The sequence below is a fragment of the Notolepis coatsorum genome (assembly GCF_963971535.1).
Source record: "Notolepis coatsorum genome assembly, chromosome: 8".
Taxonomy (NCBI): domain Eukaryota; kingdom Metazoa; phylum Chordata; class Actinopteri; order Aulopiformes; family Paralepididae; genus Notolepis; species Notolepis coatsorum.
In genome coordinates, this window is record NC_140172.1 from 39,135,604 (window position 1) to 39,206,528 (window position 70,925).

Below are 70,925 nucleotides of genomic sequence, written 5' to 3' on the forward strand. Positions count from 1 at the left end.
GGGAACGGGGGCAAGGGCACTACGCTGAGTGAGTGACATCACAATCAAAACTCACCCAGGCGTATGCGTAAAGGTAAGGGACAGCAGCGGGGCGAGGGCATCGCCACCGGGTGGCTGGCTGTCCGAGCCGAGGAACAGAGTGCTGGAACAGTGGCGGTGACGAGGGAGTCGTCCACCGGGTAGCCGACTGTCGGAGCCGAGGAACAGAGTGCTGGAACAGTGGCGGTGACGAGGGTGTCGTCCACCGGGTAGCCGCTGTCGGAGCCGAGGAACAGAGTGCGCGCCACACCTTGGTGTGCGCGTCGGAACAGTGGCGGTGGCGAGGGCGTCGTCCACCGGGTAGCCGCTGTCGGAGCCGAGGAACAGAGTGCGCGCCACACCTTGGTGTGCGCGTCGGAACAGTGGCGGTGGCGAGGGCGTCGTCCACCGGGTAGCCGCTGTCGGAGCCGAGGAACAGAGTGCGCGCCACACCTTGGTGTGCGCGTCGGAACAGTGGCGGTGGCGAGGGCGTCGTCCACCGGGTAGCCGCTGTCGGAGCCGAGGAACAGAGTGGCGCGCCACACCTTGGTGTGCGCGTCGGAACAGAGAGACGCCTCGGGGTGCGTCTGCGAGGAGGAGTGTGCCAAGCACGAAGGTCTGGAAGATGCGCGTCTGTGCGCTGGTACGGAGGAGCGTGCCAAGCTCGAAGGTCTGGAAGATGCGCGTCAGTGCGCTGGTACGGAGGAGCGTGCCAAGCTCGAAGGTCTGGAAGATGCGCGTCCGTGCGCTGGTACGGAGGAGCGTGCCAAGCTCGAAGGTCTGGAAGATGCGCGTCAGTGCGCTGGTACGGAGGAGCGTGCCAAGCTCGAAGGTCTGGAAGATGCGCGTCCGTGCGCTGGTACGGAGGAGCGTGCCAAGCTCGAAGGTCTGAAGTGGAACACTGGAATACCTCCCGTAGAGGATTAGAGAGCGCAGTACAGTGTCTCCCTCCAGGCAAACGGCGGCAGGTGGCGAAGGCTTGAGCGCATCTGGCGCGCTGGTCTGGAGTGGAACACTGGAATACCTCCCGTAGAGAATTAGAGAGCGCAGTACAATGTCTCCCTCCAGGCAAACGGCGACAGGTGGCCAAAGCCCTTGAAGATGCGCGTAGGTCTAGATGTGCGTCTGGACGAACAGCTGCGCTGGGGTCTGCAGTGGAGCGCTGGGGTGCCTCCCGTGGAAGTTACAGGGAGCGCAGAACAGTCTCCTCCACAGGCTACGGCGACAGCAGACGAAGGCTGGAGCAAACATCTCAAGGCTGGAGAGATCCATCTTACAGCATTGGTAGACCAGAGGATCTCCCGAAAAGAGTCTAGATGTTAGAGAATATGACTCAGCATGAATACAACACGACCCCACGCCGAAACGAGGGGAAGAGCCCTGGTATTTAAAGCCCACAGGGGAACTAATTAGCCTGCCACCACAGGTGCGAGAGGTAATTGATAATAGTCCAGGTGTGGCCACTGAGAGTAAACGAGAGTAAAGAACGAGAGGGTGGGGGCTAGAGAGAGTGAGTGAGAAGGGAATTTCTAACAGTAGGCTTCAAAGAAACAGAGAAAAGGTGGTGAGCAGCGGGCAAAACCTCACAGTACCCCCCCCTCAACGGGAGCCACCCGGCGACCCAAAACAAATACAGACAGAGTGGCAGGGGGCAAAACAAGAGGTACTGGCCAAGCCAGCAGGGGAAGCCACCACAAGAGTGGGGCTAGCAAAAGAAACAGGGTCGCCGAGGGGTAACTAGGGTAGCAGAGGGGCAACTGGTCTAGAGGAACTGGGTCTAGAGAACTGGTCTAGAGCAACTGGCCTAGAGGAACTGAGGGGCAAGCAGGGTAGCTAAGGGGTAACCATGGAAGCACCGGGAAGGGGCTAGCAGAGGGAAGGTTAGCTGCCAGGGCACTGATAGCTACAGGGCCTATGCTAGCTGTACTGCTACATCAACATAGAGGCTGCGCAAGCTGCCGGAGCCAGGCTAGCAGAGGGAAAGTTAGCTGCCAGGGCACTGATAGCTACAGGGCCTATGCTAGCTGTACTGCTACATCAACATAGAGGCTGCGCAAGCTGCCGGAGCCAGGCTAGCAGAGGGAAAGGGTAGCTGCCAGGGCACTGATAGCTACAGGGCCTATGCTAGCTGTACTGCTACATCAACATAGAGGCTGCGCTAGCTGCCGGAGCTAGGCTGGCAGACAGGGCTGGACCAGCATGAGAGCACAAGCTAGCTGGAAGGACAGTCCTAGCTGTGTGAGAAAAACTGACCTTGCTAGCTGAAAGGGCAGTCCTAGCAGTGGGATAAACTACACAAAAAAGGTGGAGGCCATGCAGAGGGACCGGGTTAGCTGCTTGGGCCTGGCTAGCTACAGGGCCCATGCCAGCTGCAAGGCTGCATTAACATAGAGGCTGTGCTAACAGCCGGGGCCAAGCTAGCAGACCGGGGCCATGCAGAGGGAAACTGGGTTAGCTGCCAGGGCATGGCTAGCTACAGGGGGGTCAAACAGGGCAAAACGGGAAGCAAACAGGGGAGCTAACCGGGGAGACTAACAAGCTAAACAGGGGAGTAACAGGCTAACAAGGGAGCTAAACAGGACTAACAGGGAAGCTAAACTGGGCAAACAGGGAAGCTAACAGGGCTAACAGGGGAGCTAGAGGGGACAAGAAAAAAAAAAGGCAAACTCAACATACACCGTCTGTGCTGGCTGGGGTCGTCGATTTGGTGGGGTCGTACTGTTATGGTTTGTAACCGACCCCAATCGCACAACACAAGACAGGTATGGTGGTTTGCCAAGAAACAGATATTTATTGTGAACAGGGAGAAGGGCACTGTCCCTTTAAGGGAGAAAACACAAAACACTGGAATAACACAAGAGGGGAAGGTAAAGTGCCTTTAAGAGGCGGGCAGGAAAAGGGAACACTATGGGAAAGTAAGGGAACGCCTAAGGGAAGGTTAAGGGAACGCCTTGGGACAGAGGAACTAGAGACTAGGTAAACAGGGACAAGGAGAACTAGGGAGAGAGGACTAGGGACTAGGAGAGCTAGGGAAAGAGGACTAGGGACAAGGAAAACTAGGGACAGAGGGACAGGTACTGGGGAACATAGGGAACAGGTTCTGGGGAACAGAGGGCCGGGTTCTGGTGACAGAGGGAACAGAGGCCCGCGGAGGCGGGCTGGGGACAGGGAGGAACTGGGAACTGGTGGGAAAACATCTGGGCCGCTCTGCAGAACAGAGGAGAGGGTTAATATTCAAAGGGAAAAAACAGAGCAGATGCAGAACAGTCCAAACAACAAAGTAACAAAGTAAATACTATCTTCGTGTGAACAAACACACAGTGGGAGATGGAATGTCCAAAATAATATCCACGAGAGAACAAAACAGAGTGGGAGATGAAATGTCCAAACAAATAACTAAGAGAGAACCAAAGGAGGCAATACGCTGGGAGAGTGACATCACAATCTAAACTCACCCAGGCGTATGCGTAATGGTACAGGAAACGCAGCGGGAAGGGGGCAAGGGGCATTACGCTGAGTGAGTGACATCACAATCAAAACTCACCCAGGCGTATGCGTAAAGGTACAGGGGCAGCAGCGGGAACGGGGGCAAGGGCACTACGCTGAGTGAGTGACATCACAATCAAAACTCACCCAGGCGTATGCGTAAAGGAACAGGGACAGCAGCGGGAACGGGGGCAAGGGCACTACGCTGAGTGAGTGACATCACAATCAAAACTCACCCAGGCGTATGCGTAAAGGTAAGGGACAGCAGCGGGAACGGGGGCAAGGGCACTACGCTGAGTGAGTGACATCACAATCAAAACTCACCCAGGCGTATGCGTAAAGGTAAGGGACAGCAGCGGGGCGAGGGCATCGCCACCGGGTGGCTGGCTGTCCGAGCCGAGGAACAGAGTGCTGGAACAGTGGCGGTGACGAGGGAGTCGTCCACCGGGTAGCCGACTGTCGGAGCCGAGGAACAGAGTGCTGGAACAGTGGCGGTGACGAGGGTGTCGTCCACCGGGTAGCCGCTGTCGGAGCCGAGGAACAGAGTGCGCGCCACACCTTGGTGTGCGCGTCGGAACAGTGGCGGTGGCGAGGGCGTCGTCCACCGGGTAGCCGCTGTCGGAGCCGAGGAACAGAGTGCGCGCCACACCTTGGTGTGCGCGTCGGAACAGTGGCGGTGGCGAGGGCGTCGTCCACCGGGTAGCCGCTGTCGGAGCCGAGGAACAGAGTGCGCGCCACACCTTGGTGTGCGCGTCGGAACAGTGGCGGTGGCGAGGGCGTCGTCCACCGGGTAGCCGCTGTCGGAGCCGAGGAACAGAGTGGCGCGCCACACCTTGGTGTGCGCGTCGGAACAGAGAGACGCCTCGGGGTGCGTCTGCGAGGAGGAGTGTGCCAAGCACGAAGGTCTGGAAGATGCGCGTCTGTGCGCTGGTACGGAGGAGCGTGCCAAGCTCGAAGGTCTGGAAGATGCGCGTCAGTGCGCTGGTACGGAGGAGCGTGCCAAGCTCGAAGGTCTGGAAGATGCGCGTCCGTGCGCTGGTACGGAGGAGCGTGCCAAGCTCGAAGGTCTGGAAGATGCGCGTCAGTGCGCTGGTACGGACGAGCGTGCCAAGCTCGAAGGTCTGGAAGATGCGCGTCCGTGCGCTGGTACGGAGGAGCGTGCCAAGCTCGAAGGTCTGAAGTGGAACACTGGAATACCTCCCGTAGAGGATTAGAGAGCGCAGTACAGTGTCTCCCTCCAGGCAAACGGCGGCAGGTGGCGAAGGCTTGAGCGCATCTGGCGCGCTGGTCTGGAGTGGAACACTGGAATACCTCCCGTAGAGAATTAGAGAGCGCAGTACAATGTCTCCCTCCAGGCAAACGGCGACAGGTGGCCAAAGCCCTTGAAGATGCGCGTAGGTCTAGATGTGCGTCTGGACGAACAGCTGCGCTGGGGTCTGCAGTGGAGCGCTGGGGTGCCTCCCGTGGAAGTTACAGGGAGCGCAGAACAGTCTCCTCCACAGGCTACGGCGACAGCAGACGAAGGCTGGAGCAAACATCTCAAGGCTGGAGAGATCCATCTTACAGCATTGGTAGACCAGAGGATCTCCCGAAAAGAGTCTAGATGTTAGAGAATATGACTCAGCATGAATACAACACGACCCCACGCCGAAACGAGGGGAAGAGCCCTGGTATTTAAAGCCCACAGGGGAACTAATTAGCCTGCCACCACAGGTGCGAGAGGTAATTGATAATAGTCCAGGTGTGGCCACTGAGAGTAAACGAGAGTAAAGAACGAGAGGGTGGGGGCTAGAGAGAGTGAGTGAGAAGGGAATTTCTAACAGTAGGCTTCAAAGAAACAGAGAAAAGGTGGTGAGCAGCGGGCAAAACCTCACAAGACCTCTATATGGGGGAAAAACTAAATACAAATGTCATGTAGATTCATCCAAGAGAAGCCAAACACAGTCACTTTGAGTGTTTAGTAGTCCACATATCAGTTATGGTGTTACAAAGATGGGCGGATGCTTATGACTGAAGCTTCCCTTACAGTATGACATTCCTCCAGAACTCTTCCATGTCAAAATACAAGCAAAGGACAAAGATATCATTTATCGTATCATGCTCTACTGAACAAGGACTACTCTTTCCTCTACAGCTAAAACCACAATATATGCAAAAATAACAAAGGTACTCCACACAGACGTAGAGTGTAGTTTGATACGTATAGTCTGTTCAGAAGCACCCTTTCGGGGGCCCTAAGCAAGATTTGTTGAAACACTGTAGGACAGGTGTGCTGCTGTCTATTATCTAGCACGTGTCTTGCGCTGTCCTGTGAGGCCCTTCTGTCCCCGTGACACATCTGTTAGTGTGTAGAGTGAAACTCTGGCGCTTGCTGTGTCTCTGTCTGTGCCGAGACGTCACGAGAGACGGATCCCTGTGCAGCTATGGCTCTCAGTGAAGCGGGGGGTCTGCTTTTGATTCTAACCATCAGTCTAAATCAGTGCTTCTCAGCGGGGGGTCCAGGACTCCCAGGGCTCCTCCAGGGGGTTCCAGCTAGAGGGGTCCTCGAGGGGGTTCCAGCTAGAGGGGTCCCCTAGCCAAGAAAACAGGGGATCATTTCATTTCACTATTTCATTCATTAAAGGTTATCCAATGAGAGAATACACAAGAGTGACTGTTCTTATCATATAGGTATCATAGGGGGACCTCCTGCAGCACGACTGAGGTTGAGGAGCCACTGGTCTAAGACGGTGTGAGTGTGCTGGCTGACTAGTGGCGGTGGATACCTCATACTCCTATACTCTCCCGTCTCTAGGTGGAGGGGTCAGGCTGATGCACATCTGGCATTTCCTGTTTCCTCTCCTCCAGATGCCCCCGAGTAAGAGACACACACACACACATACACACACATGTGCACGCATACACACACACATGCACACACACACATTTCCCAATTACATACTTACTCAAATGTTTCCATTGGACCATGAAGACGTCCTCCTGGCCTGATGGTATGGAGCTGACAGGGGTGGGGGGTGGAGGAGAGAAAGAGAGAGAGAGAGAGGGAGGGAGAGAAAGACAAAGACAAAATTGCTTGTGTGTGCAAGACAGAGAGAGAGACAGAAATACACAGTGAGTATGAGCGAGAGAGGAGAGCAGGAGGAGAGAGGGGACACAATCTCTGCTTTGCTCTGGGCTGACAAACACTTTCCATTCCTGTGGATGCTGTACAGTGTGCAGCAGTTGAAGATTGTGTGTATGCGCGTGCATACTGTATGTATGTGTGTGTGTGTGTGCATGTGTGTGTGCACGGCACGCGCACATAGGCAAAGTGGGGGGACTGAATGGTGCCGTATGGTTTTCATAACTCTCTGAGGGTTTTTCAATTCTACGCCCCCACCACCACCCCCAAAACCTCCTCACACACACACACACATTACCAGCCCCCTCTTCCAAAAACACACAATCCTTTTTCCTCTACGTAGCCTCCCCCGCTCTCTTCCCCGACTCTATCCCCCCCCCCTCTCTCTCTCTCTCTCTCTCTCTCTCTCTCTCTCTCTCTCTCTCTCTCTCTCTCTCTCTCTCTCTCTCTCTCTCTCTCTCTCTCTCTCTCTCTCTCTCCCTCTTTCTTGACTTCTGAGGTTCAGCTCAGAGAGCCAGCGCTGCAGACTCAGGAGAGCTCATGCAGGGCTGGACAGGACCAGGACCAAGACGGGCTCCAGGATATACACTTCAGAAGGACTCAGAACCGGGACTCAGATGGACTCAGACGGATCCCACCGGACTCTACTCGGCTACTAGACTAAATGGGACTCCCCGCAATTGTGTCATTGGGACTCTGATAGTACTTCTATACTGGACTTTCACTGGACTTCTACTGGAGTGAATTGGACTTTTTTTTAAAGGGAATCAACCGTCTGTTTTTTGGTCTTCTACTGGTTCCTAATAGACTGAACTGCTTGTTTTTCCTCTCTAGTCACATCAGTGTACTGTAGGCGGGCCTCCTGGCTGGGTCAGCTCTATCACAGTGGTAGTGGAGGATAATGACTGGAGGTCAACTGAAACTGGACTGGTAGGACTGAGGGTCTGCGCGATCTAGAGGTTCATTAAGGCTCACGAGGGTCGCCTGACAGCAGTAGATGTCGTTTGTGAGGTTCAGCTGAGGTCAGAGGGTCCGTTTTTTTTAATCTATCGAACAGAAGGAAATATACCTCATAAAAGGGGTTTCGAGCGGGGGCAGCCGCTGAGGTGGTCACACTAACGAGGCTCCGGGGTGGTGATCAGGGTGAATTGCTTGGGAGTTTCCATTTGGATGCTGGTTTAGTTCAATCCTCATGTCTCTGAGGAGAATGAGAAAGATGAGCAGCAGCAGCAGCAGCAGCAGCAGCAGCAGTAGTCTGGGGGTCCTGTGTGTCCTTTGGCTACTGTCGGTCTGTCTGGCTCCGGGAAGCCTTGGCCAGAGATTAGGGGATACTGAGGGCGAGGAGCCAGCCGAGAGGGGAGGCCAGCTGGCCGAGCGGGACGTACTCTGTCACCAGGAGGGATGCTACGCCGTCTTCCTCCAGAAGAGGACCTTCAGGGAGGCCGGCCGCAGCTGCCGCGAGCGCAGCGGTACCCTAGCGACGGTGCATAGCGACGAGGTGGCGGCTGTGGTGCACGAGCTGCTGTCGTCCGTCGAGCAGCAGGGGACCCGTCTCAGGCTCCGTCTCTGGATCGGGCTGCACCGGGCGCCGCGCCAGTGTTCTGCTACCCGAGCACTCCGAGGATTCGTCTGGGTCACAGGCACGGTCTTCGTCCTTTATCTGACCCCAATGCTAGCGTTACTCTTTCAGCCAGTCGCATGGATGTGGATTAAACCTCGTCCCTAGATGAAAAAGTTGCTTTCAGTGGGGATCTCCACCGGGGGGGGGGAAATACTTAGTCTAGGACTTGGTTTAATCCATGTTTGTGAAAAGAGCCCTTTATTAAATAATTTTACACTTCACTGCGTTTTGATACATTTAAACTAGAATTGTAATAATGCTAGACTATGGAAGGACACATACCGCAAGACACTCCCTAATTTGGTAATAATGCCCCCCCCCCCCCCTTAGACCTATAAGAAAGGTTATAGTTTTTAGGGGTTAGAATGAGCAACTGTTGTTCTCTTATTGGTTTAGTAGTTTATTATTAGCCAAGGGCTTGGAAGCCTATTGTATTTCTATCCTTTTTATATTACATTATTATAATATTATATTTTGATTTGCTTAATTTCGTGTGAAATGTTGCATGACGGAGACTTGGAATTTTGCATAAATAGATGATGTTGTCCAAATACTTCCTAATAAATAATACTCCAATTGACCTGAAGACAGCAGCAGCACTATAATCAATGGTCAAGTATTACAAGTTTAACAGGCCATACCTCCCCGGAAATAAATCTGATCGCAAAAAGTCAAAAACACATCTTCAACTGACTTTTTAAATCAACCAATAGGGGGCAAAATCATATTGGAAATCTATCTAAAAGTTTAACACCCACAATCAACATTTCATTTAGTCTACCCTCAAGGTGGTGCTGTAACACAGTAATATCCTCAGAGTAATTTCTGCCCGTGTTAACTATAAGCTTGGCCCAGTCTCCGACTCCCAGATAACTGAAATATAATGCACTAAATGGTCAAACCCTCAGAGATGGTTAAAATGATGATCTGTACCATAGACATTAATGTAGGCGTATGTGTAGTTTTGCATAGAATAATGCTCAAACTTATGTCACTTCTTCATTGTTCATTCAACCCCTGCATGCTTATCACGTAAACAAGACAAAAAGGATGCCCCTATTTTACTTGAATGAATGTATGTGCATGTGTAGAAAGGTCCCATATATATCATGGTAATGTGATTTAGTACACCAACATTTTTACATGGTGTGCGTTCCCATTTAGACTGCATAATACACTGACAATGCGCAGCCTATAGGCAACTTTGCATCTGTGACACTTTGTGTCATTCCTTGTTCATTACACACATAGCTTCACACTCGTAGTTACACACATTCACACCTGGAAGATGCCCAGCACATCCAGTACAACTATACTTTATTATATGAGCAGGTCCACTGAGCCGCTGGGGTTAGATGCCTACTCAAGGGCACTTCAGTAGTAGTTGTTGAGGGAGGTGAGTGTTATGTTGATTGTGGGTGTCATATCCTTTTAAAATGTATATCTCAGAATCTAGCTGCATACCATATTTCATACAATTTGGTCATATGTGGGCACTATCATAAAAAGTCACATTTCAAAGGCCATAACTCCCATACCATCTAAATGATATTAAACGTAAACTAAGTTCAAACTAAATTTTTATTTATTTTTTTATTCACTTTTTCTCCCATTTTCTATATTTTCTCCCATCCCAATTTCGTATCATCCAATTCAACCCTCCCCTGTCACGGACGCTGTTTCTTGCCTCCCACAAGCCGGCTGCAATGTGGACTAAGTCATACATAGCACAAGTCCCCTCCGGTACTTGAGGTAACAGCAGTCGCATCTTTTCACCTGCGCAGCTCGATCTCTCAGTGGCGAGGAGTAACGCGTGGGAGGCTCACGCTGCCCCCGACACTTCCTGATTCTACTGCGCAGGCGCACCAACCGACCTGTAGGAGTCGCTGTCCACAACGCCCGATCCCCACCCATCAGTTTCCCACCCCCTAATACTGCCAATGTGTATTAGTACGGACGACCAGCTAAACTGAAAGCAAATGTGGAGCGCTGGGCTCGCAGCGTCTCCAGCATTTCGTGGCGAGTGCCTTGCCCACTACGCCACGTAGCCGCCAGTTCAAACTAAACTTTATAAACCTTTCCAGTGATCCTGCTCCAAAATGTTTGTATTTTGCACTAAAGTCTGTAATATTGGTTTTCCCGATTTCATACAGATTTACAAATCAACCAATGGCCCAAAATATGTATCTCTAAATCTGGTTGACCAAAAGCCATAAAATGATGCTATGTATTAGTTGATGTGATGGTCGGTTATGATCTGTGCATGTGGGTGTGGCCTACCACATAATGGCCTAGGGAGGCTAGGGTTATGTAATCATGCTGAAGCCTCGACACGTCAGGACCTGTATTTGGAAGCTGCAGCCTTTAGAGATTGCCGTTTTTGAAAGCTTTCCATTGAAGTCAGTAACAGACATGTGTTCCTGTGAATTCAGCCTTTGGGTTAAAATCACACTTTTGAGGGAAGATGAATAATCCGTCTTCAAAATTACTACCCATAATGTTTAAATATGAATAATCTGTCTCCAGAATTACTAACCATAATGTTTAAATATGAATAATCCGTCTTCAAAATTACTACCCATAATGTTTAAATATGAATAATCTGTCTCCAGAATTACTAACCATAATGTTTAAATATGAATAATCTGTCTTCAAAATTACTACCATAATGTTTAAATATGAATAATCCGTCTTCAAAATGACTACCCATGTTTAAATATGAATAATCCGTCTTCAGAATTATTAACCATGTTTAAATATGAATAATCTGTCTTCAACATGACTATATGTTTAAAGTTTAAACATGAATAATCCGTCTTAAAAATTACTACACATGTTTAAATATGAATAATCCGTCTTCAACATACCCATAATGTTTAAGTGGGAATGAAAATGATGAGGGTGACAGGTGGCTGGTTGTTCATTCACTGCATGTTTTAATTCTGTCATTAGTTAGAATAATGATAGAGATGCTTTAGGGAGTTTCTCCAGACTTATATTTTCTTACTCTCAAATCTCATTCAGAAATCGATCAAGGTGACTGGTAAAATCATTATCAAATTACCAAGAGTATTTATTTGACATTTCAGCAACAATATCCATAATTGTCTTCATGCAAAGGTTGGAGAATCTGTCTTGAAGCCTTCGACTTCCCTTTCACACAGTCTGTTCACATTGTTACCCACCAATATTTGGTCAGACCCGAAATTGTGTTTGACAGCATTTTCTCCAGACACACGCTCACACTTTTAAACAAGCTAAGATTGTAAACAACCACAAATAGTTCCAAGGGCTCATTTGAAAGTGGTTTGACACAAATATTTTGTTTACTGATGCGGTTATATGGTCATAACCACTTTTTTTAGGCTGCTGAATTTAAAGATCAATAAATGTCTGTTAAGTCACTATATCTATCGCGCTGAATGAGGTAACACAATGGTGAATGAACCTATGGCTCACTGATGAAAGCCGTTGCTATGCAGCATTGCCAAGTAGTAGTATAGTAGTAGTATTTTATTGGCATGTAGCAGTCACAAAGCTGATTTAGTTACCAATTTACAGATTAAGAATTCACCCAAACATCAACACACAACTTTTAGCTAAATAGCTAAAAATATTATGAACTGGGTTTAAAGAAAGAAGGAAAGAGGTCAAATGAGAATGAAAATGAAAAAAAGAGAGAAAGAGAAAGAGAAAATGCATTCATGTTATTGACCTTCGACCTTTATTTTGTGTAATCAACAGGAGACCAGGATGGCCAGTACACCAACTGGCTCCGCGACGAGGCCCCGGGGGCGTGTGCCGCCCCCCGCTGCGTGGCCATGACGGTGCACACCTCCGAGAGCGCGCGAGAAAGTAGCGACAATTTCCGCTGGCTGGACGGCACGTGCGGGCTGGCGTTGGACGGATACGTTTGCCAGTACAACTACAAGGGAATGTGTCCGCCTCTGGAGGACGAGGGCGGGGGTCCCGCTATGTACACCACCCCGATTCACCTGGTCAGCAGCCTACTGACTCACGTGCCCTACGGGTCCGTGGCTGCTCTGCCCTGCCCGGCGGACACCGAGCAGACCATACTGTGCATGGAGAGGGACGACGGGACAGTGGGCTGGTCCCGGGACGGACCACTCTGTTCATCCAGTGCCGAACACACCGACAACGACTGGTGCAGCAAGGACCACGGCTGTGAGCAGCACTGCCAGAACACGGACACGGACTACTACTGCTACTGCTCCGAGGGCTTCACGCTGGAGGACGACGGCTACGGCTGCAGGCCCGACCCCATCAGTCAGACGGAGCTTCCGGACGACGCCTCCGACGCCACGCAGCGGCCCCCGGTAAACCCGGCCTGCGTGGCGGCGGGGTGCGAGTACGACTGTGTGGAGACGCCGCGGGGCGTCCGCTGCATCTGCCCCCCGGGGTACCAGCTGGGTCGGGACGGGCGCGGGTGTTCCGACGTCGACGAGTGCTACCAGCAGCCGTGCCAGCAGCTCTGCGTGAACACCCCCGGCACCTTCCACTGCACCTGTCGACCCGGCTACCAACCCGACCAAGAGGACGAGTGCGTGGACGTGGACGAGTGCCTCGACGAGGGGAGCTGCGAGGGCGACTGCGAGAACACAGAGGGGTCCTTCGCGTGCCTGTGTAACCCCGGCTACGCGCGGGGGAGCGGAGGGGAATGTGTGGATATCGACGAGTGTGTGGGGGAGTCGCCCTGTCAGCAACACTGCCTCAATTACATGGGCGGGTTCCAGTGTTACTGTAACAGCGGATACGACCTGCAGGCGGACGGACACTCCTGTCAGCCTTCGCCAGAGGATGAGGAATACTCCACTCTGACCCCTGACCCCACTAGCACTTTCCACGACCCCAACTCCGACTCAGGTCCTGACCATGGCCCTTACTCTGATCCTAACTCTGACGAAAACATAAGCCATGACCTCCCGTGGTCTAATTCCTTCACCCCGGACCCCAACTTTGAAATTGACCCAGACTTTGACTCTGATTGGCTCACATATCCCCCCGTTCACCTGGCTCCGCTCCCTGCGTCCGATGACAATCTAAACCAATGGGATTCCCTCTCGCCTAAACGACACCACACAGTCTCACCCCCAATGCATCATGACAGCGCCGGTAACCATTTAGATAACGAGGCTGAAGCTAATCGAGAGGTTGGAGGTGGAGGTGGGGCTAAAGCTGGTACAAGACCTAGGACTGAGACCGGAACCGGTTCTGGATCAGGGACCGGAGTTAAGTTGGAGGCAGGGACAGGAACCGGGGCAGGGACAGCGGTGAGGGAGGCTGGAGCTGGGAAGGACGGGGAGATTGATACAGTAGAGACTGGTAGTACAGGAGAGGCAGGGGCTGGGTCTACCACAGGCAAACGGAAGCATGACAAGAGCTGGCTGCTGGTGGCTCTATTGGTGCCTCTATGTGTGTTCATTGTAGTGATGTTAGCTCTGGGTATAGTCTACTGCACCAGCTGTGCCGTGGACAAGAGCCAGAGTTTCACAGACTGCTATCGCTGGGTCCGCCCTGCAACGCCCCCTGACAGGGGGAACAGCAAGCCTCGGGCATGAACCATTTCTACACACAAACACATGCATGCACGTACACACACACACACACACACACACACCCACCCACACACACACACACACACACACACACACACACACAGGCACACTCACACTCACACAAAGACATTGTAGGCACATATACTTGTGTGGACAACACAGAGATCTGTTAAATTGCTTTGTTGTGGAATAGTGGTCATAAAAAAGCCATTGGATATACTGTTGGTTGGCTGATTCTGCCCCATGTTGTGGAAACTTTCATAGCTCTTCCAGATTTTGCTACTTCACAGTGTTGCACACACCCCTGTAAATAATTCACTCTCTGACTTTTTGTTTTGGATTTCAATAAAATCAATAAACTGTTGAAATACTGTGTGATTTATCAGATAACTCATAACAAATATCTAACCAATAGCATTGGGACGTAAAAGAGTGACTGTGATGTGAAAGAGGTGTGAGTGCGTGTGGATAATAATTGTAATAATTTGAAATAACATGGTCAACCGTGTTAATCAGCGTCATTTGACGTCATTTCAACATGGCCACCAGCAACGTATAAACATTAATGTCATCATAAACTGTTACATGTTACAGAGTACATTTGTAAGTATATTAGCTATATGTCGTTGTAAACTGTCTTTGTGAGTTGTAGCATCATGAACACATGTATAGGTTGGATAGAATATAATAGAATAGAAATACTTTAATCATCCGAGGGAAATTTGGCACTACAAATCGCTCACAGTAAACATTTAGGTAGACAAACAAATCACGAATAAGAATAACAAAAGATTGCCTAAGAATAAAGAATAAAATAAGCCTAATAATAAAATAATAATAATAAGATAATAATAACCTTATTATTATTAGGAGACGGTGTGTTTCCCACTTCCAACTTCTCACCTCCATCGGTCCGGTGCCCCTGATGGTCTGGACCCCCGGTACACACGGTCTGTAATCCAGGCACGACCATTAGCATCAGCCAGGAGTAGTTTCTTTCACTGGGCCAGAGAGCGTAGGAGAGCCCTGAAACCTGATGGGAATTTGTAAACAATGTTATTATTATAGATAATAAAGGTATTCAGCTGAGCGGCAGCTGCTTTCTCTACAACCTGGGATGAAAAGGGTAATTTGGAGATAGGGCCATAGGTTCATAGGCAAGAGGATCCATAGGTCCATAGGCTATGAGGAGGATCCCACGTTAGTTTTCTTCTTCAAAAGTGGTTGCATGTGGCGGCTAAGTGGCGCAGTGGGCAAAGTGCTCGCCACTAACGCAGGAGATGCTGGGTTCGAGCCCAGCTCTCGGCGTTGCTACCAGCTTGGCTGGTCGTTCATACTAACACAATTGGCAGTGTTAGGGGTGGGAAAGCCTGTGGGTGGGAATTGGACGTTGTGGACAGCGACTCCTACAGGTCAGTTGGTGCGCCTGTACAGCAGAATCAGGAAGTATCGGGGGCAGCGTGAGCCTCCCACGCGTTACTCCTCGCCACTGAGAGATTGCGCTGTTCAGGTGAAAAGATGCGACAGCTGCCTCCTCGTGTACCGGAGGGGACACGTGATGCAAGGCTTGGTCCTCACTGCAGCCGACCAGTGGGAGGCATAGTCTAGCAACGTTCGAGACAGGGGAGGGGAGAATTGAAGGGAGAATTGGCAAGGTGAAATTGGGATGGGAGAAAAATAGAAAAATAAGGAGAAAAAGTGGATAAAAAAAAAAGTGGTTGCATGTTTGAAGTAAGAGGGGTACAAGCACCTCCCTGGACACAAGAAATAAGTCAGGAGTGAGGTCTGTAGGTGCCAAACCTCAAGTTTTCAAGTTTCAAGTTCAAGTTTCTTCCTCCTGGCACTAACCCTTACCACCACTCTGCGCTGTGCAAAGACACTACATCACACTGAACCTCTGTTCAGCCAAATGTGTTGCATAAATATTCACTGGATGGAGTGACAAAAAAAAAACAATTCAACACTTTTGTCTCACAGGGACATCTCACTCTCCCAGAGAGCAGACTTGGGGGGGATGGAGCATGGGCCCTGCAGACACTCCAGAATTAGGAAAACAATTCAAAGAAACACCTCCATTAACTATATATGCTCTATATAACGACAACCAAAACAACACAAGAAGGGGTTTAGGTGAAATAAATTTACATTTTCCCTTTAGTGTATCTGTGATCCCTCGCTACATCATTGGGTGAGTGCAGCTGAGCACAGCTTTAGTTCCTTAGGTGGGGCCTTTCTTTTTTTGATCTTTTTCCCCCTCCTTTTTCCTCTGATTTTCTCCCATCCCAATGTTAGTCGTTATACCAATTCCCAATCCCCTTCCTGGTCGCTGCGCACTTACCCCCCACAGTCGGTCTGGGAGAGTGGAGGCTATCACGTGCTTCCTCCGACACACGTCTAGCCAATCAACCGCTTCTTTTCACCTGGCAGCGCGGACTCTCACTGAGAGCGTGTAACGTGTGGAAGGATCACACTACCGCCCTTAGATCCTATCCGCGCTTAGCAGGCGCCCGACCGAACTGTAGGAGTCGCTGTTTACAACGACCCGGACCCACCCCGCCAGCTTCTCCCACCCTCTAATACTGCCAATTGTATTAGTGTAAACGGCCAGCCAAGCTGGTGACAACCCCGGAGCTGTGAGCTGGATTCGAACAGGCGAATCCAGCGTCTCCGGGGTTGGTGACGAACGTTGGTCTCCGTTACGCCACCTGACCGCCACTTAGGTTAGCCACAGTTCCACACCAGGAAGCCTCGCAAACGGAGTCAGGGTTAGAGTCCCCAGCTCCGTGGCGGGACGCCTCTTCGACAGTGTCAGGTTTCAGCTCCCGCCTGCCCAGCGGGTTCAGCCCCCCGACTACGAGAGATGTTTCCTACTATTTATGCACATAATAATCATTATAATCATAATGCTGGTCGGAGCTGTTCTGTGCGCACGCCGAGGGGACATTTATGCGCATGCCGCGGGAGCACGCGTGCACGTGACGTCATTACAACACAGTGCAACCCCTTATGAAATCACCACTGCACCACTGTATATTGTATTAAAAAATATGCACACCTTTGCTACCAGCTTGGCTGGTCGTTCATACTAATACAATTGGCAGTATTAGGGGGTGGGAGGCTGGTGGGTGGGGATCGGACGTTGTGGACAGCGACTCCTACAGGTCGGTTGGTGCGCCTGCACAGTAGAATCAGGAAGCGACGAGGGCGGCGTGTCCCTCCCACGCAGACCCTCGCCGCTGAGAGATCGCGCTGTGCAGGTGAAAAGATGCGACGGCTGCCTCCTCGAGTACCGGAGGGGACACGTGATGCAAGGCTTCGTCCACATTGCAGCGGGCTTGTGGGAGGCATGGCCTAACATCGTTCGAGACAGGGGAGGGTAGAATTGGACAATACGAAATTGGGGACGGGAGAAAAATAGAAAAATGGGGAAAAAAAGTTGACAAAAAAAATAAAAATATGCACACCTGAGCCGCTAGAGGTCGCCAAAGTGCCGGTGGGCAAATCGTCATCAAGAGGGCCCACATGTGGGATGTTGCATGCTAAGAGGTTGGCCCAATCAAGAGATCCAAACTAAAACAGTCCCATCGCTAAAAATAAGAATTGGCAATGGAGACATAATTTCATTATCTGGTTGAGTGACTGACCTCTTGATACAATAACACCAGACAACACACCCTTTGAAGAGCAAGTGTTACATTTAGAGGGCAGGGTGGTGGTTAAATGAGTTATAGAACAATACACGTACACTAAAAAAAATATATATATATATTCACAGGAAATTCACTGTATTATTTTACAAATTACTTTTGTTTTTCTACTTTAAGTGTAAATGCCATAAAAATACAGCAAATTACCTTTTATAAAAATATTAACCATTAAATAAAGGTTGTAATCTGTAAATGTATTTGATTTTACTGTAATTTGACAGTAAGTATTTGGCAACCATTGCTGCCAGACATTTACCATTTTTTTTACAGTTTTCTTTTTTTAGAGTGTAGGTTCATAAAGGCTCAGTATTATGGTAGAATTTTCAGAGACGATAGAGATCTTGAGCAACGGGAAATCTGGAACATGAACATTTTGAATGTGCTGTTAAATACACTACAGCAATCAGTGCAACGTGTTTCTGGCCTGCACTGGCCATCGCAGCACGAATTGATTGATTGATTGATTGAAAATGTTATTAACAGATTGCAGAATGGGTACAATACAGTACAGCTCAATACACACAATTGTTAAGGGGATGCAGACCAGAGAAAGACTTTCGTCTTGTTTACATCAGGGTCCCGCATTTTCAATTCATCATAACATATATGACATACATGACATACAGATTGACAGTACTGCTACATCTATACATTTATGACATACCAGATTTACAAATACAATACTGTTTGTGATACAAAAAGAGTATAAAAAAGAGAAGTATATACATTTGACGAAGAAACTGTACATTGGAGGAGGTTGGGTAGGTGGGGTGGAGTGGGGGGTTGGTGGGGTGGGGGGGGGGAAACTGTACATTGGATTATCCACAAAACCTTACTTAGAGGGTCTCGTGTATTATTGGGTTAGGACATTTACTGTACATTGGAGGGGGTTAGGTTAGGACATTTACAGGGGCCAGTTTCGAATTGCAGTCTCCCGTAGGTGCTCTTTGAGAGTGGTTTTGAAAGTGGGTAGTGATTCACATTCCTTTACAGCTGTGGGTAGGGCGTTCCACATTGATGTGGCATAATTGCGAAACGTGTTTTGTCCCTTGTTTGAGCAGAATCTGGGTTTCACATGATTTGTGGAGCTCCCTCTGGTGTTGTGGTCGTGGTATTCACTGACCTTTGGGAAGTAATTTGACATGTACATGGGTACCTTAGTCGTGTAGTGTATCTTGTAGACCAGGCCCATTGCAAGTTGCTGTACTCTGTCGTCTACTCTAAGCCATCCTAGGTTGTCAAAGTGGGCAGGGGTGAGGTGGGTTCTAGGAGTAAGGTCAAGCAGTAGTCTGACCAGTTTGTTTTGTGATGTTTGTAATTTTGTTTTTAGCGCCTTTGAGGTGCTTTGGTACCATGAGGTGCAAGCATAGTCGTACTGTAGTTTGTTGGTTGCCTTTTTTTATTACATTGGATGCTATTTTGTCACAGGAAAGATTTGCCTCTAGGATGGAACCTAGGTATGTAATTTCATCTTTCCTTGTGACAATATTGTCACCCACTGTAACTGAGAAGCCGTCGGTCTTGCTGAATTTGTTATTTGAACCGAAGAGAATGGACTCTGTTTTACCCAGGTGTAATGATAGTTTGTTATCAGCGAGCCAGGTGCAGATTTTGCCTAGTTCCGAGCTAATGGTTTTTTTAAACCTGTAACTTGTTCTTTCTTGTCAGAGACCAGCAGGGCTGAGTCGTCCGCGAACAGGAACAAGTTGCAGTCACAAACTGACAACATGTCATTTGCATAAATTAGGAACAGTAGCGGACCTAGTATGCTTCCTTGTGGAACACCACAGCTCACTGGGAGGGGGGGGGGGATAGGGTACTGTTTACCTCCACCATCTGTTCTCTCCCCTCCAGGTAGGATTGCATCCAGCTCACTGATAGACTATCAAAACCAATTGCTTTTAGCTTGTCAATCAGAATGGAGTGATTGACAGTGTCGAAGGCCTTTTGTAGGTCCAGCATGACCATGCCGCAGTATTTGCCCGCGTCCACCTCTTGTTTGATGTGGTCGTTCAAATAGAGAAGGCATGTGTCAGTGGAGTGGGATGTTCTGAAGCCAGATTGGAATTCGTAGATTAGATTTTTTCCTGCAAGGTACTTTTCGACCTGTTCGTAGACTATTTTTTCCATGACTTTCGAGATGGAGGTAAGAATAGAAACAGGGAGGTAGTTGCCGCTTCAAGGTCCTTGACCTGGCATATCGCGCAGTGAAGGGAACGGCTCCCTCCTACCTCCGGTCAATGGTCTCTAACTACACACCCTCAAGACCCCTCCGCTCTACATTCTCTGGCCGCCTCAGACCCACTCCTATCCTATTAACCACTAAGGTACCCATGTACATGTCGAAATACTTCCCAAAGGTCAGTGAATACCACGACTACAACACCAGAGGGAGTTCCACAAATCATGTTCAACCCAGAATCAGCACAAACAAGGGTCTAAACACGTTTCGCAATTATGCCACATCAATGTGGAACGCCCTACCCACAGCCATAAAAAAATTTGAATCACTACCCACCTTCAAAACCGCTCTCAAAGAGCGTCTACGGGAGGCTGCAATTCGAAACTGGCCCCTATACAACCCCCCTCCCCTCCCAATGTACAGTTTCCTCCCTCTCGTATGTATATATTAGGATCTCTGTTTAACAGTACTGTATATTTGCATATCTTGTATGTCACAAATGTAACAGTACTGTATACCTGTATGTCATGTATTGTCATAAAGGTCATGATATATATCTGTATGGCCCTGTAAATGTCCAAACCCCTCCTCCCTCCCACCCCCTCCTAATGTACAGTTTCCTCCCCCTCGTATGTATATAGTTTCTGTTAGGATCTCTGTTTAACAGTACTGTATATTTGCATATCTTGTATGTCACAAATATAACAGTACTGTATACCTGTATGTCATGTATGTCAGAAATGGCATGATATATATCTGTATGTTGCGTATGTCATAAATGTCATTATGAATTGAAAATGGGGGACCCTGATGTAAACAAGACGAAAGTCTTTCTCTGGTCTGCATCCCCTTAACAATTGTGTGTATTGAGCCGTACTGTATTGTACCCATTCTGCAATCTGTTAATAAAGTTTTCAATCAATCAATTAATCAATCCGAGCTCTTGGATGGTCATCAAAGAGAAGCGGCCTATTCTCGGTCCTTGCTCCACAATGATGGAATGAAGTTCCCACCAAGGACAGCCGTCGACTAAAGACACACTTCTTCAATCAATATCTGAAATGAAAAAAAATGTATAAAAAAAAAATAACCTTCTTACTGTCCTTTACTATTATGCACTCTTTCTACTATACTAATATAATATGTCTCTACTACTACTATGCATTCAACACTTGATGACCATTGTTACTCAGCTGGAGCTTGTACCCTTCCTGCTGACTTGTCACACAGAACTTGGATAAAAGCGTCAGCTCAGCTGAATGACAAAATGTACATGTTTACATTTACATACATACATACATACATACATACATACATACATACATACAAATGTAGACAACATATCGTTGTCGGTGCTTGGCGCTGTCTCGCGAGATTTCTAGATGACAAGCCTGGTTGACTTTCGACAAGCTGCTCAGGGGCAGGGAGGACACTTTTGAAGGCTCTGGACACAACGAGGATCATCATGTTGAGATCCCTTCGGACATGGAAAAAACTACCGACGAGGATGGGATTCGAACCCACGCGTGCAGAGCACAATGGATTAGCAGTCCATCGCCTTAACCACTCGGCCACCTCGTCATCTGGCGCTCTATGGTGGAGAAACTGGTAATCAAAATATCCATGAAAGTCATTTGAGACAGTGCTGGATATTATGTCCAGCATGCATAGTTGAACTATTCATATTACACGCGGATTCACTCAGGGAATATATTAGATAATTTTCCTCGTGTAAGTTAAGCATGAGTTTCTGGTTCTAGGAAAACTTCGATACAAGTGGTTTGTGATTGGTTAATTATCCTAAACGGCTCGTGTAACGCCATGTGATTGGTTAGGAGGCGGGTCTAACACAGAGGAAGTGTGTGTAGAGCGTGAGACTGCAGTTTGACGTGCGGAGCTGTGAGCAGGTAGCAACAACGTTTTCACTTACTACTTCTAGCTAATGAGCCCAAAACTTACACAATTATTGCTGACTACAGGCAGACACAGTTGGCATGGTATTTGTTATCATAATAAGCTGAGTGCTAAATGTGGACTGTGATAAACGACTCTTGTTTGCTTGCCTGCCGGCCGGCATGGTGTGCTGCTGGGCTGGCTACGAGCTATTAGCTGACTAGCTAAACATTATGTTACAGTAGTGAAGTAACTGTTGGCTACCTAGCCTCGCTACATACAGTAGTGGTATTTTAGTAGCCAACATTATCAGTCCAACGTGACTCTTGTCTAGCAAGTAGTAAACAAATAACCATATATTATTATTGAACACATTGATAATGCTGATGTACCTAACTGTTAGCTGCCTCTCTTCTCTTCTAACCTCAGCAAGCTAGCTCCCTCTTGGGAAATCATGACAATGTCCAGAGATGGGCAGCATGTGATTTCCCTTAGTTTATTCTTGAGCTTTGATTTTGTGTGGGGCCATTAGATTAGATTCAAATGTATTGCCATTATACAGCACAAGTACAGTACAACGAAAATAAGTTTGGCATTCAACCAGAGTGCAAATGTAACAGTAAAGTGCAATAGTAATATACAAGTGATTAAAACTGGGTATCAAATATATAAATTGGTACTACTGGGTGTAGTGCTACATCAGATGTACAGAGTTGTAAATTACAACTCTGTAATACCAATATATGTACAGTGATATATGTATAAAGACAAGACAGTATGGTCGTAGACTCGTAGTCATACTGGCCAGCAGGCAGCGTAACGAGTAAGAGTAGATAAGGTGTATGTACATACATGTAGAGTATCTACAGATATGTAAAATTATTATGGCCCACGTAATACATCTGTAGTGTATGATAATTCCATAGTAAGTATTTATAGCCATTTTAGATTATCTTTTGGTAATGGGAGTGTGTTTCCTTAGGGCACAAGTACCTTGTGTTTTATTATGAAACGAATTACAGTAAGGCAAATGATAATATGAACAGTGTTGCTGCTGATTAGACTCATCATTACTTACTTTCGTTCTCCCTCTTTGTCCACCTACCCCCTCCCTCCCTCTATTTCACCACCTTCTTTCTCCCACTCCCTCCTCTCATCCTCAACTCTCCCTCTCTGCCCTTCTGTTTCTCTCCCTTCCTCCCTCCTATTTTCCTACCCCCCCCCCACCCCCACCTTGTCTCCTTGCCTCACACTAACCTCCTTCCCTTTCCCTTCTTTCCTTCCCCTCTCCTTCCCTTGCTCCCCACTATCCTCCTCCTTCCCTCCCCCATCACCCCAGTTCCTCTTCAACAGTGTTTAACACAGCAGCACTTAAGATGGTGGACTCCCAGTACTACCTCCCTAATGACATTGGCGTTTCTGTGCTGGATTGTGGAGAGGCCTTTCGTTTGCTGTCGCCACGAGAACAGAAGTACTCCCACTACCTGTCACGTGCAGCCTGGTACGGTGCTAAGTTATTAAGCATGTAGTAGTTGAAAAGTTTGAGGGCTACTTTCGTATTTTTAGTGTTCTTAGGGCCACTGATTACGATTAGTGATTACCCGACTTGATTTAGCCAAGGTTCCTGATTTCAGGGGGCCGGCACCTGCCCTTGTTGGCAAAAGATGTTATTCAGTTAACTGAGTTTCCGCAGAAGGACATCTGAAGGACGGCCGGCACTCTTGAAATTGATTTTCTATTTTCTTTTGTTTCTATTTTTTACTGTCCATATCATGTATGTTATTATACATAATGTCATATAATGTAATACCATTGATCTTTCAATACCAGGCAGGTGTCGAAATGTCCTTCCACTACACCGAAAACAGCTAGTTTGCCTTCCTCAGTACCAGTTGATATATAGCCAGCGTGAAGCTAGTTGTAACCATTGGTCTCATTTAGGGCTGCAACGATTAGTATGAAAAATCGTCGACGAGATATTGTTGCGTCGATTAGTAGAGTTGTTCCGATACCGATACGAGTATCGGAAAAGCCGCCGATACTGGCTAAAATGCTGGTATCGGTATTGGCGAGTACCCTCTAATGCTGCGCTCCGATACCATATGACGTAATTTATCAACAACACTGGTCTGTTGAGTAAGCATTATAAAACAAACGTGTGCTTAATCGATTAAAGTGTCAATGCCATTTGTCATTTTAACAGCAGATACTTTCTTAAATGTCATCGTCCCGACAGAGCGGTGTTGACGGAGAGCTCATGGGTTCGCTTGGTGGCTGGTGTTATTACTATTAGCATTGAACAGCTAACCGAAAGCTAGCTTTAACATTACCTTGGCTAAAGTTGGGGCTATTCATATAATCCAGCAATAATGGCTGCAGACCTGCAAGCAAAGTACAGCAAGTTGGCAAAGGAGTATTCCAAGTTAAATCACAATGTCACCAGTAACGTTACAGTCTTCTATGGTCTTCCCATATACCGGTAGCTCATGCTAGCTAACGGTAACGTTGTCATTGCACAATTGCACGTCGCGTACACAATTAATGACATGTTGCGGACAGCCATATCGGCGACAATGTTTAGCTTTTAGTGCCAAATGATAAGAGTCTGAGGCGGAGTCTCAAAAGAGAATGTTGAATATTTATTGTGCAAAAATCACAACAGATCCGACTGCTACTGAACGGAGCCTTGTAGACAGACTGAGTAGGGTATATCTGCAGAGCCAGTGGGTAGCGAGTGCAGCAACGTATAATGTCCGTGTGGATCATTGGAGTAGGGTATATCTGCAGTGCTGAAGCCCCATACTCATTGATTAATGATACTAATACAAATCTATACAATCACCTGTTGTTGAATAAATACCATTACTTTCTAGTTATGACTAAAAAACAGTATATATAAAACAGTATTTGTTAAAAAAAAATATATATATATTTATAAAAAATTTATATAATATCGTTTTTTTTTTTTTTTAATGTATGCACTGGTATCGGAACATCTCTATCGATTAGTCATTAAAAACAATAACACTTAATAATAAGTAACTGCAATGCGCAAATGTAGCTACATTAGTTAGCCAACAACCAGCCAGGCAGCGCCGTTATCTCACGGGACGAGTAGCTACATTAGTTAGCCAACAACCAGCCAGGCAGCGCCGTTATCTCACGGGACGAGTAGCTACATTAGTTAGCCAACAACCAGCCAGGCAGCGCCGTTATCTCACGGGACGAGTAGCTACATTAGTTAGCCAACAACCAGCCAGGCAGCGCCGTTATCTCACGGGACGAGTAGCTACATTAGTTAGCCAACAACCAGCCAGGCAGCGCCGTTATCTCACGGGACGAGTAGCTACATTAGTTAGCCAACAACCAGCGCCGTTATCTCCCGGGACGAGTAGCTTCATTAGTTAGCCAGCAACCAGTCAACAGGCCTGTACACTGCGATGATATGATCGCGAATTGCCCCTTTAATTGGCCGTTGCGATTGGTAAATATTATCTGGGGGCGGGCTTGCGAGTAGTGCTTTCAAGCCTTGCATTCGCATTTCACTCCTAAATTATCCAAGGCGTGTGATGACGCCACTCACGCGAGCTGTCAGTGCGACACAATGTCGTGGTGCTATGAAAGAATCTGTCGGCAATGAATGAACTTACTGCGATCACAGATAGCCTGAGTGAAAAAGATTTGCGTGTGGAGTGAATCTAGGTCACGCTATATACTTGGTACTTGTAGTCTATCGTGCGATTAAAGACCATGTCCCTATCTGCGTAGTCTATACATCCAACACCAAATCCCATAATTCCTAGCAAAACGAAACTGAATGTGGCCTCTCTTCCTTTCAATATGGACTATTGCATCGCCAAAGAAGCACCTCATTTCAATACATTTAAGATACAAATTTTGCTCTGCAAGAACAACGGAGTGGATATCAGTCCATCTTATGACAACCACGTCCGATGTGGAGAGATGATAAGATGATGATGATTGACGTGATGATGTGATGATTGATTGACGGGGACACGGACACTTCTAACGTTCAGGTTCAGCCATGCATTAGGTGAGTAGTAGTAGCCCACTATTAGGACGTGAAATACTGTCTACTTAAATTTATAAAATATCAACCTATCTATCTATCTAATAATGAGACAATATGCAAATAAGATAATACTAATAATTGTCACGGTGTCCCCGTATATGAAATGAAAGTGGCTTGCAACTTTACTGGCTGTCACAAACTGTTTATTTCTCGTTTAGCATAGTATTACATTCCACTTCTATAAACAATCAAAGTCCTACCGTAAGAGCCTCATACGGGTCAATTAAACCTTTTTGATTAGTCTTTCCTTCGAGCTAAGTTGGACTGAACATTTCACTGTCAAAAGCGCAAATGTAAATAAGGTTGCGTCGCAACACGGTTTTCAAAATAAAGGTCGCATATACAAATACCTCTCAATTCTTACTAAAAAAAGTCCCGGATATACATAAACATTAATTGGCATAGATCTCTATAAACGGCCCAACACATTGATCACTTTAGGCACACCCTGAAACCAGTAACATCACAAATATGAAGCAGGTAATTACCCATACAAATAATAAACCTTTCATGGGGTTATTTACAATAATAATTCATTTGATTTCTAAAGCACTTTTCATTGTGAAACAAATGTATGCAGAGTTTCTTGTCCTCCTGATTAATGCAATGGTGTGTGTGTGTTGTGGTGATCTCATTCAAGGAGCACTACACAAGCGCGCGCACACACACACACACACACACACAGTTTGTTGTTTTTGTTCTATTAGTGATTTACACACTTTCTCGGTTGGTTCATTATAAAAGATACAAACCTGAAAACAAACGCACTTAAATGTTAAATAAAAGGACCACAGTAATGAGGCAGGAGGAACATATTTTTTTAATAATGGTAAAATTGTTATTTAAAAATTTGCCCCCAAAAAATATTTTTTGCCCCTAAATGTCTCATTTAGGGGCAAGTGTGCCCCTAGTGAAAAAGCTTAGCGTACAGCCCTGGTCAAGCTAACGTTAGCTGGCTCCAGCAGCTTGTTGATGTCGTCGGGAGCATTTAGCCTGCTGGCTACCTAGCTCCACTTCAACCAGCATCGGGAGATCCAGCAGCTTGTCGATGTGCTAATAGCCTCAGCAACCTAACGTTAGCTGGCTCCAGCAGATCGACAAGCTGCTGGAGCCAGCTAATGTTAGCTTGCTGAGGCTATTAGCACATCGACAAGCTGCTGGAGCTCCCGATGCTGGTTGAAGTGGAGCTAGGTAGCCAGCAGGCTAAATGCTCCGCGACGCTGAACTGCATGCGCCGGTCTGTCTGTCTTGTGGAACGTCTGCATTGCATTTATTACAAATAGCAAGCGATCTTTTTACTCTGAAACTCCGAGTACCGACGCGGCCATCTTTGTTGTTAACGTTAACTTGCGTGGCTACGTCACAGCCAAGAAAGGGAGCGCTGGATTTGTGTAAAACGCCCTGTTCCTAAACCACACGCTGTCAGTCGTAGCACAGTACTGACAAAACGGGAGGAGACTTTAGTCAAAACAAACGCACTTCATTCCAATTGCACTTGACTCAATGCACTGACTGACTGTATTGTTCTTGACTTCAACATTTCAAATACATTTCATTTAAAGTTGCAAGATCCAAATTCAAATGTTTCATGAGTCATTATTTTAATTTGCTATGGGATCATCATGTTATGATGTTGTTGTTTGGTCCTGACAAGAGTCTCAAAGTCTGGGGTGATGGTAGACGAGCAACTCTGAGGTCATGCTCAATGTCCAATCTGTTCCTCTGCTCTGTCTTCAGCTGGACCAGAGCTGAGAAGCCACTTTCACAAAGATAGGTAGTTTAAAAAAAAATATATATATATATCCTTTTTTTTTTTTTTTTTTTTTTTTTACATTGGTTTTCGATTAGTCGACTAATCGAAAAAATAATCGGCAGATTAGTCGACTACCAAAATAGTCATTAGTTGCAGCCCTAGTCTCATTTGACCTATCAAGCGCTGTCCTCTTTTCCTTGACCCTCCTATCAGGCTATCACAAGCCGTGCTTTCCTCAGTCAAGCTAAGAGAGGGCAGAGATTGAGACGGATGTCTCGCCTGCGCTACAGCACACATCCACCTGCTGTGAACCCACTTTTCAGCCTTGAATATTTAGAAGACCAAGTTGAATGAGGAGTAGGGTTTCTTCTAGGAAAATGTGGTGCCCGCTAAAATGTCTGGCAGGACTTCAGTTTGTCACACAAATGGGGGAGAAATTCTGGTCATGACTATTCTGGCCCAAACTATTTGGTTATTGGGATGAGGTTCTGATACTCACTTTGAAAAGGCATCATATTTTCTTTCTCTCCATTAACTAGTTTTTTGGAAACCATAGTCTACACTTGAGGGGAAACGCGTGTTCTTTCTGTCCCTCTTTGGTTTAATGGAGGATGTCCGATATTATCGGCCTACCGATATTATCGGCCGATATTGGCATTAAAATGTGATATTGGAAAATATCGGTATCTGTTTAAAAATATATATATATATATATATTATTTTTACATTTCTATAACCTTTTTTTACCCAGGCAAGCAAGTAAGAACAAATTCAGATTTTATTTATTGTCAAAAGTATGCATAATGTTATGTTAATTCCACAACAAGACATATGTAATGTTAATTACCTGAAATTATTCCGTTTTTTGGCGGGGGAAACCCTAGGGCTGACCTTCGAAGCTTTTTTTGGCAATCGAAACTTCGGGGCCGAGCTTCGATTTTAATTCGAAGCTTTAAAAAAAATATTTCTTTCTTTTCTTTTCTTTTTTTTTCTTTTTTATCTTATGTTGTGGGACTTGTACAGCACTTTCATAAACTTTGTTGTTTTTAAATGTGCTCTATAAATAAAGTGGGTTGGATTAATTAATTAAGTAGCCCCTTTCGTGACTGAGCCAACAAGGTTTCACTCGGCTGTGTGATTTAATTCAAGGTGGATCGCTGTTGTCGTTTGAACAACTTCAGATTTCATGGGAACTACCAATCCCCCAAATCAAGAATGTTTAAGATGAATGAAGTAAGATTTTGATTATTTGAAATATGGCCTGTGTAGACTAAACTATGCACAGAATTATGTCAGTCTACAAGGTCCGGATTCTACATGGTCCGGCAATGTAGACCTTGTAGACTCCACTACAGACCAATTATCAGTGAATGCATTTTTAAGAAGGGCAACTTCCACAAAAAAACAAAGAACTCACCAAAACATCTCAGTAGCACCTTATCTAAATTTTATTTCCTATTTTTCCCAGTATCTTTCTTTCTTATGTGTGGAATTCTACAAGGCATGTAGGTCTATATGTATTTGAGGAAGATATCCTTCAAACAGGCAATAGTGATGATATAATTTGGGCAGTGCTGAGCTGGGTTACTTTCCTCCAGTGTATTTGTCCCCCGGCCCCACCCAATGGCCCCATGTGCGCGCGCGCGCACAGACAGACAGACAGACAGACAGACAGACACACATTTACATTTACATTTAGTCATTTAGCTGACGCTTTTATCCAAAGCGACTTACAAGTTCTGTACGACAAGACAGCAAGAAGGGTACAACTCTATCAGCTGAGTAACAATGTTTATCAAAGTGTTGCGTGTTACAGTGTAGGTTAGTTTATTAGGAAAAGTGCATGACAGTAGGGTTAGTCACGGTTCGATTTTTTTTTTTTTTTTTTTTTTTTTTTTTTTTTTTTTTTTTAAATCATTTCAGATAATGGTTGAAGAAGTGAGTCTTTAGTCGACGGTGAAAGATTGGACGGGATTCGGCTGTCCTAACTGGGATGGGTAGTTCACACACACACACACACACACACACACACACACACACACACACACACACACACACACACACACACACACACACACACAAATCGAAGTAAAAAAAAAATTATTTTTTTCTTTTTTTTATATAAACTTCGATTTTTTTTTTTAATGTTCGAAGCTTGTGCCATCGAAGTATTTAAGACAGCCCTAGGAAACCCTGCATATATCGGTATCGGAAATTAAGAGTTGGACAATATCGGTATCGGTAAAAAAAAGCCAATATCGAGCATCCCTATTTTTTCCTCAAACGGTGTGCAACACTAAACTAATTAAGAACTGGTCGCTCTAGGTACGGTGGCCTGGCAGTGCTGCTGCAGACTAAACTAATTAAGACCTGGTCGCTCTAGGTACGGTGGCCTGGCAGTGCTGCTGCAGACTAAACTAATTAAGACCTGGTCGCTCTAGGTACGGTGGCCTGGCAGTGCTGCTGCAGACTAAACTAATTAAGAACTGGTCGCTCTAGGTACGGTGGCCTGGCAGTGCTGCTGCAGACTTCGCCAGAATCTGCAAACATCTTCGTCCTGCTTCAGAGGATCTTCAGGAGGCAGACGCCTGCTCAGCTACAGCAGGTTGCCACGGCAGCAGGGCTCGAGCCTGAGGAGTACCAGGTCCACTCACTCTCTCTCTCTCACTCAGACACAAACACATAGACGTGCAGATGTATGATGCATTGACACAAGCCAAATAAAGCTGATTATCCTCATCAATTGTGTTGTATAGGCGTTCTTGGTATACACAGCCGGTCTGTACGCCAACATGGGAAACTACAAGTCTTTTGGAGACACAAAGTTCATCCCCAACCTGCCTGAGGTAAGACTAGTTAGACTACCTCCTCACTGCTTAACTGAACCCCTTTCTTTTCACAACCCATGTATTTGCACTTGTAAAGTCTATCCAATGTGTAAATGTGATATATTACAAGAGACGGTACTCAACTGCTACTGTCTTTAACTGAATGAACACAACACTGTAATTTACAATCTCTAGTTAAAAAAAAGTTTGCAAACGTATATGGTTCTTGGTCTGAGGTATGGACCCAGGCATTAAAGCGTTCCGTCTTGAGACGGAATTCCGTCCATTTGATTTGGAGTCTGACGGATTTCCCGTCAATTGGCTACCTGGTATAATATGATTTGTAGATGCATACAGATTGAAACTAAATTGAGCCAATCGGGCGTCAAATATCATGAAAAAGGGAATTTTTTTTCTGCCACGCCAATCGGTCATGGCTAGCAATAATGGCAGGACGCACGCAGCGACTCGAGAGACAGGATTACGCTAATAGTAGAAAAAAGTTTCAGTCAAGCAACCTGCACAAAAGTATAGTTGGGTTTTAATCGTTATTTCTTTTATTAGCGATATCCATTCATTTTCATCCATCCAGCCTGATGTTATCGTTGGGAATGGGTCTGAGCTCGCAAAAGGGCAAATACCGCCCCCTACGCCTTCCGGCTGGTATTGCACTCCACTGGGAATGGTATAGTTTTTTTTTCTGGGACGATCCGTGCAGGCGTGGTTTAAATAATCAGGCGAGGTAACCTGATTTCAACGATACATCTGCGAGGCTGCCCCCCCCCCCCCCTCCCCTCATATGCAATGCTGTTGAACGTGGCACGGACCTCCGCGCCCAGTACTTCAAATGGCGATCAGATAATTGGATTATTTCTTTTGCATTACATCAGATCAAGGTAAGAACATTATATATAAATTTGATCGTTGATCTGATATGTATTTCTACCCCGATCGATGCTGTATCTGTGTGTGTATGTGTGGCTGTTTTCAGTTGGGTGCAGGAGGTGGGGGGGGGGCCCGCGGGGGGGCGCCGCCGCGCTACGAGGGCCATTTCATGTATGCACGAGGAAGGACAATAATGATGATCTAGCGTTGATTTCAGGAAGATTCGATAATCAGCCGAAAAATTACCGTGTTTTGTGTATTCCACTAAAGGGCTATTATCGCGTCTTTCTCTGGAATGACTAGAAATCACAAACTATACTCTTATTCAAAACGGTATAAAACGGAAATGTACCGATGAAAAAACAATCCGTTTTCTGTACATGTTGACTGCAAGCAACTCACTGATAATCGACGAGTGTATTAGACCCATAGCCATAATTTAAGATATATTTTAAGCACTCGCAAATCTCCCAGTCCTCCCATTGATTAAAGCGGTGGCGCCTTCTCGCGCACTTAAGCGTGGCTGTCAATGAGTTAATCAACTGTTCAGTTTTACACCTATAACTGTGTCCCCTGAGGGCCATAGGAATTTGATCCCCATGTCTTCACATTTACAAAGTTTCATTCTAGAATTTGTAGGCACACAATTATATTGCTATAGATAGTCGATCATTACCAGAATTAGCCGATATTACTGCAGGAGATTGATTGTGTGTGTGTTGACCCAATCCAGGACAAGCTGAAGGCTCTGGTGTGGGCCAGCAAGGCGTTTCTGGAGCAGCCTGTTGAGATGGAGACTATGTGGGACGGCTGCTCCCGTCTCCTGTACTCCCTGGAGGACAGACAGAAACAACTGGGACTGGGGGACAAGGTACATAAAGTGCTGAGGACAACTATAATGACATGTCACTATTATGAAGCCTCACAGAATCCTAGAATCAAATTTAAAATAAAATCGATTTATATAGCCCGAGATCACAAGGCATTGTCCCCATGGGCTGCACAGTCGAGAAGAAACATCCAACGGACCAAGAACGAAAACAAAACCACCATAAAACCAACACTCCCAGACTTTCCCCAATGAAGATATGGAACGACTAACTAAAACCTAGCATATATACATGAAATGAAAACACATACATGGTAGCAATAGTAACTAAGGTACATAATAACATTTAAAAAAAAAAATCGGTATCAGTCATATTCCCCAGGGGGCAGGATGACTGCTCGGATCCAGTTGAAGTATCACTCGATACATCCACTCAGAGAGACAGAGACGGGAGTTAGAGAATCTCAAATAAAATACGTAAACTGACATCCTAAGGGCTCGCGTCCACCTGCCTCATATTTATGACCACACGTGTCTTTTTTTCAATGTATTCCAATGGGGAGGGGCCGTATGCGGCCGCCTATAGGAAGTGCGCTGCAGTCGGCTTCTTTTTTCAGCGCCTTTCAGCTTTATTGTGCGGCCGCACCAGCGTTTAAAGTTTAAACTTGCTGAACTTTTTTTCTCACCGCATGCGCCCGCCCCAGTACTACCGGGCGCACTGCCAGCGTTTTTCAGGTGAAAATGTGAGATAGGTGGACCCGGGCCCTAACTGAACTAACCAGATTAAACTAGGGGTCTATCCCTGACCAGGTGAGATCAGGGCAGTCTGAAAGAGAGAGGAAAGATGGGTCTTAAGCGAAGATTTAAACGTTGACGGAGCAGGCGCCCCTGACGACGGCCGGTAATTTATTCCACAGGTAGGGAGCGCTGTAGGCAAAGGCTCTGTCGCCAGTGGATTTATTTCTTACCCTAGGAATCGATAGGAGCCCTGTTTTTTGTGAACGAAGAGCACGAGCGGGCGAGTATTGTATAATGAGGTCGGATAGAGCGGTGCGAGCCAATTTAGAATTTTGTAAGTCAGGAGCAGCACTTTAATAGTCGTATCTGGCCTGGATGGGAAGCCAGTGTAGGGAGGACAGAATGGGTGTGATTATGATCGATTTTTCTAGTTTTAGTTAGTAGTGGTTTCGTAGATTTGTTGTATTTCCACCATCATTATCTATGTGTCACTATAGCCAATGGAAATGCTAGAAATGGTCACGTGGGCTGGGAGAACCAATGGAAAATGCCTATCCTGAGGCCTCGTTTAAAGGCAGGAAGTCATTAGGTTTAAGCCATGTCTCAGAGAGGCCCAGTAAATCGAGACTATGGTCCATTATCAGCTCATTTACCAAAGAGCTTTGGTTTGCAGAGAACGAATGTTAATAAGACCAACCTTCAGGCACTCTTGTCTATTTAACAGAGCAGTTTTCAGCCACGTAGGTAGGCTTAATTGCAATCAAGTTGGTACGATTTATCTCACACAGACGAGCTGGGTAAAGAGGAGCATGACGAGATATTCTAGTTTTGATTGGATACACCAGGTTAAGGATAGAGATGGAAAGAGGAGTGGGGAGGGACCCAACATGACTAGGAAAGGTATAAAGATTGGCAGCTCAAGCCCAGACTGCGGGGAGATTTGGACAGAATCTAAAGTCTGGTTAAATAGGGGACTTGAACTTAAGTGATGTCAATAAGTAATAATAAATCGTATTTGTAGTGCACTTTTCGTTCACTAGGATCCCAAAGTGCTACAGGGTTAAAACAGTTTTAAAATATATAAATAATTAAAAATGATAATAAACTAAAATACAGAATAAAAATAAAACATAGTATAAACAAGAGAAAAAAAATTTAAATGAGAAGGTTTTCAGGCCTGCTTTAACCCTTTCACTGCCACACTACAGAAGGTTAACCCTTTACTATCACACTACCGACGGTCAGTGTGATAGTAAAGGGTTAACCTTCTGTAGTGTGGCAGTGAAAGGGTTAACTGTTTGGTAGTGTGGCAGTGAAATGCAAAGCATTCAACAGATCCTCTTTTTGCTTTCAGCTAGTGTTTGTTCTAATGCCAGTAACATTTTGGTTGCTGACTTAGCAGCTGTAATGTTTCTAATGCTTGCTAACAGTCAAAGAGGATGCTAGACGCTTTGCATCGTGGGCTAGATGGACCATTTTAGATGATGTCAAACATGGGGGCAGCCAAGCCCCCATTAGAGTTAATCATTCTTCAATGGGTTTGTGGTTTTTCTAAACGGCATGTTGAGGATATTCACCTTCCTAGCCCTCCTGCACACTCCCGTGAACATTTCCTCTCTTCCTGTAATTGCCTCTGGGCTAAATAGAATATGAAAATAAATATTGAAATCCCATCTCTGTTTTCCAGGGTATCACCACCTACTTCTCAGGGAACTGCTGTCTGGAGGACGCTGAGCTGGCCCAGAAGTTCCTGGACTCACAGGTCAGTGTCGTACTGCATCTCTCTCTCGCTCTCTCTAGTCCTTCATTCTGTGGCCTCTGGTGACTGATGCTCTTGATTGTGTCCTGCTTGTAGAAACTGTCTGCCTACAACACACGTCTGTTCAAGAGGGAGAATGGAGGGAAGGCCTGCTATGAGGTCAGGCTGGCGTCTGCCGTGCAGAAAGGTCAGGCCTGGAGGCTTTTCTTTGTTATTAAAAGGGCCGTGCCAGTCATGTCACTTTTATGATGCTTGTTGGAAGATCTACAGTATCTTAATGACTTGGGTTATTCTGCAGACTGTGCGACGGACGGGGAGGGAGAGTCGCACTGTGGCACCTTCAAGTTTGAAGGCGTAGAGTTCTCCGTGAAGAGGGGAGACTACGCTCCTTTGATGGAAAAAGTCAGCCACTACCTCCAACAGGCACAGGTGAGGAGGGGTTGAGTTGATGCAGGGAGGGTGAGAGGTACATGTCAAGTTAAATCTTTATAGGGAAATGTGTTAAATAATGTATATGTATCTGTGTGTGTGTATATATGTAATATAAACACAATATTATAACACGAGAAGAGGGTTTTTCTGAATGCCGTTTGATTTGCAGGCCTATGCAGCCAATGAGAACCAGAAGCGGATGTTAGAGGAATACGCACGTAGTTTCACCTTCGGCTCTGTTGATGCGCACAAAGAGGGCTCGCGCTATTGGATCAAAGATAAGGGACCAATCGTAGAGAGGTGAGGCCCAACTGTCAACATATCTGTATTTGTGGAATCTTAGGGGCCTTTCTCACTCACCCATTCCGTTCCATTCCATTCCGTTCTAGTCCGTTCAGAGATCTGATGCGAACTCCCCCCCCCCCCCCCCCCCTCGAAAATGTAAACCGGAAGAGACTGAGAGACACGGTGGAGACTGGATGCTGATATAAAATGAACACATAACCAATAAATGTGAAGTTATATTTGAACCTCTGTTGTCAAGCCTTGTCAATATAACCCACCCCATTTTATCACGAATGGATGGTGTTGTAGAGTTCGCTTTTGAGCGTTTCCCAGGGCTAACGCTAAGCTAATGGCTAACGCTAGTTAGCTTAGCCTAGTACTAGTCTAGTATAGCCACTGGCACTGTAGAACTTATTTTTCAGCAAAGAATGTGCAATAAACAAAACGGATACATTCACTGTGTTCTGCCTCTCATTTGTTGATGAAACAAAACTAACATCAACACAATTGAACACCAAAAGCGGTGTTTAGTCTAATCGGCGCCGTTTTGTTAGCTTACATGCTAACGTGAATGGAATATGCCAGTATAACAGTATAGTATTGTGGCTAGCAGCTAAACGCTAAGCTAATGGCTAACGCTAGTTAGCTTAGCCTGTTAAGCAGCTAACATCCCATCGCTCGTGGCAATTACAGTGCATGTCATTGATCTACTGGTTGACCACGGCCGACTGGTTGGGCACCACTTTTCTAATAGAAATAAATGCATTCGAACAAGAAACCAATGTATAGACATAGCATGGCAAACAAAATTGCCAGGCCTAATGCGAGCCAGGGAATTGCTGTGCGTTTGTAATGTGGCTTCATGTTTTCATCCACTGAGCTGTGAGGCTCCACAATGCTTGTTTTTGGTTGAGGTCTGAACTCTCAAATTGCCCATAAATATCGTTTTTGTGGTTATTGTCCAGTTGTTGCTGTGTGGTTTTATCTGCCCAAAATTCAAGCAAGCATGAAACCATATTACAGTAACGATGTTGTGTGTGTCACGCCCCCCGTTCCCACTGGCCCGCACCCGAAACCACCTATTTCAACCGTCCCAGGTTCAGCGGGGGGTATTCCGAATCAGCGCTGCATCGCATCCAAAAGGGGTGTGTCCGTCTGAGTGAGAACACTCCCCGGTCCCCGGGGGCGCTGATTCGACCCCGATTGGTGGGTGAGAGAAAGGCCCCTTAGTAGTTCCACAAAGAAAAATAACTGTCGGAAATGTTTTGTCAATGGAATCTTTAGATCAGATGGTTCCACTAAGAATTAAGATGACAAAATGTGTCTGATCTCCTTCAGTCTCAGTTATATAGGTTTCATAGAGCTGTCTTCTTCTCTTCCTCAGTTATATAGGTTTCATAGAGAGCTACAGAGATCCGTTTGGCTCCAGAGGAGAGTTTGAAGGTAATGTATTTTTTCAGTCACCATGGTGAAAAGGTTTAGTAATGTGGTAAAGTGTGTTTACTGTAATATTGTGGGGGAGCTACCTCAGGCGATGCAATGTCATTGCATTGCACTTTACTTATTTTGAATTAAAAACACGCTAAAACAACGAAAAAATTACATTTTCTTTAGTAATTTTTCTAATGTTGTGATGTCAGGCTTTGTAGCGGTGGTGAACAAGGCGATGAGCGAGCGTTTTGCCGAGCTGGTGAGCTCGGCAGAGATCCTGCTGCCAGAGCTGCCCTGGCCCAGAGACTACGAGAAAGACATCTTCCTCAAACCAGACTTCACTTCCCTGGATGTCCTCACTTTCGCAGGGAGCGGAATACCAGCTGGCATCAACATCCCCAACTGTATGTATACATGCACCATTAAGCCTGATTTATGTTCAACCCTGAAGGCGCTGTACAGAGAGGGACCTATAGTGGTTTGCAGAGACGTGCTTCTGTTCTGTTGAGGGGAGGGATTGTCGTTGGTTGCACTCTGTGTAATGTCCCAACAACCAGTCATGTCAATGCAGACCAGTACGGAGCAGCTGTACAGTTGGAACATTTGTCAGGATCATTGGGCTTCAGTATGGGACTGTGCAGAGCAGCATTGGGCTTCAGTATGGGACTGTGCAGAGCAGCATTGGGCTTCAGTATGGGACTGTGCAGAGCAGCATTGGGCTTCAGTATGGGACTGTGCAGAGCAGCATTGGGCTTCAGTATGGGACTGTGCAGAGTAGGGATGTGCATGACTGACCAAACCATTTTTGAATAGTCTACTGTTCTTAAGACCGAATATATAAAAAATTGGACTACAGAGGAGCATTGGGCTTCAGTAAGCGACTCTGCAACCTATCGCTCTACAGTCCCTGCTCTACAGAACAGTGTCTGCCGAATTTAGCATAAATCACGCTTTAGACGCATGCATGCCCTCACAATAAGAGACTCCTCTTCATTCTGGTATATTATATCGAAGCTGTTAATTGTGTGTGTTCTTATAGATGACGACATCAGACAGTCGGAGGGCTTTAAGAATGTGTCTCTAGGCAACGTGCTGGCTGTAGCTTATGCTACACACAAGGACAAACTCACATTTCTGGAGGAGGAGGACAAGGTAACACACACACACACTACATAATATTCCATATTTGGCCTACAAACTCATGTTTACACATCCTTACTGTGTGTGTGTTTGTGTGATGCAGGATATGTATATAAAATGGAAGGGCCCATCGTTTGAGGTGCAGGTTGGACTTCATGAGCTGTTGGGCCACGGCAGCGGCAAGCTGTTTGTCCAGGTCAGTAACATACATGATCATCACAGCACCAGTCAGTAACATACATGATCATCACAGCAGCAGGTCAGTAACATACATGATCATCACAGCAGCAGGTTAGTAACATACATGATCATCACAGCACCATGTCAGTAACATACATGATCATCACAGCAGCAGGTCAGTAACATACATGATCATCACAGCACCAGGTCAGTAACATACATGATCATCACCAGTACAAGCCGTTGTCCAGGTCAGTAACATACATGGTCATTAAAACGTACTGGTCTTATCCACTGGGGCCCGGGCCTACCAGGGATGGGACTGTGACCCATGCTGGGCCCCCGGGCCCATAGTTGGACAAACGCTGCTCTAAGAGCTGTGTGTATCCTCTTATCTCAACTGCAGGATGACAAGGGAGAGTTCAACTTTGACCAGAGCAAGGTGACCAACCCAGAGACCGGAGAACTGGTGAGATGTTGTGTGTTTTTGTGCCAGGGTAGGAAAGTTACATTAAAAAAATGCCCCTGAAATAAATTGGGGAAGATTTTAATTATGTGCTCAGTCTCCACATGGTGTCCTAGTTCTCACATTCATTTGAGAGATTGTCTTCTGATTATAATAATGTTAGAAACAAGGGTTCGGTTTTAAAAGCCCAACAAACTCTCCTAAATGCCCCACAAAATAAATTTTAAGTGGGCAAAACATCCCCCTACAGGAGAAGTACATTTCCGACCTATCCTGATTGGTTCATGTGTGCACTGAATTCTATTTTGGAGACTAGCGGTAGTTAGACCATGTCCAGTTGGCAAATGGAGATGGAAGACATGTTTTGTGTGTGTGTGTGTGATGTAGGTGTCTAGCTGGTATCGGGGCAGTGAGACGTGGGACAGTAAGTTTTCCACCATCGCCTCGTCCTATGAAGAATGCCGTGCCGAGTGTGTCGGCCTCTACCTCTGTCTCAACAAACAAGTGCTCAGGTCAGCTCACGGGCAATCACTCACTCACAAAGACTGTGCATTCCTGTACACTTAGTATAGTATTGGCATGTGCTTTTATTTGTACTTCATCATATTTCATGATCTACGTTTGTGTGTCATTTAGGTGTATTGTTGGGTCTGTTTGGTGAGAACGGTGAATAATGTGTTTTTATTATATTCCAGTATCTTCGGTCACGAGGGCCTGGATGCGGAGGAGGTGGTGTATGTCAACTGGTTGAACATGGTCAGAGCTGGGCTGATGGGACTGGAGTTCTACACATCGGAGAGCAAGAGCTGGAGACAGGTACACATACACACATTAATTCTCTCCTTCTCTCATAATATAAATCATCTCTTCTTGTCAACATAGAATATAAACTTTCTTACTGTATGTTCAAACAGCATGCAATAAAAATATAGTAACTGCCCAAATTCAACCAGAGTGAAAGGCACACTGCTTCGCCTGCTCCATCAACAGCCTATGGAATATTGAACAGTTTAATTTTCTCTTTGGTCCAGTGTCTACAGCACTGCTGGTTAGATCACACCACTTTCACACACTTGTTTTTTCGTCAAACTGTTTGCAAAGTAAAGCAAGGCTATTTTCACAGTGACTTTGCATTAAGATTTTGCCTCGCTGGTATTTCTTTTGAAGGTTGTAATATGCATTTCAATTGTGTGTTTTTTATTCCATGCGCGCGTGTCTTAGGCCCACATGCAGGCCCGCTTTGTGATCCTGCGTGTGTTGCTGGAGGCGGGGGAGGGCTTTGTGGAGCTGGAGGAGCTGATAGGACAGGACGGCAGATCTGACGCTCGCGTCTCACTGGACCGCAGCAAGATCCACAGCGTGGGCAAGGACGCCATCCACAAGTTCCTCCTCAAACTCCAGGTACATTTAATTTATACAACTGCTGTTTGTGAGGAGGATGCAACATATAGGCTAAATCAGCGGTTCTCAAACCTACGGCTCACGACCCACGCATTGGCAAAAAAAAAAAAAAAAAAACCAATCGAGTTTCCCACCCGGCAGCTGTGTATTTGCCATGTCTCGCCCCTTCATCAATGGAGGCCGACACACGTATTCCAATACACATCTCACTACACCCTGCGCATTTATAATCGCGGGAGCGGGGTCTGGGCTTTTGTGTGTAACCTGGACTCGCAATGGATAGGTTTGTTGTCAGAAGCGGTGCTGGTTGGCCGCGATGAAATGGCCGCTCTGTGCATAACCAGCTGCTATACCACTCTGAAGTGAGGTGGCAGAGTATTCGCCTTTGTTAACTCGGAGAAGAAGCAATATTATTGTAGTAAAACTGTCAACATGTTTTATCTAATAAAATAAAGTTCAGTCTGTTCATCTCACTTCAATAATTTTTATTGCAGAACATGGTATTTTCTCAAGCAGACAGATGTAAACACTGTAATCTGTGTTGCATGTACCTGACACATGTGTGTGTGGACTACTGTACTATTACAGGTATTAAAATGAACAATGTAACTTTCTTATAAAAAAATACAAATTATGAATAATTAAATATCGATACTCGGTGTCCCTGTATCGATACAGTATCGCTACGCAAAATATTGCGATACTACTACATATCGATTTTTTTCCCCCACCCCTACTGATCATCGGGCCCAGAAATCGAACTGCAACAACTACTACCAGGCTAACCAGCTCTGTCCAGACTAACCAGCCAGACTAACCAGCTCTGTCCAGACTAACCAGCCAGACTAACCAGCCAGACTAACCAGCTCTGTCCAGACTAAACAGCTCTGTCCAGACTAACCAGCTCTGTCCAGACTAACCAGCTCTGTCCAGACTAACCAGCTCTGTCCAGGCTAACCAGCTCTGTCTAGACTAACCAGCTCTGTCCAGACTAACCAGCTCTGTCCAGACTAACCAGCTCTGTCCAGACTAACCAGCTCTGTCCAGGCTAACCAGCTCTGTCTAGACTAACCAGCTCTGTCCAGACTAACCAGCTCTGTCCAGACTAACCAGCTCTGTCGATGGTCTTCTTTTGGTTGTCTCATCCTATTTCCAGTTTGACATTGGGACACATCACTTTTTTAAGTTGCAATACTCACAATAGTTGAATCTGTCAGCATCACAGAATCTTTGGAATTGTATACCGCAGAAAAATGCAGCTCTAGTCTCCAGTTGTACAAGATTCAGATTCCTTTATACAGGAGTAGACACACTTCATGGCTGATATTGTCAATATTGTTCGATGACGCGTTGATCCTCTGCTGAAGAAGAGTATAACATGCCGTTGACCAGCTGTGTCTTGTCCTCTAGGTGTGCAAGGCCACAGCAGACGTGGAGGGAGGCAGGGCTCTCTATGAGGGCTACTCTGCCGTCACGGACACTGGACCCTACAACTTCCTCCGTCTCCGGGAGACTGTTTTGCTGAGGAAGGACGCTCGCAAGATGTTTGTCCAGGCGAACACCACAGTCAATGGTTTGTTTGTGTGTCTGTGTCTGTGTGTGTGGGTCTTCTCCCCGCAGTCGGGAGCAGCATATCGCTGTCAAAATATCTTTGTTCACACTCCCACGCGCACGCCCGTATTCTGATCCGTACAATAATATTCAGAGGTATATATTGTCATTTGAAACAAGTTACCAATGCATTGTCCCGTGGGATTATGCCCCCCGCGGATAAATTAATTAGTATCCCCCTCAATCTCTCTGTCTGCCACTCGCAGACTGTGTGGGTGACTGTCACTCAAAGCGCTTATGGGCGGAGCCCATCCAATAACAGCCTGAAATCCTGAGGTAGAATGATACTTTTGAGTACTTTATTAGAAAAACTTTTTTTTACAGATGTGTTCCATAGACTCACAGGAAGTTGCCCAAATAGTGCAAGGAATAGCAATGCATGGGACCTTTAACCCATTCTCCGCCGATGACGTGTTTACACGTCATTCTCCGCCATGCGTAATCTGCCAATGACGCCTAAAGGCGTCTTTGAGATCAATATTTCATATTTTCGTCATGGTATTCACATTTCACCCACGGAGTCTTGGCTGGTGCTGTAGAACTCCGCTCAACTCTGCAACGCTTCAATACCGCCACCTCGTGGCCGATCGACGAGTTGCCAAAACCGGAAGTGGCCGGAAGTGCTTAGTCCGTCCCCTATTCCGTCCGGCCACTCGCTATCGCTCCCGGGACTCTATCCAGACACCGTGGATATCGATCCGTTGCCATAACTCAATAAACAACATGATTGGACGTATATTAGTATTATACAAACCGGAACTGGATCACCTAGATCAACATCCCATAATTGGGATCTGTTTGCGCCAGTGTGATCGGCCAACGGTAAGAGGAAGCTGCTGTGAGTTTCAGCGTTTTTGATTATTATTATCCATACAAACTGCTCTGATCTATATATCACCCATACTACATGAATCATTTAACGTCGGCCATTGAATTATAAACGACCCCCCCCCCCCCCTTCAGTCACCAGCAGATGACCAGTCATGACATTTAGGATCATGTACAGTTGAAATTTTTAATATAACGTTGATCGGTATCAAACTGCATTTGATCATCTAATATATGCATTTATGGCTATATCTCACGTTCTATAAAATACACCAGAAAACGATAAAAACATATTTATACTCTGGACGGTATTTTAGTATGAATGTGTGAATGAAAAAGTTAAACGTTCCTACATCCTGAACGATAGATAATTGATGTTGAATGGCCCATAGTAATGTCAATCTAGCAATACAATTAAAAAAGTTATAGCCCTGCAAAGAAGGTGAACATCTCCATAGACAAATAGTGCTGGCAGAGAGGCTACAAGGATGGATATAAGCTCCGGCAGAGAATGGGTTAAACGAGTCAAGAAGAAAATTTGGTAGAGTGAGGTCTTAGATCTTTCAAACGGTAAAAATGCAGCCCCGAGCTGCTAGACTCGCAAAGTGCCGTGAGCATGTATACGTCCCGGTGCACGTTATGTGGTTAAGCCCTAGCCATATTTTCTGAAGATTTACCTAAAAGTACATACCCAAGTAAATGGAAGATTGCTCCACTTCTACAAGGCTCATTTGCATGTTCTTGGTATCTAGCGACTATGGACCTCAGGGAACCTCAGGGAATGTATTCCCAGTGTCAGAAATATTGTCTGTTACTATGCTTGAATAAATTTTAATGAACCAATGGAGAATATCAATTATTATTATTTAAAAAAAATCCATCTTTGATGGTGAATAACACCATGCTAACATTGACCAGACGTGTTAAATGGCCACTGAGCTCATTCAGCACCTTCTTGAGATCAAGTATACAAAAAATCTAAGCAAATGAATAAAGGGCAGATGATTTATAGGGGGGATTGCTGTTAAAAGTGCTTTTACATCAGTAAGAAATAAGACATAAAATCAGTGTAAAACAAGCAGCAAGAGCAAAGCATAAAGTAATGCAGATATATTAATCAAATCATATCAGAACCTCACGTTCCAATAGGCTTCTTGAATTTCTGTAATCTGTTAACAAAACATGATAAAGGTTATAGTATGCACTAGGGCTGACCCCTATTAATCGATTAGTCGACTAATCGGTCGAAAGGGGCCGTAGTCGACTGGCCAACCTCTTAGTCGAATATAATTAAAAAAAATATATATATATTTATTTATTTGTATAATTTTTTTCAAAAGAAAAGAGGCATAGAAGCGTGGCTAACGCTAATGGCACACATACCAGAGGCTAACTGCCTACGAAAACAGGCACAGAGGCACTGAAAGGGGATTTCACCCATCTAATGAACACACTATACTAGACAAATATCAAGATGTATCCATCAGTGGACCAATTGCATGCTTTTGCAGAGGATAAGAAGCCTTCAGTCGACTTCTTCAGACATTAAGCACCCCCACAGCCCAAATGGAATGATAAAAAAAATTAAAAAAAAATTAAAAATATTATTATATATATATATATTTTTTTAAGTCGACCAATAGTCGACTAACGGCAAATTTTGGCCAATCCTAGTCGACCATCCAAATCCTTAGTCGGGGACAGCCCTAGTATGCACCCAGCGGATAGTGGGGCATAAAGATAAACGTGAAAATAAGTAAAATAATAGCGAGGGTAAAATGAGCAGACATAAATATGAATATATAATGTATAATATCAGGCCTATAAATGACCAAGTCATACATCTATGGATCGGGCCAAAATAAATCTCTTCTTTCCAATGGAATTAAATCTGGATTTAGTACCACCAGGTGCCTGTTACAGGGCAGCAAAGACCGTGAATGAAATCTACTGTAAGTACAGTTACTTTTGTATAATGTCCATAGCTCTGCCCTTTTTCACCAGATTGCGATGTTATTTTGTGTGTAGATTTTTGCAGAAGGGTAAAGAAACATCGAAAGCCCTTTCTTAGGACTACAATGATTTGTTGATGCCATAATTTCCTCACGTCTAAATCATCCGGTTTCCGATGCAATGCACTGAGATATTTCTAAACTCCTATTTCGCTAATTACACTTAAAATCATTCGTAAAAAACTTAGTGCTGAAAATATACACTTTGCTGTTTTGATAGGGTTAGGGTCTTTAGTCTTGGCTACATTTGAAACAGAAACGCAACATTAATTAATATGGACTGTATTGATCTATTTATGACATGAAATAAATCTCAGCCCGGTACCGGGGGTTAATGGAGAAAGGGGATATAAAGTTGAATAATAAAAAAATATATATATAATTACGTTCGTACCACAATGAAAGGTTTTTGTATTTCAATCTGTGGAGTGAAACTGGAACAGTCTGAATGTGGAGCTAATTTCCAAACATGAACCTGTTTAAAAAGAGGTATAACATGATTTTCACCAGGTACAGGGATGAAGAGGTTTTCACAATCTCATCAGATTATTTATTTTATTTATTTATTTTTATTTATTTATTTATTTATTTATTTACTCTGGTACATATATTTAAATGTATGCAGAATAGTGCATATATGTATGTATATTTATGTGTGTGTGTGTATATATATATATATATATATATATATATATATATATATATATATATATATATAATTAGACTTAGAATGATTCACATAGTAGAGAAGGTGTAGGATTAAATGTTTACTTCTTCCTTTCCTACTCCTTTTTGGATGTGTTAATGTTCGAATATTGTTTATTTACTTTTAACTATTTTGGTTTGTTGCTTTTTATAAATCTTTTATGTTCAAAGTTTAATTCAATATCACTTTCTCTCGTTCAAAGACGCCCCTTAAACACTGTTGAACACCCTTCAAGTTTTATTTGCAGTCATTTATTTGTCATTACAACTATAAGATTAAAGAATAATCACACGTAAAAAATCTGTTCACATTCTGTTGACATAATAATATAATATCCAAGTCTGACATTAATGAGCCTTTTAAAGCCTTTTTGTGGAAAATCAATCTATTTTAGTTCAATACAAATGTAATGTGTACCAGTAACTAGTTACCCTTAATTTAATTTCTCCTAAATTGCACTATTGCATTTTTTATTTGTTTCCAATACAAAACAGACAAAACGACAATCATGAACCAAAGCCGAAAAGAAGAAATTACTAACAAAATAAATGAAAATAAATAGGGGCATTCACCATTTATTTTCTCCCTGTATTTCAGTCGCACAGATTCTGCCGTCATGGGCTTCACCAATTCCCGCCATCTCCTCCACCTTTCCTTAAACCTTTCCTTCTGTGGTCTGTTGCACTGTTGCATTTTTTTCAAACGAGGCAGAGGACAAGCGTTAAAAATTGTTTATGCCTGTTTGTCCCCAGGGGAGAGTGTGGACTTGGTGGAGTACGAGGGCAGTGCAGCTGGTTTGATTCAGTCTTTCACGGAGCGTTTCCAAGATGATGCAGAGCAGCTGGAGGCGAACCTCTTGGAGCTGAGCAAAACAGACGCCCCCTGCTGGTGCTGATGGAGACCTACCGTAGATGTTTTCCCCTTCCAATGCCATCTCTTTGTGACCTCATGTGTTGGTCCTTGTTTAGTGTTTTATCCACACAAATCCACATCAAAATCCATCTTCGGGGCATTTCTGATGTAATAAATAAAATGTCAGATTCCAATTCCCTAGTAAATTAAATTGCAGATACTGTCACAGGCCAACAACAAACCTACCATTTTTCAGGAAAAAGCGAAGTTTTACAGAAAAGGAATGAGATTCACAAAGATTCCTGCTTTTAGTAAATTTAGCCTTTGATTACCGGTAATAGGATGAAATTCAAATGATGGACATTTTGCTTTTCTTTTTTTGAACCCTTTCAGGTGTACAGTCTGACATTTTGAGAAATGGAACATTCTACTGAGTAGTAAAAATTGCTACTGAACATGGAAAGCTAAAAGTCAAGATGGAATTCTAAAAACCTTCCAAAACACGTACGCCTGAAAGGGTTTAATGTTGAAAGTGTGAGACAGTTGGCTTCTCTTCAGAGTTTTGAGTAGTTATTGTTTGACTGTCAAATGGGCTGTAAAGTGTTGGATTGTCAAATGATATTTAATAAACATTAGAATAGTTTGGCTACAGGGGTTTTTCAGAGGCAATGATTACAGTAGCTTCCCCAAAAAGATTTATCTGAATTGGACTGATTCCTTATTGGCCAAAAGTTAGAAAGTTAAAATTACATGGTTCCAAACACTCATTCTTAATTGGCCAAGAGACATTCCATGAGTGCTTATATCCACAGTCTACTGGATACGTGCATTGCCTAGCGACCAGTAACTAATTCAGAGACTGGTCTATATAATGAGATGGAGCATTTCTAGTTTTGAATGGGGAAATCTATATGGCTATACTGTATGGTGGTTTATTGGCACTGCTGTGTTTCTTCGGTTGCAGCACACTGGACTCCATCTCGTATGTTACAATTTAAAAACCCTTAACAAAAACGCCTCCAGGAGCTGTAAATGGTTGCTTAGCAAACGTGGCTACACAGCAGTATTCTGAAATGTAGCGTGTCAATCATATTCCATATTACTGTAATGATTCATGGCGGGAGTGACTAACCACCTGAACTTAAAGAATAATAGGTTACACACATTTTATAATTGATTCTTCACATAAATGCTACTTTATTGAGCCATTCCTTTACACTTTACAGCCCCTTTTTAACTAAATGCTAAATCAGTTTGCTATAATATGTAGGCTAGTGGTGATGTTATTGAGAAGTGAAATGTTGACTGAACGTTTAGAAAGGAAAATAACTTATTTAGTTTTGTGTAAACTACAGTCTTGTCTGCAGGTCTGTAAGCCTGAGAAAGGGAGATTGTCATGTGGAACATGAAAATATGGCATATGACTTGACAAAATGAGATACTATCTCTAGTAGGAACCAACCAACTCTGTAACAAACAAGATGCACGCTGAATAAAGATGGCTTCATATGTATTTATAAGCTTTGTGGTATGGTTTTCACCAAGGGCATTTCACCAGTAATTCACAATTCTCTTTTGTCCTTATCTTGTATATAATTGATTGACACACAAGGACTCTTGCTATGGTCTGGCTCTGAAATAATACCTTGTTGGACTCGGGGTTTATATTGTAGGAATGTAATGCACAATCGAGAGAGATGCATTTTGAATTAACTTTTATTCCTGTAAAAAAAGAAAAAAAACATTGTTTTGCTGGCATTAAATCTGAGGTGGTAACTATGTAGAGAGATGGGGCTGGGTAGGTTCCTCTAGTAACTAAACACAACCACAATGCTACAGTGAATAAGAGAATGATTTAGCTATACCTAAGCTACTGCTTGCAACTTCCCAGAAACATCATTTTGTTGTATTTGTGGTTGGGTCACAATCTTTTTTTAAATACAATTAAAATAAATATTTGAAATATTTCTTATTACCATTTTTCCTCATTTGCATTTTTGCTTTGATATTAACCTTTTTAGACCGGTCAAAGAAAATATCCTTTAATTAAACCGGCTGACAAAAATAGGGCAATTCCACCCTAAAGCAACATTCACATATTTGCTCACCACTTTGTATAGCGCAATGCTCGAACACAAGATGAGAACAAAAAACATCTCAAAATGAAGGACATTCCCACTACTCTATTTTAGATTGGAGGCTACAACCTACTGAAAAGTCGTGGTGGTGGTTCAAAGTTCAATTAATTAAAACTTTTGAGTAGCATGTTGCGCGCTGCATTGTTCTGGGCAAAATATTCTGAAATGTGAAGGTCACTTAAAAGATTCCCTCCACTCAAAAAAGAAATGTCATGCTTAACTCCTTGGAGGCATGACTGACGATACAGATTGTATTTGTGCAGAACATGTGATTTCTCTAAGGTCGAACCTATCATGGTCCAATAACCTCACCTTTAGCTTCAGCAGACACTGAAAGCTGATTAGGTATTGACATGACCTTCAAAGAATATAAGATGCCGATTTGGAATTACTGGTAAATATCAATGGGTGCTTGTTTTCAATTTGCATATTCATAGATCCTTGTGTTCTCAATTAGGGTAAATGTGTAGAGATGCTAAGCCGTTTTCAGTAGTTTATTGAACCATTTGGTGGGAAACCCCTATTTATACAAATTGTTATTCAATATAGATTTTTTTTAAGAGTTTAAAATCTGGAGAGGATCTTTAGAACCTAAATCAATATTTGTGGGCAACTCCCTCCCTCAGGTAGAATCCAGAGAACCAAACTTGGTGAGAATTCTGATATCTTTTTCTGGAGTTAATCTATTGGCAATGAATGGAAAGCTAACTTAATGACATCTTGTTTAAGCTTCTACAACCAAACAAGCTAATTCCAAAGTTGTGTGGACAGATAACGGACCTATGCCTAGACATTCAAACATCCCCAATAATGTCACCAATGCACTTCCAGTGGACCACCGCCATGATTTTTGGCTTGCTTGTTTCTTGCCTTTAGAGAGACTTGCAAATGCAGCATACTGTACACAGTTAAAAGGGGGTTGGGGAGTATTATTGTTAAGGGTGGATGTTTTTAACCTTAACACATTAGGAGCAGATCCTGTTCTGTAGAAACAAGTTCTATAGGTTTCTACACTGCTCATTTTCTAAGATGTAACTCCCAACGGTAGGAAATATGGGTCTAAACGAAACCATTTTCTTTCTCTTATCTGATACTGCTCTGATCAGAACAGTACCGCTGTTGGTCAGAAGGTGGTGCTACTGGAGTCCAGGGAAGACACCACCATCTTGTTCCAGGGGTGTGGGTGGCGGTGTCTCTGCTGTCTCCTCTAGACTGCTGAGGGAACTGCAGCTGCCCATCAGAGAAGAGGCATACATCTGCTGTAAAAGTAAATTCATCTCCTCTCCGTCCATTTCTTTTGCCACCTCCTCCTCTTCACTCCCAGTCTCCTCGTTATCTTCCTCGCCTTCACCTCTCTCCCCCTCGTCTTGGCCTTCTCTTCTCAGCTGACCCAGTGTCAACAGAGTAGTAGGTGTGTGATAGGCCTCCTCGGCAGTAGGAGAGGTGGAGGGAGAGGTGAAGGCAAAGGGTGAGAAAGGGGCCTTAGGGGAGAGAGAGGGAGAGTTGTGTTGAGAGAGGGTTTGGGAGACTTTGGGAAATAGGGAGGGAGGTGCCCCGGTAGAGGGGGAAGGAGAAATAGAGGGGGAAAGGGAGACGTTGACCCTAGATGAGGGCTGCCTGTAGTCTGAGTCATCCAGGAGAAGGTCCGTTTTTACTGTTGCCTGAGCTTTAGCCTCACCTGCCCCTGTTCCATGCCGGCCTTGCCTCTCTTCTGTCTGTGTCTGGTCCTGTGTTTGATCCTGCCCTTGCATCAGAGACAGGAACTGGGCAGGTGGGAGTTTGGGCTTGGGTGGTGGGTACTGGGGCTGGGCGTCTTGGGTGTTTGGCGCTTGAGGCTGAAGCTGGACGTCTTGGTGCTCGGATTCACCTTGGCTCGGAGACTGTACTGGGCACAGACCTGCCAGGGGATGGTATAGCGGTTGTCCCGGTGTCTGGGCCTTGGCTCTACGCTTTCCTTTGGTCTTGGGCATGAGGGGGGGTGGAGGAGGGGGGACAAGGGGCGGCGACAGGGCACTCGAACATTCTGTGGAAACCCGCACCTTGACGCTGCGCTTGAACATGCGTCGTCTATGCAAGGCATTCTGAGACTGCAAGAAGAGGGGATTGACAAAACAGAGCGCAACCAAACCGGGGCCACAGTTCAGCTCTCTGGGGCTGCGTGTCCTGATGGTACAGAACTCCTGGAAGAGGGTGGGATTGGACTCTAATTGGCTGACAGAAGCGTCAGTCTGGGGTGGTGTGCTGAGCTGGTTGGCTGGTTGGTTAAGATGGGCGGCAGTGCTGGGCTGAGAGGTAGGGATGGACTGGGGTGCAGTCATGGCCTTTGGCCTCTTCTCCTCATCTCTCTGTGCTTTAGGTCCACGGAAATTCAACTGAGAACTCCAAAATTCTGCAGAGAGGATACAATGTAATATTCAGCTGAATGAAGTTATAGAAAATGATAAATCTCCAAATGGTTTTGGAAATGTCACGGAAATGTGTCCATAATGTTGATTTATATCAAATGATGAATGCCACACTAGATCTATTATCTTATCTTGGGAGAGAATAATAACATAAAATAATTTAAAAAATGAATAAAATGTTCCCTCATTGGCCATTTTTCTGGTAAGCATGGCCTTTCTTAAAGGGAAAATCCACCCCAGAAAGATCATTTACAATGTGCTACTGTCTCCCTAAGCTGGAAATCAGAGGATCAAGACTTGAATCTGTGATGTCATCAAGTGACACTTCTTGGAGTTGGTCCATTGACTGTGGATTAGTGACAGATTTTGTGAGCTCGTAGAATATTTGTTTGATGCTATTACATCCAAATCCAGAATTTGAAAATCTAGCTGTATCCCAGTTAAATCACCATGGTTACTGTCATAGTGTCCTGGGAGTTGTTCCACTGTCTATGGAGCAGCTCCAGGATTTGTCTCTTGTGTCTTGTCTCTCTGGTGTTGCGCTCTAAAGAGAGACAAATCGAAACTGAGCGGTTCAATATTGTAGAAATAACATAGTGAAATCTATTTTGGAATTTCCCTTTAAGTTCTACAAGGGCCTTTTATATACCATTCATGTATGTAGGTGTACTTTGTATTTCTACCAAATGTGGTGTTGAGAGGGGAGGATACAGCCTACCCTCTGCTGGGAATCTTGCAAACAATGCACCCGTCTGTCATGGGTAAGGGGCACTTCACCGAAGAACAATGCAGATTTATTTTGCACATAATCTCACACACACATCCCTTTAAATATACTGATGGTGGTGTACAGGAAGCTGTGTTCACCTACCTACTCCCATATGTGAGATGGACTCCAGCTGTTTGTGAGACGTTGCCCTGGCAATGGCTTCAGGAAGCTCCAGGGGGAAGGGTAATATATCCCTGAAACATAGACAACAAGACAAGAATTACACTCCTTGTAAACCCGCCCTCCAGTCATGAATATTTAGGAGAACACCAAGCATGCTGAGGAGACTCATAATATTGTGTAGTCCGAGTAGAGCTCACCTCAATCTCACTAGTATCCCAACCTACTGTCCCTCTCAGTTTGACATCTTGTTGGTCACCAAGACTTGCCATTAGCATTACTGTACATATACAGTAGTTAGTACACCAATGGCTTAACCTTTGACCTTGATCTGGGCTGTCAATATATATCTTTTGCCCTTCACTTTTTCTCCCATCCCCAAATGTTGTCGTTATGCCAATTCCCTTCCTGGTCGTAGAGCTGCCCTACTGACGGTCTGGGGAGGGTGTAGACTATCACATGCCTCCTCCAATACATGTGGAGTTGCCAGCCGCTTCTTTTGACCTGACAGCTAGGAGTTTCACTGGGTGAGCCTAATGTGCTGGAGCTTAACAACATCTCCCCCAGACCCCCCCCCCCCCCCCCGCTCAGAACCCTCCGCTCAGAACTCGGCAGAATCTGAACCTGGCTCGCTGATAACAAACTATCATTACACCTGGGTAAAACAGAGTCCATTCTCTTCGGATCAAATAACAAACTCAGCAAGACCGACGGCTTCTCAGTTACAGTGGGTGACAATATTGTCACAAGGAAAGATGAAATTACATACCTAGGTTCCATCCTAGAGGCAAATCTTTCCTGTGACAAAATGGCATCCAATGTAATAAAGAAAAAGTCAACCAACGAACCAGATTCTTGTACCGGATCTCCTCTCTGGTAAACAAGAATACCCTGAAGACTCTGGCAGGAGCACTCATTCAAGGGTACTACGACTATGCTTGCACCTCATGGTACCAAAGCACCTCAAAGGCGCTAAAAACTAAATTACAAACATCACAAAACAAACTGGTCAGACTACTGCTTGACCTTACTCCTAGAACCCACCTCACCCCTGCCCACTTTGACTACCTAGGATGGCTTAGAGTAGACGACAGAGTACAGCAACTTGCAATGGGCCTGGTCTACAAGATACACTACACGACTAAGGTACCCATGTACATGTCAAAATACTTCCCAAAGGTCAGTGAATACCACGACCACAACACCAGAGGGAGTTCCACAAATCATGTTAAACCCAGATTCGGCTCAAACAAGGGACTAAACACGTTTCGCAATTATGCCACATCAATGTGGAACGCCCTACCCAAAGCTGTAAAGGAATGTGAATCACTACCCACTTTCAAAACCACTCTCAAAGAGCACCTACGGGAGACTGCAATTCGAAACTGGCCCCTGTAATTGTCCTAACCCAATAATACACGAGACCCTCTTCTTGGGACCAAGTAAGGTTTTGTCGATATTCCAATGTACAGTTTTGCTTGTACAGTTGTACAGTTTCCCCCACCCTGCCTACCCAACCCCCCCCCCCCCCCCCCTCAACCCACCTACCCAACCTCCTCCAATGTACAGTTTCTATGTCAAATGTATATACTCTCTATTTTTGTATCACAAACAGTACTGTATTTGTAAATCTGGTATGTCATAAATGTATAGATGTAGCAGTACTGTCTATCTGTATGTCGTGTATGTCATATATGTTATGATGAATTGAAAATGGGGGACCCTGATGTAAACGAGACGAAAGTCTTTCTCTGGTCTGCATCCCCTTAACAATTGTGTGTATTGAGCTGTACTGTACTGTACCCATTCTGCAATCTGTTAATAAAGTTTTCAATCAATCAATCAAAACCACTGCCGGGAATTGAACCCGGATCTCTACAGTGGTAGGCAAGTGCTTAGACCTCTACACACTGCCTGTCAACCTATCCACCAAGTTTGAGCCAAACCGGATAAGAAATGTCCATGTTATGGTGATCAGACGGATGCACACAGAGTGATTTCAATACCCCTTTGCACTTTGCATGCAAATATATAAATATAACTCATACACAAACATCAACTCCTAGAGGAGAGACCGCATCAACACAGAGAAATAACAAGGCAATTATAGATGAGGTAGGATGGTAAAGAAACAAGAACCATGAATGCAAAGAAGCAGAGAGGGAAAGAGAGAACGATTCAACACTTTAGAGAGATGGGTTTACCTGCTGACACAGTAGAAGGCAATAAGTTTGGGGACGTCTGGAAAACTGATGACGGACGTTTCCAGACTGAAGGCTGAGTGGGGGATAGAAGAAATGATAGAGAGAGGTTGGTGGTGTGATGGATGTAGGGTGAGAGAGAGGGGATGGTGGTATGATGGATGTAGGGTGGGAGCTCATGCAAAATTGGCTGGATGCCCCCTCCCCCCCCCCTCCCATTTGGCGTTAGATGTTATTTTAGCACACACCACACTACACTGTAAAAACCGAGCATCATCTGGTCACTTTTAAACTATCAGCTAATTTTATTCAACTAAAACTGTAAAATGCTATTCATAAATGGTTCAAATTCATTGAATTCAGCTCAATTTGATTTCAAACGGCATGTATAGGTTTTTTTTTTTTATTATTTATAGGTGGTTAATACAAATCATTAAATTAATTAATAAATTAACCACAATCCCAGTTTTACAGTGTACTGACATTTTGGATTAGATGTTATTTTAGATGTTTCTGTTCAAATAAAATCGTATGTCCAAACAAATGCATGCAGTTACATTGTCCAATTACCTATATGTATTACTTTTTGGGTGGGGGCGTGAGCGTGCGGATTTTTGGCTGGTGAAAATGCTGAGTGGCTAGTAACTTTGGAAAACCACTAGCCACAGTGGCTGGTGAGCCAAAAGGTTAATGTCAAGCCCGGGATGGTGATATGATGGATATAGGGTCAGAGAGAGAGGATGGTGGTATGATGGATATAGGGTCAGAGAGAGAGGATGGTGGTATGATGGATATAGGGTCAGAGAGAGGATGGTGGTATGATGGATGTAGGGTCAGAGAGAGGATGGTGGTATGGTGGATGTCAGGTCAGAGACGGGGTGTGAATATCAACAATGTTACAGGCTTCTCTGTGTATGATGTGGGAGACAATCAGTTTCATGTAATAATCACAATTCTAGCTTTAACCCATTCTGGCATCGAAGTGCAACATTCACTAATCCATAATAATTTTTTTTTTTTTTTATCCACTTTTTCTCCCATTTTCTATATTTTCTCCCATCCCAATTTCGTATCATCCAATTCAACCCTCCCCTGTCACGGACGCTGTTTCTTGCCTCCCACAAGCCGGCTGCAATGTGGACTAAGTCATACATAGCACAAGTCCCCTCCGGTACTTGAGGTAACAGCAGTCGCATCTTTTCACCTGCGTAGCTCAATCTCTCAGTGGCGAGGAGTAACGCGTGGGAGGCTCACGCTGCCCCCGACACTTCCTGATTCTACTGCGCAGGCGCACCAACCGACCTGTAGGAGTCGCTGTCCACAACGCCCGATCCCCACCCATCAGTTTCCCACCCCCTAATACGGCCAATGTGTATTAGTACGGACGACCAGCTAAACTGAAAGCAAATGTGGAGCGCTGGGCTCGAACTGACGAGCCCAGCGTCTCCAGCATTTCGTGGCGAGCGCCTTGCCCACTACGCCACGTAGCCGCCCTTAATCCATAATAATCTTATGCGTTTTGAGTGTGTTATTTTTCCTGGCATTGTGTGTTCATTTAAACCCTCTTACAGTACATTCTGCTGACTCCGTTTTTAACCATGAAGCGTAACAATAGTACTTAGTGGTATTAGCAGTGAACTGGTTTGAAAACATTTTAAAATTCACAATGTATTGAATGGGATCGAAATATAAATTGTGGTGCATTGAGAATCGTTTGATAATCGAATTGTAGCCCTAAATATCGGAATGCAATCATGAGTTCCCTGGTGATTCCCACCCCTAGCGCTCACTGTTCAGCCCTGTTCAGACCTGGCATTAAGGTCAGATCTGGTAGATCCGACCGCACGTCACCGGCTCCAAGTATCCCTGTTCACACCTAGAATGTGGTCACTCAAGTGGCCCAGCGTGCATTTGTGTTCATAGTATACTGCTAACAGAATGTGTGGCCATATACAGGCAACAGACCACCTCTCAGATCCCAGTGCATTCACACCTGGCATTAGAGCTGGTCACTTACGGTCAGATCAAACCAGGTCTGAACAGGGCCTATAAATTATTCATTCAAGGATACATTCAAGAGACACAGGGACATATCAGTGAACTGGGTAGCCTTGACAATCTTGTGCACTATGATTTGAAACGTGGCCCTACCCATCTTAGATCAACACTCCTGCTCTGATGTCGCATTTAGATTGGGGCAGTAGTCAATGACAAGCCGGATTATCTAATTTCAAAGCGAGATGATGGTGAAATCTGACTGTGTTGGGTTTACAACAGAATGAGCTGCAGCAGAAGCGGAAATGTCTCAATGTTTTGCCATCCTCCACCGTAGGTTTCCCAACTAAACACTGAACCTGTAAAAAATTAAGCATCATTTCATCATTTCCTATTTCCATAATCCTATTTTCATATCCGTTCAATAACATCCTTTCACTTATTTAAAACTGCTCTTTCCTCTCACTTTGAGATTTCCTGTTCATGTTTTGACTAATCATGTTTTGACCATTCATCATTATCACAGTTTATTGACGCAATGATACATAATTATGTGTTATGTGTACTGTTGTAGTTATTGTAGTTGTTACTATTGTGTTTTCTTTGTTTGTTTTGTTTAGTTCTTTGTTTTGTTCGTTTGTCTGATTGATGTTGTCTGAACTGTCTGTAAAATATCTTGTCGTAAATGTATGATTATTTTGTAATCTGGGACCTCCTTGAAAATGAGATGCATCATCTCAAGGGGTTATTCCTAATAAAGAATTTCAATATATTTTAGGATTTACTGGGCAGAATGTCTCGTCCCATAGAACTGAACCTGGCCAGAATTGCCTTTTATATAACGACACAACCTGAACATGAAACACTTGTCTGTTGTGGTTCGTGAACTAGCCAGTGCTGGTCGAGCTCAGTGTTCAGGTGTGTGGGTGCACTGGGTGTTTAATGAGTGCTCTTACTGGAGTGCTCCTCCCCGATGCAATACTGTTGAACAAAGGATGGCACGCTGACGTCTGCCAGGCGGACACACAGCACCTTCCTGTTGGAGGTGCGAGAGTTTCGCACCAGAAATGCCTGCTGGACGACACGGACCATCACTGAGGCTACGTTCACACTGCAAGCCTTACATAGTGCTCAATTCTGATTCATTGCTCAGATCCGTTTGGCTTTTCAGTTTTCACGTTCTCTTTTAAATGTGGCCAATATCGGATTCCAGTGTGAACTGGTCCCACTCCTGAACTGACGGGCATTATGATGAATTGAAAATGGGGGACCCTGATGTAAACAAGACGAAAGTCTTTCTCTGGTCTGTATGTATTGAGCTGTACTGTACTGTACCCATTCTGCAATCTGTTAATAAACTTTTCAATCAATCAATCAATGCTGCACACATGAGGTCGCATTGCAAGAAATCAGACCTGTCCTGCATATCTGATTTAGAACCACATTTGCAAGGCTACACTGTAAAAAATAAATGTTTTTTTTTCCACAGGAAATTCACTGTAATATTTTAGATTACTTGTTGTTCTACTTTAAGTGTAAATGCCATAAATATACAGTAAATTACCTTTTATTAAAACATTAACCATTAAATAAAGGTTGTAATCTGTAAATGTATTTGATTTTACTGTAATTTGACAGTAAGTATTTGGCAACCGTTGCTCCCAGACAAGTCTTCTTTTTTACAGTGTACGTTCAGACTGCAGGCAAAAGGGGCCCAAAGATGCAGACCTTCTTCTGCTCACGTGTGACTCAGATCTGTGTGAGCGGCACAAATCACATGGAATCTGATCTTTTCAATTCTGATTTGGGCCACTTCCATAATGTGGTCCTAAATCAGATACAGGTCTGATTGTTTTCCTTCATCACAAGTCTACGCTGGCAGGAATCACTCTGTGAATTCAAACATGGAGGACATGATGGAGGTGGTCAGTGGAGGGACAGTGAGGTGTTTACCTTATTGACATTTGGGGTGATACTTCCGTACAAGCGAAACTGGAGGGGACTTTTCATAACCGGTTTGTGTTTGAAAGCATATTGAAAGAAGAAATGTCTCTTTCACCTCTTCGCCCCCATTATCATCTGCTCACAGATTAGTTGGCGTCCACTGCTCATCAACTTATAAATTAAACCATAAACAAGAAGGAAAAAAAAGTGTGATTAGTTCACCCTGGAATCTGATACTGGCCACATAAAAAAATAATAATAAAAATAAAAAGAATCAGATCTGAGCAATAAATCAGAATTGAGCACTAAGGCTTGCAGTGTGAACATAGGTCCAGTGATGGTTTGTGTCGTCCAGCAAGTGCACACATGTAACTATGCGAGTACAGTACAGTAGACAGTATGTAAAAAAGGGGGGAGAATGTAAGAGAGATTGCACGTGTGTGTGTGTGTGTGTGTGTGTGTGTGTGTGTGTGTGTGTGTGTGAGTGTGTGTGTGAGTGAGTGAGTGAGTGAGTGAGTGAGTGAGTGAGTGAGTGAGTGAGTGAGTGAGTGAGTGAGTGAGTGAGTGAGTGAGTGAGTAGTGAGTGAGTGAGTGAGTGAGTGAGTGAGTGAGTGAGTGAGTGAGTGAGTGAGTGAGTGAGTGAGTGAGTGAGTGAGTGAGTGAGTGAGTGAGTGAGTGAGTGAGTGTGAGTGAGATTCTGACCCCAGGTGGCTCCCTCTGCAGTATATGCAATGCAGTGGCAGGGTTGATTGACAGCTGCAGCCAGACAGGGACAGTGAGCAAGAGGCGATCCAGGACACTGACACTCCTCAGAGAGTCCCGCGCCCTTTGAAGTCCCAGACATTTACGATCCGACAGCTGGGTGGGCTCAGGGAAGTCATACAGCGGCTCGCCCTGCTGTGCCATCTAGGCACGCACACACACACGCACACACACACACACACACACACACACACACATATACATGTGAGCTGGTTATTAATTGTTCCCATGGTTAGAGTTAAAGAGTAAAGACACATCAACTGGAAGATAGAGAAGGGGACACACACACACAGCCACACAAATACATATGGGGTGGTTATGAATGGATCACTGTGGTTAGGGAGGGGGCATGCACGCCTCCAATGCAAAGCACTGTCTGCAGCAGTGCCCAGGGATGGGGACAAGTTCAGACTTGGTCTAGTGTAGCAGCTCAGACTGAAGTTCAGGGGCTTTAGCAAGCAAAGTTATGTGACTACAGAGTACAGACAGTGGTTGGTATAGTATGCTGCAATACAATTTCAGGCAATACGTGTGTTTAAGTAAATGTGTTGCACTGAGAACAGGACAGACAGAGGCGGGCGGGGGGATCCATGGTCTCTCTCTCTCTCTCTCAGTCACATGCTCTTGGTTTAGAGCCTGGTATGCGGTATCTCTAGCAAGCTGCTCCTGATGGCACTTCTGCCAGGAACGCGGCAGCGCATTGGTTTCCGATGCGGGTCCCATTTACACATCCAAGCCCCTGTAGAGTTTGTAAAACTACTTTTAGTGCTGAAAAGTGTTATAGCGAGAACAGCTGCATAGCATATTACTACATACGTCATAACAAAATAGTCCTCCTGGCTGATCTACGACACGTCAGTTCGGTTGCAACGCCATCGAAGACATGCCCCGTACCGTAGTCCTACCTCTTTGCTCCGATCCTCCTCTTGACCCACTACTACAAGTCCATTTATGATGATAACATTGTGGCCCCTTCAACTTGTAAAATAATACACACTAACTTTCACAACACTTGGACTTGCCATGACGCGCTCTCGCAAATCTGGAGCGTCTCCACGTTGCTCCTCCTCCTCCTCCTCCACCTGATCTAACCTGCCCTCCACTTCCTAGTCACATAGTTCCATGTGCAGTGCTCCTAATCACAGCCTTCACTGCTTTCAAATGCCCACTTTGTTACAGTCAGATATCTTTTTTTAAGAAGTAAATTTGTTTAATTAATGGGTTAAGCCTATTATTATTATCATCATTATTATCAATATTTATGATTATTATTATAATAATAACAGCTTCTACCTACTGTTGTTGTTTGCTTCTCTGAGATACTACAACTACTGCTACTACAACCACTAACTACTACTATTACTATGTATTAATACAGTACATTACATACATAGTAGATATTATTATTAAAGACACGTGCGTGTGTGTGTGTTCGTGTGTGTGTGGGCATATACACACACACACACGTTTTATTTTTGCCTTAGCAAGACCATACACTTGGATACTTGGATACATCATGCCATAGATAGACTATTCAATAGTTACTACTATAGCTTGGACTGTAGCATCATTTACAGGCAGTACTATGTTGTCATCATGATCATGATACGCTTATCTAAAAAGGTTTTTACATCTGACGTCTGCAGAGATGTGGAGAAGATGTACTGCCTTGTTTTAAGCTACTGTGATGAGTTTTCTCATGACTGGGATATCCCAGCTGTTGTAAACGGGACATGCTGTTTAGGCCTACAGTCCCTACACAGGCCTGCTGCCAACTTAGAGAAAGCATACTGTAGGCTACTCAGTCAGTATCCCCAAGAAACCCAATGTGTATGTAAAAGGTATATTCATCAAACATTGTTGAAACGTTGGTTCTGCAGTGTTGAGTGCATAGTAGTAGAGACATATTAGTATAGTAGGTAATATAGGCAAGGACGATTATTTAGTGGAAGAGTGCATCTCTCCGTCTCCACACCCTCCCTGGCGAATTTAGTTCTTTACAGTGCCTCGGAATACATACTGTCGGACAATCTAACAATAATAAACACATTTACAAGTTGTATTACGTTTTGCAAATAAGGAAACAGATAGAGAACATTTCAAAGCACTTAAAAAATGCCAATATTTTTATTTTGACCTATTTCTGAATCGCGTGACGTTTTTGGCTTTTGTGAGGAATGTTCATTGCCAGCACAATCTGACCTAGACCGTGTCGGGTCACGGTACAAGAGAAAGACAAGAGTCCAACATGGTTGTCCTAAAGTGGTTTGAAAAACGTCATGGTTTTGAAAAACGTCATGGTGCAGAACAAACACAGAGCTGCAGTGTACAAAAAGCATGGTTAGAACGATCAGGTTACACTGGGCCTAGACTCTCTGGACGCAGTGATGGAGAAAACGTTGGTGACTAAACTAACTTAAACCATACATGGACAATGGGTCTCATTCACCAACATTGCCATAAGATTTCTTTTACGGCAACCACCTTAGAAGGCCAACGATAATTACACCCGGATTCACCAACGTGTGGAGAGACTGTCTTATTAAGTGGCCAAAATTATCACAGCTGCAATGGCCACAATGAGATACGTCACTCATTGACAAACTTGAACGCGTGTTCTCGTTTACTTAATTTGCATACAGACACGCCTCCGGCAGCTCCTTATAAAGCCAGCCAACAGAGCCGTGTGCAAATGAAATCCCAATGAGAGCAAAGAGACGCACTTCAGTGCTGGGAGTGGAAAGGAGCTTGTTATATGATTTAGTAGCGTCAGCACACACACACAGAGTCGGGCGTGAGCGGACCAGACTCCACGAGAAATGTAGGAAATATGTACGCGGTGGTAAGCTTTTGACTGAAACCTCAAATGATTGCGGACATGCCGCGCAGAGTGTACTGTGTACTGTACATACTGTACTATAGGGCAGCGCAGTATCTGTGATCTCCTAATAAAACAAGTCATTAGAATAATATAAGCCTACTGTTCATTCATTACGCAGGTAGACTATACAGTACCCTAACCCCTCAGCTACCCTAGTTACCCCTCAGCTACCCTGCCCCTTTGCTAGCCCCACTTTTGTTGTAGCTTCCCCTGCTAGCATGGCCCAGTACTTTTTGTTTGTTGCCTTGTTTTGTCCCCTGCCACTCTGTCTATATTTTGGGTCGCCCGGTGGCTCCCGTGGAGGGGGGAGTACTGTGAGGTTCGCCTCTTCCCTGGACCTTTATTTCCCTTCTCCTCACCTCTCCAGCCCCCACCCTCGCGTTCTTTTAGCCTCGTCTGCTCTTCAGCAGCCCACACCCTTGGACTATCTGTCAGTATCTGTTTGATTGGTTCGTGCCGAACACACTCTTCTAGTTCAAGTATCAATTACCATCACGCACCTGATGTGTATTCTAATTAGCGCCCTGTGGGCTTTAAGTACCTCGCTCTTCCCCTCAGTCCTGGTCGGGTCGTTCCGTATCATATCTCTATCAGCAAACTCCTACGGGAGGTTCTCAATCTGTAGGCTCCTACGGGAGTCTCTGTTTCTGTCTGTTATGCTGTTTCATCTCCGGCGTGAGATGCGCTCAAGCCTTCGCCACCTGTCGCCGTTTGCCTGGAGGGAGACACTGTACTGCGCTCTCTAATCCTCTACGGGAGGTATTCCAGTGTTCCACTCCAGACCTCCGAGCCAGACGCGCTCTTCACTCCAGACGCGCATCCAGACGCACTCCAGACGCGCATCCAGACTCCGCGCCAGACGCGCTCTTCACTCCAGACGCGCATCCAGACGCGCATCCAGACTCCGCGCCAGATGCGCTCTCCGTACCGGCGCGTACTCCAAGCAGACGCGCACCACTCAGACCTCCGCGCCAGATGCGCTCTCCGTACCGGCGCGTACTCCAAGCAGACGCGCACCACTCAGACCTCCGCGCCAGATGCGCTCTCCGTACCGGCGCGTACTCCAAGCAGACGCGCACCACTCAGACCTCCGCGCCAGATGCGCTCTCCGTACCGGCGCGTACTCCAAGCAGACGCGCACCACTCAGACCTCCGCGCCAGATGCGCTCTCCGTACCGGCGCGTACTCCAAGCAGACGCGCACCACTCAGACCTCCGCGCCAGATGCGCTCTCCGAGCCGGCGCGCTCTCCTCCAGACGCCTAGCCTGCGCCCTCCTACTCCTCCCTGTAAGCAGCTCCAGCCCTCGCCCCCCTGTCCAGCCCTTCTTGTCCTCCTAGTCCTCCCTGTCCAGTCCTTCTAGTCCTCCTAGTCCTCCCTGTCCAGTCCTTCTAGTCCTCCTAGTCCTCCCTGTCCAGTCCTTCTAGTCCTCCTAGTCCTCCCTGTCCCCAGCCCGCCTCCGCGGGCCTCTGTCCCTGTTTCCCCTCTCTAGTCCTCCTAGTCCTCCCTGTCCAGTCCTTCTAGTCCTCCTAGTCCTCCTTGTCCAGTCCTCCTAGTCCTCCCTGTCCAGTCCTCCTAGTCCTCCTAGTCATCCCTGTCCAGTCCTCCTAGTCCTCCCTGTTCCTGCCCTGTTCCCTTGCCCTGGCCCTGTCCGTTAGCCCTTCCCTTAGCCTTCCCCTTAGCCAGCTCGCCTCTTAAAGGCACTGTGCCTATTTTCCCATTTCTTGTTTTCCTGTAATTTGTGTTCTCCCTTAAAGGGACAGTGCCGTTTTCTGTTGTTTTCAATAAATGCCCAGTTCTTGGCTTACTCTCATACCTGTCTTGTGTTGTGCGATTGGGGTCGGTTACAAACCATAACAAAATAACCACAACCATAGATGAGAGGAATTACACAATAGGGGTGTTTATTGACTTAAAAAAGCATTTGATACGATTGATCATCACATTTTAATTTCTAAATTACAAACATACGGTGTGAGCGGGGTGACGATGAACTGGTTAAGTGGCTATCTTGAAAATAGACAACAATATGTTTTCAGGTGACCATTATATAATTGCATATCGTCTACATTAGCTACAAAGATTTTGTAATACACTGTTTAGAAGAATACTATTTGCAAATATTATGGCTGAATTACTCGTGTGTAGCATATTAGAAGTGCATTCTTGCATGACAATTGGTAGACCTTTTTACCATGTATTCATTTGCGATCATTGACCCCTCTTTTAGCTAGACCTGGTTCCAATTGACAGCAACAACAAACACCTAAAAATACATATTTTTTTAACATTACATTTGAGGTGGAACAAACTATATTGAATGGGTTTTTGAAAGTCCTTTACAGACATAGCTAGCATAGAAGGTCTAGCTATCACATAAAGGCCTTTTCCCCATACTCTGTGCTATTTTCAGTGGTACTGTGACATAAATTGGGGGTGGTGAGGTTTGAACTGTGCTAAAAAGGGGAAGTTGACCTAAAAAATTTAGGGTGTTATGTTGGATTAGAAATTGACATGGAAACCTCATATAATGTACATAAAAAATAAGGTAGCCATGAGTGTTTTTGTTTTGAACAAGGCAAAGAATGTGCTTGATTATAATTCTATGCGAATATTATATTGTTCAATCATCTTAGCATATTTGAGTTACTGTGGGGTAACCCGTATGAAAGCAACATAAAGCCCTTGTTTATATTACAGAAGAGAGCAGTAAGAATAGTTCACAATGTAGATTCAAGAGAACATACCATCGAATTATTTATTAAATCCAGACTATTGAAACTTAAAGAGTTAGCTGAAATACAGACTTTATTAGTTTTGTTTAGAGTAAAATGCAGAGTATTACCATCAAATATACAGAGGTTGTTCGTTCCCTAAACTTTCACACCCCCCATGCAGTGTTTTGACACCTAACCGGGCCCCTACACACACACCCCCTCGAACAGAGACACAGACCCACATAGATGGATCTTTTCAACACTTTATATTTTCAGGACACTATCATGTATAACTTTTTATATAATTATTTGTTCAAAGCATGCTCAGATAGAGAATCACAGATTCTCAGAACAGTAAGTTAAGGAGGCCAGATTGCTTGGAGTTATAATAGATGAAACAGTCTCTTGGTCAACTCACATTAACAATATTGTAACAAAAATGAGCAGAAGTATTTCAATTATTAGACGGAATGCCTATTTTTTAACAGACACATCTACCAAGCAAGTCTTACAATCACTAGTTTTGTCACATCTGGACTACTGTCCAGAATTCTGGTCAAATGCATCCAAACAAGACTTAAAAAAAATACAGCTTACTCAAAATAGAGCTGCAAGACTTGTATTGCATAGCTCAATTAGAAACAGTGTTGAGAAAACGTAAGACAATGTTGGTGAATGAGAGTCAATGAGAGACTAGTGTGTAGTCTTATTTTGTTTATGAGAAATATTTATACTTTACATAAACCTGTGTGCCTCTTTTTTCAGCTGGTGCTTATTAGTGATGGTCTTGGCTATGGCACTAGACAAGTCTTGAGGGGTCGGTTCGCCCTACCGAGACCCAGAACTGAAACCTTAAAGAAAACTGTAATGTACAGGGCAGTGTCCTACTGGAATAGACTTCCACAATATTTGGTTTCAATTACCAGTAAGGGAGGAGACTACGAGTGGCTGTAATGCAGAAAGAGATTGATTTTGGGTGAGTCGAATCTATGTCTAATGAATGGGTTCTTGTGTTGGGTTATGTGTTGTTTTGGAATGTGTTTGTCTAGTGGTTATGAGGAGTATTAGAGTATGAGTGTATGGAATGTTGTGCTGTTTTTGAGCACGTTTTAGTTTTCTCAGAGATGTCTTTGTTGTTTTATTGATATTTGTTGTTTTATTGCTACACGTTAACAATTCTAATGATTTTATGCTACATTCATAAACATTAACCCCTAGCCCCTTAACTCAGATATATATGTTGTGTGAATTAAATGGATGGAATTGAATGTCCATTGTACAAGTGCCCATATAGGTTAGAATAATTGAACGTTTTATTAACCATAGCCTTTGTGAGTAGACTTAAGGTTACAGTGGATTTGGGATCTGATCCGTTAATTCTAGTACCTGTTTTAAATTCTGTTCATGCGACCCCCTCCATTGTGTGAATTAAAAATATGCTATGAGTAAAATGTTGTACACTAACTTTCATGTTACAAAGATATAAACCATTTGTATTTGAATGATGACTGTAAATGTGACTATAGTTGAGTTTGCATGTCCCCTAATCTTCACGCCCCCATGCAGTGTTTTAGCACCTAAGAGGGGCCCTGTTCGCACCCCCGAACAGAGACACTGACACACAGACCCAGATAGACAGATCTTTTCTGTACTTTATATTTTCAGCCCAACTCTTTAAGCTATCATATATAGTGTAATATATGTGTAATAATTAATGTGAATAATACAAAACACTGTAATGCAACCTTTTTAAAGAATCTATTTTAAATAAAAACACTTCACAGGACCGTATTAACGATATATTCAAACCCTAGACCCTTGCAGGCTAATGAAATGGTGCACTTTGGCACCCAAAGAGCATTAAGGGATACATTTGTCATTTTCTTTTGCTTAAACACAAGTGTATAAAGATTATGTCTTTATCCAAGAAACTAAAATATAGACATACATAAACACACAGCCTACAGAGTGGAGACAAACAGAGCTTGGGGAGTATTCTTTCTACACACCAACAGCAGACAGACAGAGAGGGTATTGAACAACCACTTGGAAGAAAACACACATTCTTAAGAAATACACAAACACCACTTGGAATAAATGCACTTTCTGAAGAATAATACATTCTTAAGAAATACACAAAATGTATTTTACATTTGGCATTTGGAATACACAAAATGTATTTTACATTTATTCTGAAACTTTATTCTTAATTCTGTAACTTAATTCTCCATGCAACCAATTTCTGAACACATTCACACACATACGCACACACATTTATTCTGAAGATACACACACAATCTTAATTCTGTAACTTAAACCACACACATTTATTCTTAAGATTGTTGTGAAACTATATTCTGAAGATACACACGTTTATTGTGAAGATACACATAAAACATATTGTGAAGATATATTCTTAAGACTTTTGGAATACAGAAATACATATTGTGAAAACCTTGGAATACACACAATCTGAAAATTAAAAAAAACTTTTGAATCTAAAAAAGAAAAAGAAAAAAAAATTGAATCTTTTATTTCTGACAATAAAAAAAACTTATTTTGAAAAAAAAACTTGGAATACACACAATCTGAAAATAAAACTTTTGAATCCTTTATTTTGAAGGACTTTTTATTTTTTGAAAGAAAAAAAAACGTTTATTTTGAAAAAAATCTGAAAACTCCTCCCCTTCCGTAACCAGATGTCCCTCCCCTTCCGAAACCGGATGTCCCTCCCTCAAAACCGGATGTCCCTCCTCCTTAAACCTCTCGACCAATCAGAGAAGCCCTAGGGGGTCATACATCATCTCAAAAAGGGGGCGTGGCTACAATGCATCAAACTTTGCTATATGCCCTTATAAGGTATGACATACCTTTTGCATAATAAATAAAAATAAATAATAGCACTACACAAACACTGCAAATTACTTTGAATAAATAAATAAATCAGATAAATGTTATTTTTTTTATCTACTTTTTCTCCCCATTTTTTTTCAATTTTTCTCCCGTCCCCAATTTCGTATTGTCCAATTCTACCCTACCCTGTCTCGAACGTTGTTAGGCCATGCCTCCCACAAGCCGGCTGCAATGTGGACGAAGCCTTGCATCACATGTCCCCTCCGGTACTCGAGGAGGCAGCCGTTGCATCTTTTCACCTGCACAGCGCGATCTCTCAGCGGCGGGGGTCTCCGCCCCCGTCGCTTCCTGATTCTACTGCGCAGACACACCAACCGACCTGTAGGAGTCGCTGTCCACAACGTCCGATCCTCACCCACCAGCCCCCTTAAACCTCTCGACCAATCAGAGGGCTCCAAATTTAAAAAGGGGCGTGGCTACAATCAATCATAATCTGACAGCTACCGCCTCTTAAATCTCTCTCTGTTGACACTGCGAGATTCAAACTCACATTTACATTACATTTACATTTAGCTGACGCTTTTATCCAAAGCGACTTACAAGTTCTGTACAACAAGTCATCAGGAAGGGTACAACTCTATCAGTTGAGTAACAATGTTGATCAAAGTGTTGCGTGCTACAGTGTAGGTTAGTTTATTAGGAGCGACTGAGCGACTAAACTTTAATACTCAGCCTTTCCATAGGCACAGCTGCACTGAATCAGGTGCAATCAAGCCCACACATCTGCCGACCCATGAGGCAATTAACCACAGAGACCAGTCACTGACAGCTATCCCTCACAGGAAGACGAAATAAGGCAAAAACCATGACAAAGGGACGGTTGGTGAATCCCAAAATCGGCCCAAAAATGCGCTAAGACCAAGATTTGTCAGATCTTTTGTCTTTTGTTGGGTTGGTGAATGAGACCCAATGTCTCAATGTGTGACAGAGTAGCCCTGTCTGAAGCCAGTAATCCTAATATCTTCCTTGACCATGCGGGATTTCCCTTTGGATGAACAGTAGGCTTCCCATTCAGGGGACCCGGGTTCGAATCCAGGTGTTTTACAGTATCACAACTCTGGATCACATAGCTACTAGCTTATTCCACCAGGATATGCCAGGGAGCATTTCAAGCATTCTATTATGCCTCCACTGAAATCAGCCTTATAGCCTCAGTCTATGTATGAGATATCTGGGAAAGCCATGGCAATTTGTTGTGAACATTCATGGCCCTGAATGGAAGACAACTTTTGATTTTGGTGACCCTATGACCTTTCCACTAGTGCCCAAATCAGACCAAACTTTAAAATGTCCAATTAGTGTATCTCCTGACCTGTTAGTCTCACAGTCACATTTGCTGTGAACATTCATGACTCCTATAGGAGATAACCTATTGATTTTGGTGACCCCATGACCTTTCCTCTAGCATCACCATCACGCCAAACTGGCCAGATTGCCATACAATTTTCTGTGAACATTCATGACCACTAGAGGAACACACCTATTGGTTTTGGTGATCCCATGACCTTCCCACTAGCACCATAAGCATCATCATCATCATTTATGATGAATTGAAAATGGGGGACCCTGATGTAAACAAGACCCTCTTTGCGCCGCCCCTGTGCCTCAAATAGATCCGCTATCAACTCTATCTTTAATCTTTCAAAATGTTCAGTTGCTATCGCTATTAGCTCTATCTTTAATCTTTCAAAATGTACAGTTGCTATTGCATGCACTCATCTGTGTTTCACCACACACATGAGTGCATGCTTACCAACTGTCCGTCTGCAACACTATTATCACCAACATCTAAGAAGGGAGATCCCCCCTTGAATGGCCCTTCTATGGTTTCTCTCCTCCACACTGCCCGTGGAGCTTTTTTCCCTATTGTTAGGTTTTAGTGAGTTTTTCCTTACCTTCGCGTGGGGTATGTCTGGGAGTGCTTGCATTCTTTCTTTTATTTGCATTCATCTAAAAATGTTTGGACCTTATGGTGTTCTTGTTCTGTTCTTGACTTATTGTTATGTTTTCTTCTTGACTTGTTTAAAGAAGACCTGTACGGCCCATGGGGACATTAACGTGTTGTCGGGCCCTATAAATAAATTTGATTTGATTTGATTTGGTCTGCATCCCCTTAACAATTGTATGTATTGAGCTGTACTGTACTGTACCCATTCTGCAATCTGTTAATAAACTTTTCAATCAATCAATCAATCAATCAATCAATCAGGCCGAAATTTCAGTTTGAGTGTATTTCCTGACCCCTTAGTCGTACAGTCACAAACATGATACCCAAAGATGCGGCACATGTTCCTAATTTATACCTTTATGCAAATTACATGTCATCAGCTTGTTCCGGTTCGCGGACGACTCAGCCCTGCTGGTCTCTGACAGGGACAAGTTGCAAGTTGAAAAAGCCCTCAGCTCTGAACTCGGCAGAATCTGCACCTGGCTTGCTGATAACAAACTATCTTTACATCTGGGTAAAACGGAATCCATTCTCTTTGGATCAAATAGCAAACTCAGCAAGGCCAACGGCTTCTCTGTTACAGTGGGTGACAATATTGTCACAAGGAAAGACGAAATTACCTACCTGGGTTCCATCCTAGAGGCAAATCTTTCCTGTGACAAAATGGCAACCAATGTAATCAAAAAAGTCAACCAACGAACACGATTCTTGTACCGGATCTCCTCTCTGGTAAACAAGAATACCTTGAAGACTCTAACAGGAGCACTCATTCAAGGGTTCTACAACTATGCTTGCACCTCATGGTACCAAAGCACCTAAAAGGCCCTAAAAACAAGGCTATACACATCACAAAACAAACTGGTCAGACTACTGCTTGGCCTTACTCCTAAAACCCACCTTACCCCTGCCCATTTTGACAACCTAGGATGGCTTTGAGTAGACGACAGAGTATAGCAACTTGCAATGGGCCTGGTCTGATACACTACACCACTAAGATACCCATGTACAGGTCGAAATACTTCCCAAGGGTCAGGGAAGTCCACGACCACAACACCAGAGGGAGTTCCACAAATCATGTTCAACCCAGATTCGGCTCAAACAAGGGACTAAACACGTTTCACAATTATGCCACAATAATGTGGAATGCCCTACCCACAGCCGTAAAGGAATGTGAATCCCTACTCTCCTTCAAAACCGCTCTCAAAGAGCACCTACGTGTGGCTGCAATTAGAAACTGGCCCGGTAAATGTCAAAATCCCTTCTCCCACCCTCCAATGTACAGTTTCTTCCCCTTCGGATGTATATTTTTGTATGATCTCTTTTTCTTAAACAGTACTGTATAAGTGTAACGGAGGTACCGCAGTATATCCACAGTCACGGGTACAAGTAGTGACGTGGCTGTGGATGGTAAGCGGTACTGCAAGTAAAACTCACTCCCCAGAGGCATCCAGACCCGGAAGCAAGCAGTGAATTCACTTCTTGCTTAGTGGTCTGTGATGCCGCCCACAACGCGGGCGTCCGGGGTTCAACTCCCACTCAGGGCGATCCCTTAACAGGGGTCGAATCGACTAAAACACAACGCAGACAAGATCACACCGGCTACATATGTGTACGTCTTAAGTTGTATGTCATAAATGTCTTGATGAATTGAAAATGGAGGACCCTTATGTAAACAAGACGAAAGTATTTTTCTGGTCTGCATCTTAGCAGTTGTTTGTATTGAGCCGTAAATGTCACTATGAATTGAAAATGTGGGACCCTGATGTAAACAAAGACAAACGTCTTTCTCTGGTCTGCATCCCCTGTATTGAGCCGTACTGTATTGTACCCATTCTGCAATCTGTTAAATAAAGTTTTTCATTCATTCATATATTATTTTGATAGTTGATAACCTCCAGATCCAATGAAAATCGTTTTACCCTGTAAAATGTTTGGAGTGGGGAGATTGCTAAATCTTGGTGGTGGTCAGCACTCCACTGAGTGCATACATCTAGATAATATTATACGACTAAGGTACCCATGTACACATGTCAAAATACTTCCCAAAGGTCAGTGAATACCACAACCACTACACCAGAGGAAGCTCAACAAATCATGTTAAACCCAGATTCGGCTCAAACAAGGGACTAAACACGTTTCGCAATTATGCCACATCAATGTGGAACGCCCTACCCAAAGCTGTAAAGGAATGTGAATCCCTACCCACATTCAAAACCGCTCTTAAAGAGCACCTACGGGAAGCTGCAATTCGAAACTGGCCACCGTAAATGCCCAAAACCCCCACCACCTCCTAATAGACAG

The 70,925-nt window shown here is 44.5% G+C and overlaps 3 protein-coding genes across 7 annotated transcripts; 2 read left to right on the top strand and 1 right to left on the bottom strand.

Annotated features, from left to right (window-relative positions):
• Window positions 1–7,147: 7,147 nt before the first annotated feature.
• cd248b (CD248 molecule, endosialin b) lies at window positions 7,148–14,184 on the top strand. Its single transcript, XM_084320049.1, has 2 exons — window positions 7,148–8,265; window positions 11,991–14,184. The coding sequence occupies exons 1-2, from the start codon at window positions 7,818–7,820 to the stop codon at window positions 13,823–13,825; spliced, it is 2,283 nt and encodes a 760-aa protein (XP_084176175.1). The 5' UTR covers window positions 7,148–7,817; the 3' UTR covers window positions 13,826–14,184.
• Window positions 14,185–21,185: 7,001 nt separating this feature from the next.
• Window positions 21,186–48,160, top strand: dpp3 (dipeptidyl-peptidase 3). 2 transcript variants are annotated; one of them, XM_084319631.1, is made up of 19 exons: window positions 21,186–21,319; window positions 22,944–23,105; window positions 29,950–30,094; window positions 30,207–30,296; window positions 31,897–32,034; window positions 34,418–34,492; window positions 34,586–34,676; window positions 34,788–34,918; window positions 35,091–35,221; window positions 36,591–36,649; window positions 36,847–37,041; window positions 37,677–37,789; window positions 37,881–37,973; window positions 38,364–38,426; window positions 38,811–38,935; window positions 39,119–39,239; window positions 39,645–39,824; window positions 41,235–41,397; window positions 45,734–48,160. In XM_084319631.1, the coding sequence occupies exons 1-19, from the start codon at window positions 21,219–21,221 to the stop codon at window positions 45,874–45,876; spliced, it is 2,319 nt and encodes a 772-aa protein (XP_084175757.1). In that variant the 5' UTR covers window positions 21,186–21,218; the 3' UTR covers window positions 45,877–48,160. The 2 variants fall into 2 exon arrangements, with proteins under 2 accessions (XP_084175757.1, XP_084175758.1); XM_084319632.1 differs by lacking the exon at window positions 21,186–21,319 and adding an exon at window positions 21,574–21,618.
• LOC311232820 (uncharacterized protein) lies at window positions 47,532–59,212 on the bottom strand. Of its 4 annotated transcripts, none has more exons than XM_084319634.1 (6): window positions 59,073–59,212; window positions 58,108–58,311; window positions 56,418–56,532; window positions 53,470–53,542; window positions 51,248–51,339; window positions 47,532–50,360 (listed from the first exon to the last, which is right to left on the bottom strand). In XM_084319634.1, exons 2-6 carry the CDS (start codon window positions 58,309–58,311, stop codon window positions 49,108–49,110), a joined length of 1,737 nt encoding a protein of 578 aa, XP_084175760.1. In that variant the 5' UTR covers window positions 59,073–59,212; the 3' UTR covers window positions 47,532–49,107. The 4 variants fall into 4 exon arrangements, with proteins under 4 accessions (XP_084175760.1, XP_084175759.1, XP_084175761.1 ...); XM_084319633.1 differs by having other exon boundaries at window positions 56,418–56,535; XM_084319635.1 differs by lacking the exon at window positions 56,418–56,532.
• Between the last annotated feature and the right edge of the window lie 11,713 nt (window positions 59,213–70,925).

Bases quoted from the DNA above. Each gene is read 5' to 3' on its own strand.
- cd248b (XM_084320049.1), top strand. From the start codon at position 7,818: ATGTCTCTGAGGAGAATGAGAAAGATGAGCAGCAGCAGCAGCAGCAGC. The intron at 8,266-11,990 runs GCACGGTCTTCG...TGTAATCAACAG, and splicing joins AGGATTCGTCTGGGTCACAG to GAGACCAGGATGGCCAGTAC.
- LOC311232820 (XM_084319633.1), bottom strand. From the start codon at position 58,311: ATGGCACAGCAGGGCGAGCCGCTGTATGACTTCCCTGAGCCCACCCAG. The intron at 56,536-58,107 runs GTCAGAATCTCA...CGTGTCGTCCAG, and splicing joins TGCAGAGGGAGCCACCTGGG to CAGGCATTTCTGGTGCGAAA. The intron at 50,361-51,247 runs GTAGGTGAACAC...TCCTCTCTGCAG, and splicing joins CATCTCACATATGGGAGTAG to AATTTTGGAGTTCTCAGTTG.
- dpp3 (XM_084319631.1), top strand. From the start codon at position 21,219: ATGGGATTCGAACCCACGCGTGCAGAGCACAATGGATTAGCAGTCCAT. The intron at 36,650-36,846 runs GTAATGTATTTT...TTGTGATGTCAG, and splicing joins CTCCAGAGGAGAGTTTGAAG to GCTTTGTAGCGGTGGTGAAC. The intron at 38,427-38,810 runs GTGAGATGTTGT...TGTGTGATGTAG, and splicing joins ACCCAGAGACCGGAGAACTG to GTGTCTAGCTGGTATCGGGG.